This window comes from Cnephaeus nilssonii, assembly GCF_951640355.1.
Source record: "Cnephaeus nilssonii genome assembly, chromosome: 6".
Classification (NCBI taxonomy): domain Eukaryota; kingdom Metazoa; phylum Chordata; class Mammalia; order Chiroptera; family Vespertilionidae; genus Cnephaeus; species Cnephaeus nilssonii.
Window position 1 is genome coordinate 63412003 of NC_137077.1, and position 72089 is coordinate 63484091.

The window sequence follows — 72089 nt, forward strand, 5'->3', positions numbered from 1 at the left end:
TCATGGTGGCTGAATGAAACGGCGATCTTCATATTGCCTACACCTTGGGGAGATTCACGGATTTGTTTTATGCTGCCCATATATTTTCTCTTAATTAAATGCCATTCTATAACAACGTTTGGAATTGGGAAAAGTTGGGTGTACATGTGTCTACCTGAAGACGACGCTGGAGAGTATCTTACACGGTGGTTCTGTTTTGTGAGAACATGGTGGACAAAAGATGGTTTATGGGGCTTGTTAGCCAAAGGTCATGGGGTACTCCCCTTTTTTCCCAGGCTCTAAAATAACAAAATATTTTTGAAAGTGAGCAAAAAGTTTAGAATTCTAAGACACAGGCATCATGCATAAGACTTTCAACTTATATATCATTTGATAGCAACAGATATTCTCTGTACTGCTTTTTCGGGAATTGTTCAAACATCCAAGTAGAATAGGAGATCACTTCCCCTCTCACCCTCAACCCCATGCAATTCTCATACCACCCCTCCCCTACCCCTACAAATTAGAAGTTGTAAAAGAGCATCCAACTGCAGGTACATAACAGCGGTTGCCTCCCTTGCCAAGAAGCTAGTGATGGAGGCACTCTGGTACTAACTAATATGTTGGTGTGTAAAAAGGTGAGACTTTTACACTCAATATAATTGACAGAAACAACTTTCCCATTTGAAGCACTAAGAGGAGATCTTCTCTTCCCTAAAAGAAAAGTCACAAATTATTGAAATATGCTATAGCATGTCAATAATTGAAGCAGTATAGTACTACTGGATGAATAGAGCAACAACAAAGAACAGAGTCAGAATTAGGACCAGATGCCTACTGGACTTTCGCATATGATAAAGGGAACATCTCCAATCAGTGGAGTAATGGTGGACTTTTTAATAAAACAGGGCTAGGGTAATCAGCGGGTCACATGCAAAAAAAAAAAGTTTTTAAATAAAGTAATACTCATCAGAATACTGTAAATAAAATAAATCAAAGATTTAAACATGGGAGGAAACAGAAGAAACTTCAAAAATATAAGAAAATGCAGGTGAATTCCTTTGTAGCAGAGTAAGGCAGGCCTTTCTACGATTCAAAGTCCATAGGTTATGAGAGAGAATAATGACGCACTCAGCTATATAACAAACAAAAACCCTCTAACTGGCAAAATAATAGTAATAATAAAGATACACCAAGAGCAAGTCAGAAGGTAAGTGACAAACTAGGCAAGATATTTATAACTCATATCTCAGGCAACGTAATGTCCCCACTATATAATTTTCACAGAATGGATCTATAAATGCCCTTTAACACATGAAATGATTCTCAACATCAGTCACAGAAAAGACAACTACCTGTAAGTCAGAACTGTATTGGGAAGCCATTTCTCGCCCGTTAGATTGGCATCAATCCAAGAGTGTGACAGCACACTGCTGGAGGGCAGTGGAGACACCTGTGGAGGACAATTTGACAGTAACCATCAAAAACGCATTTGCCCTTCAACCTGGCAATCCCACTTCCAGGAATTTATCCTACAGATATAGCTGCATAAGGAAAACATAATTTGTACCAGTTTATTCATTGCAATGCTGTTTGTAAATGCAATATGTCAAACAAACTTAATACCCATTAAGATTATCCTAATGCCCTATAAGCCCACTAATATGGACTAGTTAGGATAAACTATGGTATAGCCACACAAATAGAATACTATGCAGATGTAAACAGTAAAAAGTGTATGCTTTCTACATATTGATACAGAAACATCACCAGATGTGATATTGTCATATAGTAAGAAATATATATTTGGTCCCTGGTACCTGGCACAGAGCATGGGAAACAATTGTAATTTCCTAAAAAGTAAGGGTGACAGGAGCATCTTCTGTTATATTATTTGATTTTTGTCCTGGGTTCCTGACACAAGAGCTTCTAAGACCCTTGAAATCTCAGGAGTGATAAGAATGAATGTCTCTTTGTATGCTCATGAGGTGCCTCTAGTTGGACTCAAAGATGGCTTCTGGATGTGGGCTAGTTTCCAGAGAAACCAAATCAAAGCAGAATCAGAGGGTTTAAATTTCAACCTCAACCCTCAAGCCTTCCAGCAGGGAAGAGGGGCTGGAGACTGAGTTAATCATCAGAGGCCAATGGTTTAATCAATTGTGCCTATGTGATAAAGACTCCATATAAACAAAGGGGTTTGAAGAACTTTAAGCTGGTAAATGTATCCACCTGCTGATGGCATGGCATTACCCAAACTCCACAGGGACAGAAGCTGCTATGCTTGACCCTTCCAGACCTCTTCATGTCATTTGTATCCTTTATAATATTCTTTACAATAAATTAGTAATAAGTGAAGTGTTTCCTGGGTTATGTGAACCATACTAGCAAATTATTGAATCTAAGAAGGGCATTATGGGAACTCTATTTGTAGCCAAACTGAACAGAGGGGTGTTCTGGGTAACCTGGGATCCCTCTACCTGTAGCTGGCATCTGAAATGGGGCAGCCTTGCAGGACTGGCCCTTAGCCTATACAGTCTGCACTAGCTCTGGGTAATATATGTTCTCTAGACCTTTTAGAAAACATGGAGTTGTTCCTTTGGCCACATACATGTGAATCTAGAAGAAACGTGATATTGTGGACATCAAGGGAGTGGGCACTGTTCAAAAAGGAAGGCCCCACAAGTGTTCCCATGGCAGTGGGCATTGTTGTGAACAAGCAAGTTAAGGGAAAGATTCTTGCCAAGAGAATGAATGTACATATTGAGCATATTAAGCACATGAAGAGCTGAGATAGCTTCCTGAAACGTGTGAAGGGAAATGATCAGAAAAAGAAGGAAGCCAAAGAGAAAGGTACCTGGGTTCAACTGAAGCGTCAGCCTGCTCCACCCAGAGCAGCACACTTTGTGAGAACCCATGGAAAGGAGCCTGAGCTGCTGGAACCCGTTCCCTATGGATTCATGGCATGGTAAGTGGGGGGTGGGGGGGGGGAAATACTTCTGTGCTGATAAAAATGTTTCTCTTAATTGAGTAGAAGTGTGGCATCCCTTACCCCCCAAAAATAATTAAAGAAAACTTTTTGTCCTAACAAGAAAAATAAATAAATAAAATAATATATTACAGAAATATGCCTGGCCAGCATGGTTCAGTGGTTGAGCATCAACCTATGAACCAGGAGGTCACAGTTCAATTCCGACCATGGCACATGCCCTTACAAGCTTGATCCCTGGTGGGGGAGGTGCGGTTCAATGATTCTCTGTCATCATTGATGTTTCAGTCTCTCCCTCTCCTTTCCTCTTTACATCAAAATAAAAAGCTTCTGCTCAGCAGAAGAAACCATCAACAAAACAAGGGAGCCCACTGCATGGGAGAACATATTTGCCAATGATATCTCCGATAAGCGTTTAATCTCCAAAATTTACACAGAGCTCATACAACTTAACAAAAGGAGATAAACAATCCAATCAAAAAATGGGGAAAGGACCTAAATAGACACTTTTCAAAAGTGGACATACAGAAGGCCGAGAGACATGTGCATGCGTGCTCAAAGTCACTAATCATCTGAGAGATGCAAATCAAAACAACAATGAGGTACCATCTCACACCTGTCAGAATGGCTATCATCAATAAATCAACAAATGGAAAGTGCTGGCGAGGATGTGGAGAAAAAGCAACCCTCATGCACTGCTGGTGGGAATGCAGACTGGTGAAGCCACTGTGTTAAACAGTATGCAGTTTCCTCAAAAAATTAAAATGGAACTCCCATTTGACCCAGTAATCCCACTTATAGGAATATATCCAAAGAAATCAGAAAGAATATCTGCACTACTATGTTCATAACAGCACAATTTACAATAGCTAAGGTTTGGAAACAGCCTAAGTGCCCAACAGCAGATGATTGAATTTAAAAAATGTGGTACATCTACTAGTACACAATGGAATACTATGCTGCTATAAAAAAGAAAGAAGTCTTACCATTTGCAACAGCATGGATGGACCTGGAGAGCATTATGCTAAGCGAAATAAGCCAGTCAGAAAAATATAAATATCACATAATCTCACTCATTTGTGGAATATAATGAACAACATAAATTGATGAACAAAAATAGAGCCAGAGACATAGAAGCATCAAACAGACTGTCCAACCTAAGAGGAAAAGCGAGGGGTGGAGGGGGGTAGGAGATCAACTAAAGGACTTGTATGCATGCATATGAGCATAACCAATGGACACAGAAAGTAGGGGGTGAGGGCATGTGCTGGGGGGTGGAAGTGGGGAGAAGAAGGAGACTTATGTAATACTTCAAACAATAAGGAATTTATATTAAATTATATTAAAAAATAAAATGTTAACAAAATATAATATTGACACAGAATATGGAGACTGAAAAGTAACCCATGCTTCTGTCTCTTCCCTTATTGTAACATATGAAAACCATATCCTCAGGTAAACTTCTAACCAAGCCCCTAAAAACCTCTTTTTCCCACTGTAGGAGGAGTTATCACATGCCAGATAGACAGGAGTCTCTGCTTGTAGGATGGGCTGGTTCAAGGATCTTCAAGCACAGGACTGTGATCAAAGGAAGACTCCATATTTGAAGGGAAGTCAGGATATGGGAGTATTGGGTTTGCGCTTACAATCCCTCACCCAAGAAAAGGAATCTAGGTTCTATTGGGCGGGAATGCTGAACAAAGCAGAACTCTACAGTCTGGAGGATTCAGTCTAATTGTTTACTGGTTACATTTTCTAAGAGAGGCAATATACCATGGTGCCCAAGACTGAGGTCCCCAAAGTCAGTTGGGCTTAAATTTCAGACTTAATTATAGGATGTGAACTTGGCTTAGCGACTCAGTATCTGTAAAGCTCAGTTTCCTCAACTGCAAAATAAAGGTGGTAACTGGTTAAATTATGCACATACAGACACTTAGCACAATGCCTGCTGCATAGTCAGGACTTAGTAAACAGTAACCATCAATATTATTTGGCCTGTGCTCAAGGGGGCCTGTTGTCCTGTATCTCAGCAGGTAAAGTATCATGCAGAGGCAATGCAGTTTTGAAGGAAGGCTACCAAAAATTTCACGATCTCTGTCATTTTATTTTTCATGTCAACCTAGATTTAAATTAAAGAGAGCGAAGCCCTCATTTGCACAGTTCTGGGATTGTTTTTAGTGTGACAACTCTTTCAAAGAAACCCATTCTTTATGTTTCAAGCCTAGAAAGCTACTCCAATAAGCAGGAGTAAGCCACTTACAGCAATTTAACCACGTGTGGGAGAAAATCTCAACCGAGGATAGACATCTTCAAACTCAGTTAAGCCTTTAAAAGCAGTTCAATCATTTGGCCTCAGAGAATCTTTTTTTTTTTTTTTAAGAAAAAGACTAAACATTTCAACTTTAATAATTGATCAAATCTCAAAATACATTCCAGTCAAGTTATCAATCATTTAAAAAGTTTATCAAAGATCTATGTTTTTTATTGAATTTATCAGGGTGACATCGGTTAATAAAATTATATAGGTTTCATGTGTACCGTTCTGTAATACATCATTTTTATATTGTATGATATGTTCACCACCCCAAGTCAAGTCTCCTTCTATCACCATTTATCCCCCCTTTACCCTCTTTTACCTCCCCTACCCCCCTTTTCCTCTGGTAATCAGCATACTGTTGTCTGTGTTTATGAGTTTTGTTTTGGTTTTTTTCTTTGCTAATGGGGGTTGAGAGTTGGGTGAAAAAAGAAAATATTTTTAATACAAGTGCAAATAGCAGCTTGGCTTCCCCCATCCCCAGACTTATTAATACGTTATTGAGATATAACATATGTATGTTCAAGGTATGCAATGTGATGTTTTGTACATGTACGTATTGTGAAATGATTACACAGTAAGATTAGTTAAAATCTTCATCACCTAACCTTTTTTTTTGAGGTGAGAACATTTAAGATCTATTTGCTTAACAACTTTCAAGTATATAATACAATATTGACAACTATAGTCACCATGCTGTACATTAGGTCCCCAGACTTATTAATCTTACAGCTGAAAGTTTGTACCCTTTGGCCAACACCTCCCCCATTTCCCCCACCCTCCAGCCCCAGGCAAGCATTATTCTCCTCTCTATTTCTATGAGTTTGGCTTTCTTAGATTCCACATATTTGAGATCATACAGTATTTGTCTTTCTCTGTCTGATTTATTTCACTTAGTATGATGCCCTCAAGGTTCATTAAAATCATTATAAAAAGCAGGATTTTGTTAGCTGAATAATATTCCATTGTATATATACACACTACATTTTCTCTATTCACTCATCCATCGATGGACACTTAGGCTGTTTCTATGTCTTGGCTATTGTGACTAATGCTGCAATGAACATAGAGGTACATCTATCTCTTCAAGGCAGTGATTTCATCTTACTCACATATATACCCAGAAGTGGAATTGCTAGATCATATAGTAGTTCAAATTTAACCTTTTTGAGAAACCCCCAACTGTTTCCCATAGCGGCTGCACCAATTTCTATTCCCAGCAACAGTGCATAAGGGTTCCCTTTTTCTGCACGGCCTGACCAACACTTGTTGTCTCTTATCTTTTTAATACTAGTCATATAACAGATATGAGTAGTTTGGCTTTAGCTGTTGCATTGTTCTTCAATTTTCTTTTTCAATTCTCTCATTCCATTGTTTATGGTAACAGTGATATCCGTATCCTAGAGGTAACTCAGTAAATACCACACTTTGTGACTAAGAATTGAACCATTACCCAGAGAAATCATTTCACTGACACGCCAGTGCAGGGGCGTTTATCTGTTATCTTCCGAGACACCACAAGCTCTGAGAGGCTGGTGCTTATCTGGGAATCCCATTTAGGGAAAAGCAGCACACTTAACTCCAGTGGTATGTCTATGGCCCTCCCACAGTTTTGCAAGGGGGCCAAATGTAGTAAGCCCTTTATTGGAATCAATGCCCTTGATTGACCTCGTTTCACAAGCAGTTTGGGAATGCTGAGTTTTCAAAAAGCATTTGCAATTTATGTGTGTACAAGGATGTTTATCACGCCCTTAGTGAGACTGGTGGTGGCACCAGAGAAGATGGGGGAGGCTGCTTTGATTTGGAGAGGCAGGACAGAAAGGCAATGGAATGAACAAGAATAGCTTCATGGTCACACTCTGAGGCCCGAAACTGAATCAGCCTCATTGCAAATTCTTCCTCTGCCCTCTGCTAGTTTTGAGAACCTCAGAAAGTTTCCGAACCTCTCTCACCTCAGGGTCCTTCTCTGAAGAATAAGGAAAACAGTAGTATTTATCTTACAGGTAATAAGTTCATTCATGTAGAGCATTTAATACAAAGCTCAAAGCTGCCATATATATAACCTGATAAATATTTCAAGTGGAAATAATAATTGTTCTTACTGCATAAGGTTATTGTGGTACTAAGTGAATTAATATATATAAAACCCTTAAGCTCAGTTAGTATAAGTGCTTACAGCAACAAGGACTCCTCGTCCTATTATGATATGCAATTATAATCCAGTCCTACCTTGCAGAAGAAGAGAAGTTACACTGGGATTGAAGTGTGAACCTAATCGTAGTTTGAACTACATAAATTGATTTGGGATTTGAAAAACTGGCAACTTCCTATGATGCAACCTAATTATTTAACTTCAGCCTCTTTTCATTTAAACCTTGTCTCAGAGAAGCAAGTGGAACTTTCCCTGTTACATATGGGCAATATTATGGGATTGTACTTTTAAGGACAAGCCCCTCGGCCTGGGTGTATCTATGTATCTATTGATGTCACTCCTTTGGCATTCATGTAGCTGCCACCAGGTGAGTAGCGGTGTCTTAGTCTCGGGCTCCACAGAACAGCCAGCTGGGCCTTCCCCAGGCATGGCAAAAATATAGCTATATGAAATACCTAGTGTGGCTATCTTCATAATTTATAAATTATTTGTAAAAACAAAGTAGTATACAATTTAGAGTAAGCTATTATGGTATTTATTTTAAAGAAAAATGAATGCATGGGTCTATGGTAACACCTCTCTTAGACTGAGTGGTTGAGCTTTGTTTGTCTGTTTAGAATAAACTTGGTTTCTATATTCTTCTCTAATAAAAACCTTTTAGTTTTTCACTTATATTTCAAAAGTCAAAAAGATTTTATGTAGCTCCTCATGACTTTAGAATCAGAATCTCTTGCCATTAGTTTATCGACAGTTTTTAAATATATTTTTATTGATTTCAGAGAGGAAGGGAGAGGAAGAGAGAGATAGCAGCCTCAATGATGAGAGGGAATCATTGATTGGCTGCCTCCTGCACGTTGGACCAAGCCCACAACCCAGGCATGTGCCTTTGACTTGAATTGAACCTGGGACCCTTTGGTCCCCAGGCTGACACTCTATCCACTGAGCCAAACCAGTTAGGGCAGTTTAACAACATTTAACTATCAATTTGTCACTGATATGAGATGTAGGTGCCCCTTGTCCATTAATTTCTTCATGGCAGTGGAGAGGAACATACATGGTTTTGTAATTTAAAAATCTGAGTTTGGATTTCAACATATCTGTCTCAATATTTTTTAATTTAAATTATTTATTGTTTAAAGTATTACATATGTCTCCTCCCCTCCCCCATTGACCTCTCCCCAGCCACTCCCACCCCCAGCACATCCCCTAACCCCCTACTGTCTGTGGTTTGACTGTCTGTTTGATGTTTCTATGTCTGTGGCTCTATTTTTGTTCATCAGTTTATGTTCATTATATTCCACAAATGAAGGAGATCATGTGAAGTTTATCTTTCTCCGACTGGCTTATTTCGCTTAGATAATGCTTTCCAGGTCCATCCATGATGTTGCAAATGGTAAGAGTTCTTTCTTTTTTACCGCAGCGTAATATTTCATTGTGTAGATGTACCACAGTTTTTCAATCCACTCCTCTGATGATGGGCACTTAGGCTGTTTCCAAATCTTAGCTATTTGTGCTGCTATGAACATAGTGGTGCATATATTCATTTTGATTGGTGTTTCTGATTTCTTGGGATATATTCCTAGAAGTGGGATTACTGGTTCCATTTTTAATTTTTTTAGGAAACTCCATACTGTTTTCCACAGTGTCAGCCTCAATATTTTTTACTTGCAGGAGACAACATTCATAAGATTGTTCAGAAAATTTAACTAAATAATGTAGGCAAAGGACAAGTCACATAATGCCTTGATTACTGTTACTTCTCTTCTAATAATAGCTAGAGTTTGCTGTGTACAAGGCACTGTGTATAGAACTACTCATGGGAGCTATTCAATAACGTGTATGGAACTATTCAATAACTTGCCTAAGAGATGACATCAACATTTCAAAACAAAGATCTAAACCCAGAAAGTCTAACTCCACAGCCTATATGCTAAACCACCACATCACTCAAGGAGATGCTTTTCTCAAAAGATATCCCAAGTTTATTAATACTGTGGTGCTTTTACTTACTAAATGTTTAGAACTTTATCAACTAAAAGGCTTCAAGAAGTGGCTCTCAACTAGTTGATGCAGAGAAACCCCACGGGGTCTTATGACTTCCTTAACAGTTCAAGTGGTGAGTCTAAAGCTCAGGCTACAAACTCAGGTGTGCAAAAAATAATATTTCACTCATTTTTCTCTACAATGGGACTTAACTTTCTTTCAAGTCCCATTCAGGTGGGTGGTAGAATGGAGTCCAGGTCATCACAAGCAGTTAGGAATCCCTCTCACTTCTCTATCATTCCTGCTCACCAGTGAGGGCAAGAAGGAGACTAAGTCCTCTGTTGTCACCACTCTTTTATCTGCTGAGATATACTGTACTAGTACATCTTCCTGACTGGTGATCATCAAAGCCCACGGACATGGCTCCATTTCAATCACTTCTGAGCCCTTCTCAAAAGCTCAGGACAAATGTGAGTGCTCTCTCATGCCATCTATGGCCATGGGAGATTCTGGGATACTGTCTTACTGTCTTACAACCTTTCTACTAAAATCAGCCACAGTCACTCTTACTCTTTGCCAAACATGGGCTAGACAGATTTCCAAAGGTCTGCCACTTCTCTAGACTCTACCTAGGGCGTGAAACAGAGACCCCTTTCTTCTCATAGTTCCCAAACCAGAGGTGTGCTGGTAAATGTTTACCCATCAGTTCTCCAAGAGGAGAAGTCTTGATTCGTTAAAATTCCCGATGTCTCCATGGCCAATTTCAAGCTCTCAATGTGAGAATATTGAAGGTGCCACAGTTGGCTCCCACGAGCAGATGCAGCCAGCTCCAGCACACCATTGCCCCAAACTAGCTGATCTCAGACTTCTAGCCTCCAAAAATGTGAAAAAAAATAAATTGTTGTTTAAGCCACCTAGTCTGTGATAATTTTTCATGACAGCCCTAACAAGCTAATACAATGTTCTAAAAAAAAAAAAAAATGCTTGCCCATTTTCACAAGGCAGGTAGTTGTGGGACAGTCCTCAGACTTTTAGAACTTGACTTCAGACACTAGGAGTGCCCCTCCCTCCGGCCCCCTCCCCACCCCCCCACTCCCAGATTTCCTAGTGCACTTCTGCTGACCTCCAACTGCAGCCCCTGCTCTCCTCAGCCTGAGGGCTTTCTCATCCCTTTCTTCCTGCAGAGTTACCAGGGTATTTATGCTATTAATGCTTATTCACTTCCCTCCCCATCCCAGCATCCTTCAGCCAGTGAGCTCCCAGAGTGTTCTCAGCTGTACTAAGCTCCAGTTAGCCAGCATGGTAGCCAGTTTAATAATACACCTCTTTACTGGATACTTCTCTGGTTAATCTCCAGAGTAGATGCATTTGCTGTAGTTGTTTTCAATGTGAAAAGCATCCTCTGTCTTTTCTCTAACTTCTCTTTCAAGTCCCGTTCAGGTGGGTGGTAGGATGGAGTCCGTAGAGAGAATGCTTGAGGTCTGGATCAAAAGATGACAACGCTATAATACACCTGTTAGCGTTGGCCCTCCTGGCCCTTGGTCCACTGCCCTAAATTCCTGTCTCACTTGCTTAAAATACTAAGTTAAAATAATTTTTATTCCTCCTGGAATCCCTCACCTTCTTTAAAATAGAGCAATTTTATAAAATAAGCTAGAAAGTAATAGTGATAATTACAATTATTGAGTTCCATGTGCCAGCACTAAGTGCTTCACGTGCTTAAAATTATTTAATTCTCACAATAACCATTTGAGACAAGATATTATTATTCCTATTTAACATACTCCCTGATTGGTGCTCAGAATAATTAGGCAACTTGCCCAGGGTCACACAGCTAACAAGTGGCAGAATCAAGATTCAAACACACTCCTGTCTGATTCAAGAGTATAAGCTGTTAGAACAAACACTGACGGATATTTCTTTTTCTAAGCTTCTTTGTGGTCTTGTTAAGATTGTTTAAAGAAAATCTATTATAGGAAGACTTGTGGAAGTTTACTTATTCAGCCAGAGAAAAATATGGTAATATACTCTAACACATTTAATCTTGTATCATCGCCAAGTCTGGATTTGAGACACCTTGCAGAGGCCACAGAAAAGACGAGTTTTAAAGTTAACCAATGCCTTGGACCCATGGAAAACCAGAAGGCAAAGACAGGGCAAACACTCTTTAAAGCAGGTGGGTTTGGCAGAGGGAGAAGCTTACAAGACTTATTATAACTTTCTTTTAATTAATGCGAATAAAGCACCTGCAGTAAATGATACATGGCTGTGTGTTTGTGTTATTAACACACATGTAAACACATAATAGGCACACACAAACCATACACAATGTTTTATTGTGACTTGGCTTTATCATTATTAAGAACTAGGAGTTTAACAAAGGGAACCTGACACCAAAAAAGAAGAGGAAGACTCGTTTGCAGGATATGCTGACCTTCAGAGAGAAGAAATGGAAAATAGTTGTCATAGAAAATTCAAAAATTCGTGAAGCATGAGTGGAAAATGATCTTTTTCTCCTTATATGGGATTAACAAAAAACAATTGCTAAATGTCTAGTAACTTATTTTGAAACTTGCGATGGATTTAAGATTAAGTGGATGATTACCTGAAGAGACACTAAGATTAATGTGTTGTGAATAGCAGAAAATACCTGTGCAAATTTTGCATGCAGTTTTAATAAATGAGTGGATGAACGAACATAATCACGAGTTGTAAAATGAGGGTCATTAGATGTTTTTCTAGGAGCTTCTCAAATCAAAAGTATTTAGCTCTTAATTTTTATTTTTATTATGTTATTTCAGTAATGACTAAAGAACTATACATATTGGTATATTAGTCTCTACTATTCTGTATTTTTATATTTATTCAAATTTTTAAAACCTGAATGAAAATTTTTTTCTTGATCCCTACATTTTAATTCTGAATGGAATAAACTGCCATGTTCTTAGAGCATGGATCAGTGATGTTTTTAAACATCAGCTACCATTCACAGTAATTAATTTATGATTAATGTAGGACGATTGTTTATGCCAGGTTATACTCTCTAGTTAGTAAAGCCCTTCAGATGTTTCATCTTGCAAAATCACAAATTAAAGTTTCTAACATTATTGGTTCTTTGGAACCAAAAGTGTGAGTATGGTCATACAAACCAATTTTTAATTTTCTTTGGATTTTCCACAACCTTAACGGCTTTGACCTGAATAATTTTTAACGGGAACAGCAAATGCAAAGGTACTCATTGTGGGCAAAATTTCTCAGAGTGATAAGCCCAAACCATGATCATACTTTAATGTATGAATGTAAAGCTTCTATGTTTTTCCATAATGTGTGGCATTTTACATTTTACATTTAGTTTAGATTTTTCTTCTTGAAATTATAAAACTTTAAATTCTAATTCATCTTTTTTAAAAAATAACTTGAAGCACAGTAGGAAATCTTTGATATTGGCTGCACGTTCATCCAGGAACCAACCTTACTATCTTTCCTTTCATCAGTAATTAACGTGGGTCCTTTATCTCTGCATGGCCTGACTCATACCTGATAAAATCTCCAATTCATGGTTATACCAATACAGTTTGCATATATCAGGTAATTGATTCCACCTTCTGGAGTCGCTGAGTCATAATACTGTAGTCACAGACTTTTCTGCTTTACCACATAACGGAAGCAGACAAATCATTTCAGCACTCCTGCCCCAAATGGCCTCTCGGTGAGCTGAATGTAGGTCATCACAGATAGACCATGATGCGAGATGCCACGATTTCAGGAAACACTGCCTCCTGCTTTCGAAAACACGCCTTTTTCTCTCACTGTTTTAGAGAGATTTTGCCTTCAACACAGAACATTTTGAATTACATAACATTGACTATATGAAACACTTTGCAGACCTTAAGCTATTGAATTGTAAATCTTATAGATGAGGAACGCAGGCTCAAAAGTTTAGCCAGTTTGTTCAAAGCTTAATATAACCCCAAAGCCAGTGGTTCCCAAACTTCCTGCATATCAGAATCAAAGTTTCAATTGTAGAATTCAACAGAATTCCATCTCTGGCTAGTCCCACGGGTGGATCATGGGTAGTTTCTCTCTATAGTCTATTATCTGCTATTTGTGGCTTGTTTTTATTTTCTAGATGCACTTCAGCCAAGAAAGGAAACTAAACCAAAGTACTTTATTTTTATAAGCCAAGGAATATGTGAACAGTATAGTAAATTAATAGTAGCTTATCTTGAGCTGCCTCTTTTCTTTTTTCTGGAGTGGGTTTTATCCGAAAATGAACGGAAAGAAAAGTCTTGACACCAGTAGTGGCTTCAGCAGTGGGCTGTAAACTGCCCAGGGAGGGTAATTGGGGAGGCAGCCCTGATCTATAGCATTTGCTCACTTCCATGGTATAAATACGGCCCCCATGGCAAATTTTAAACTACTGATGGTTTAATATGCTGCTCACAAAATCCTCTCTAATAAAATGGTAAAATGCAAATTAACCATCACTCCACTACATAAGCCATGCCCACCAGCCAAGCCATGCCTGCCAGCCAATCAGGATGAGTATGCAAATTAACCCCAATCCAAGATGGCTACAGCCACAGAGAGCAAGGTTTCCCAGGTAACAGAGGAAGCCAAGCTTTCCATAGCCATTGCAGGCCTAAGCCTCCACTCAAGCTACAAAGTTTCAATTATAGAAGGTAAACAAATTCAAACAAATGGCAGCAGAATGGAGCTTGAGAGAGCAGGCCAGGGTTGCCGGCGGCAACAGAGGAAGCAAAGCTTTCTGCACACCCTGGCCAGGCTCAATCGCTTAAGGCTACAAAGTTTCAATTGTAGAAGGTGAATTAACTGCCACAGAAATGGCTGCCACCCCGGAGGGAGCAGGAGGCTTGACTCCACCCCAGGCTACAAAGTTTCAATTGTAGAAGGAAAATAAATTCCAGATACCAGGGCCTCCCCTTGGGTTGCCAGGGGGCGTGGCCGGCCTGCAAACCACCACAGGCCCCTCGCTCAGGCTGCCCCACACCCCAAGGGAACCCCCACCCTTATCTGTGACACCCTTCAGGGCAAACCAGCTGGCCCCCACCCCTGTACCAGGCCTCTATCCTATCTAATAAAAGAGTAATATGCAGATTGATCATCACTGCAACACACAATATAGCTGCCCCCATGTGGTCAAAGATCCTGCCCCCATGTGGACACAAGATGGCCAGCAGGAGAGGGCAGTTGGGAGGCACCTGGCCTGCAAGGGAGGGCAGTTGTGAGGGACCAGGCCTGCAAGGGAGGGCAGTTGAGAGGGACCAGGCTTGCAAGGGAGGGCAGTTGGAGGTGATCAACCCTGCAGGAGAGGGCAGTTAGGGGTGACCAGGCTGGCTGAGGAGGGAAGTTGGGGGCAAACAGGCTGGCAGGGGAGCAGTTAAGCATCAACCAGGCTGGCAGCAGAGTGGTTAGGGGGTGATCAGGCTGGCAGGCAGAAGCGGTTAGGGGCAATCAGGAAGGCAGGCAGGCAAGCAGTTGGGAGCCAGCAGTACTGAATTGTGAGAGGGATGTCCGATTGCCCGTTTAGGCCCGATCCCACTAGGATCGGGCCTAAACGGGCAATCGGACATCCCTCCAGGGGTCCCAGATTGGAGAGGGTACAGGCTGGGCTGCATGAATTTTGTGCACCGGGCTTCTAGTGTCTTAATATTTTACAATTGGCCCAAAAAACAGATTCAGCATACTACTAGGTTTAGAATATATTGGGGGGAAACTGAACAATTTCCCAACATTATCTAAATTGCCCATTAGGTGGTTCAAATTGGTTGTGAACTTCCCAAACAACACTCTATCTGTTGGCCTCATGCCCTGACTTCCAAAAAACCTGAGTGCTCCCCCCATCCCCACTCCACCCCCGGCCTCATCGCTCACGCAGTTTCCAAGGACATGCTCTGATATATCTGGGACATAATGATGGCATGGATGGAGCTAGTAGATGGAGTGTTTGGTGGAAGAGAAGTGGATGTCCTCTTTCCCTTACCTGCCTTATAGAGCAGGGGTAGCCCTATGCTCTCCACTATCTTTGACAGGCCTTGTAGGACCATGGTGGGAATGAAACATGAAATACAGTTTAAGCAAGTTTGGCTTTAAACCTGAGAGAAAAAAAGGGGGCGAGTCTCTGACTCCATTCACCACAGGAAAAAGATACATATGGTCAAAGCCGGGTGTAGGATCATTAGTGTGAAGTTGACCAGAAAAGGGCCAAAGATACCACTGGCCTGCCTTTAATTCATGAGTTAAGCTACAGGGACAGACTGGTTTCTCAGAGCCTCCCATGACCCACACCCAGCAGGGCACAACCATACCTAGTCTGGTGACAGAGACTTCTTTTTCCTGAAGTAGCCTTTGTGCAGCAGAAACTGAGTGATGATGGCATTTTGACAAAATATGGGCCCTGAGTATGCCAACATGCTCAATGCTACTACATGTGAAAGTACCAAAACATATTCCAAAATCGAATGTAAATGGTTCCAGGATCATTTACATTTTAGATTACTTGTTCCTTTGGTAAATTTCCAAAAGTGGGGATAAATATTTTCTGAGTGTCTACAACTACAACAAAGGTACAAAATCCATCCTGGGTAGCCAACTATAACATTGTTCTATGTAAGGATAAACTTGTGTTATTAACTCAATTTCATTCTGGTTGAATCTATTTGTACAATATATCTATATGCCCGTATACTCTTTTTTCCTGACTAGAAAGGTAGGTGTTTCATTTATCTTCTAAGAAAGCAAAGTTAAATTTTTAATTCCCAAATGAATCAACCAGAGAACTGAATCACAGTAGGACTCAACTTTAACACTAGAGAGTAGGCAGCGTGGGTAGATTTCGAGTAAGAAGACCTAGATTTGATTTACCAGCTATGAGATCTTGGTCCAGTCATTTAATCTAAGAGTGTTATCTCATTTGTAAAATGACGTTTTTTATGTTTAAATCTCATGATAGCATCCCTAAGCAATTTATCATGTTCTTTATCCTTAATTCTCAAAATCATCCTTTAGGTGTTCTTAAGAGTTCAGATTCGTAGAGATGCAGAGATGAAAGCAAAAATGAACATGCAGTTTCCATATGCATATATGTGCATTTTTGTCTGAGTTCTCAACCAGGGACACATGGGAATCTCAGCATCTAGGGTGAAGGTGAGGGGGTGGAAAAACAAGGGTGGTAGGTAATGTGCATTTTGGAAAAACTTCCATTGTGATTCTGATGTTCTCTCTCCAGTCCAGTTTATGAAGTACCAATTTTGACAAAAATTATTATCACCACTTTATAATACTGATTTGGGTATATACTATATGGAGGGATGAAATTAATTTTTAAAGGAAATGAGGAAACTTTTAGAATACTGGAAATGTAATGTTTCTTGGTGTTGGTTTCAGATGTATATATTCTTTCCAAACTCGAGCTGTAATTTTTTAAATGATTGAAGTTTATTATACATAAAAGAATATCTTAATAAAATTGATTAAAACATTGAACAATCCCAGCTCCTAAATACCATCAAATCTCATGAACCATTTCTCTAGTAAACTACTTACCAATTCAAATGCAGGTCCTTTGAATTGATCTTTTAGTATGAGTGATGGAACAATACTGATCCCTCAACATTGCTCTCTCCCCTGGGCAACTCAGTAGGGCTTTTGAGAGGCAGTCAGCAGTACAAGAATGGAGTAAAGACCTCATGAGAACCACACCCTAACCCATCCAACACTCGATAGATCAAGTTCATGTGGAGTGATTTATTCCAGTGTGTGAACCTAGACTTTAACCATCTATAGCTTAGCTAAGATAGACTGAGTTATGCAGTTCCCTGCAAGATAGCTGTAATTCCTTTCTTTACTGTAAATCAGTGGTCAGCCATTGAAAACTCTGTCCTAGCCAACTAACCATCTCTCAGTTCCAAATTTATTTTGCAACTAATATGTCTCAGTAGACATTTATAGAATCCAAGATGATTTGTGTTCAAAAATCCACTTCTACACTAATTTTTAACTTTTATTTCCATATTTAGTGCCTTTGTAACTTTTTTTTATCAACAAACTATTTTAAAAGGTCAGTGAAATGTAAGCAAATAATTGTATGTCCCAAGTTCTTTATAACCCCACTAGAGGTCCGGTGCACAAAATTTGTGCATGGGAGGGGTCCCTCAGCCCGGCCTGCACCCTATCGGATTGGGCCTAAACCGGCAGTTGGACATCCTTCTCATAATCCAGGACCATTGGCTCCTAACTGCTCACCTGCCTGCCTGCCTGATGCTCTCAACTGCTCCCCTGAAGGCCTGATCCCCCTAACTGCTCTCCCCTGCCGGCCTGATCACCCCTAACTGCCTCTGCCTTGGCCCTGCCACTGTGGCTTTGTCTGGAAGGACATCCAAAAAATGTCCGGTCTAATTAGCATATTACCCTTTTATTAGTATAGATGATAATACTAAGATCTTTAACAAACTTACTGTGAATCGATGATTTTGTATAAGCACTTTTGACCAAAGAAAGCAATTTAGAACAGATTATTTGTTTTCTAACCAATAAGCACAAATAATCATATATTTTATCTTCAATACGCTTTATGTACTATTATAAAACTTTGGTTTATTGTTATAAAAACTCTATTTTAAGAAAATTACATTTATCATGATTTGCAAGGTAAAGACAGAACATGTTCTATGAGTGAAGAAGTACAGTCAAAAAGTTTGTGTTAAATTTAAAAAAAAATTATTCTGCCTTGGAAATTCTATATTTTTCTACATTTATACAAAAATATCATGGACTTGGTTTCATTGCATTTGGATTGCTGCAAAAGCACTATAACATTTGACTAACCTATTATGAGTAAAACGTTTCTAAAATATAATTATTTGTTCCATGTACTAATATTTTGGAGAAGCTAAACACTTGAAATAAACAGGGAATTGAAATACTTGATTTTTATTTTGAAATATCTACAAAGTTTTAGTTTTCCATTATACAAATAATTTTTCAAAATTCAGACATTATTCAAATGTAAGCCAGTACTTATACAAATAGAATACACACAAAGATAAAAATATACATATTTTCTCAGCAAACTTTGTTACATAAATAAGAAAATATATATACAGCTAGTATTTTAAATCTAAAATAAAGTATCTTAACATTGTAACCACATACGGAAGTTACTAAAAAATAAACACTACAGAAAAATAAAAGAGCAAAACATTCATTTTATGACATCTACAATTATAAAGATAATAGAAGCAATCTTAGAGAAATATATACTTCACACTGGGATCTTAATGTTTACTTAACTTAGAATATTTTCTGGGTAGGTAAAATTCACAATTCTACCAGCTATTCTTAACACTAAAACAAAAGTTAGGACATGTGAAGAACTTTATAATCTATGTCTTTATAATTTGGAATAAATGTAAAAAGAATTCTTTAAAAGTTAAATTTGTGTAAACCTGTGTCAAAATTTTCCAAGTAAATTGAATTGGCTATTGAAAAATCAAATAATTCTTAAGTAGGAATTGTTAGAAAAAAATCCAAATACTTAAAAAGTTTTAACAGAATAAAGCAATAAAGAAAAATTGTGCCAATAGTTCCCTAGATAAAAGCAACTCAAATAAATGTGTTTAATTATGATTTGCCCCAGAAATTCTCCTTCCTTTTCCGAGCTCGTGCCAGAGTTTGAAAAGCCCGGAGACTAGAAGCTGCAGAGCGAGCAGAAATCTCAGATAATCTGTCTTCGTCTGCAATGAAAGAATTATAGTCAGTGCAAAAAATATCTCTTAAAAATCTTGTTTTATAACCGTAACAGAAAAGAAAAGGCATCAAGCTTTGTAACATCAATATTGACTGACAGAAAAAAGTACTCTATTGAAATATAAGATACTAATATTTTCAGGACAGTTCATAGAAAATTTACCAAGTTTACCATATTCAGAATGAAACATTTAAATGTTAAATGAGCATTCTGTCTCCTTCCTGAAATCCCACAATGTCATCACCTCAACACACAGCTTATGATTTTAGTATTACCTGGAAACAATTCATCATCAGACTGTCCTGTCCTACTTTAAAAAGTACAGCTGTTCTGAGTGAAAAGCTTTTTAAAACTTCTTAAAAACAAAATGCCATAGCTTAGCATGGTATTTACATCACATTTCTAAAATAATCTTACTTAATGTAGAAATATTATTTGACTTTAATATGCTACCTTTCATTATTACTGAAATTCCTCACTCTGAGTAAGCAAATCTATTATAAGATTATTTGTAAACGTTGTTCTTCCATTAAAAAGAAAACAGAACTGGATTCAAATTGTCCAGATATTTGCATTTGAAAACATAATAACTTAATTTCCAGCTCACTGAATTCTGAAAAAACGTCCCAAACTTGCTAAGAGGAAAGACAACCTTTAATGTACATGAACTTAAAATACATAAAGTATTAATTTAAATTTACTTTCAAACCCAAAATTTACAAATTCAGTAATTTCTAAGGATAAATTAAAATTGTCATTTGAGTTGTTCACATCAAGAATTCAAAATTTCTCTGCTCCTATTAGAAGCAAATAAATTTGTCATCATGAAAACTACACAGAAAAAAAACCTCATTTTTCAAAATTATATTTTTTAGAATTAAAAATTGATAAAAACATATCACATTTGGAAAAATAATGGATATAATGTTAGGCCAAATTCCACCTACACAGGGGGGAAAACAGAGAGGGTATGGACCTCTGTGTGATGTGAGGCTCAATCTTTTATCACCTGTTTGCCTTAGAAACTATTCACCGGGGCTTTAGGTCTCAGTTTACTCGTTTGTAAAATAGAGATAACTTCACCTCCCTCATAAGATTTCAAGGATCCAATGAAGTAACACCTGGTGGAAGTGCTGTGTAAAGTATACAGTGCTGATCAATTGTAAGATGATTATACTATTATAAACTAAATGCCATATAATAAACCTCATACTTTTATCTTGTGTTATTGACTATGGAAATACCTTCATCATAGGCTTCATGGTGCGGTAACTGGAAATTGTTCTTTCTTGCTTTTCCCACTTAAAAAAATAAAAGGCACAAGAAATTATCTTTCAAAGCTACCCAACAGTATATCTTATTTATAGCAAACCCTTAGTGAAAGTTAGCTATCAAAAATTTTATTAGCCCTAACCAGTTTAGCTCAGTGGATAGAGCATCAGCCTGGTGACTGAAGGATCCCAGGTTCAATTCTGGTCAAGAGCACATGCCCGAGTTGCAGGCTCAATCCCCAGTAGGGGGCGTGCAGGAGGCAGCCAATCAATGGTTCTCTCTCATCATTGATGTTTCTCTCTCTCTCTCTCTCCCCCTTCCTCTCTGAAATCAATAAAAATATATTCTTAAGGCATCAGTGGAGGGAAACCATGAAGCAACCATTTTGTCCTCCTAATGGCTCAGCATTTGGGAGTACTGAGTAGCACTGAAAGTTGAAGTGAGAATAAGACTGAACCAGGAAACTGGTTGGATACTGGAAATATTGGGGGAAACACTGTGTAAACTATATGACTGTCTAACCACTATACTGTATACCTGAAACCAATACAAAATATTAAAAGTAACTATAATTAAAAAATAAAAATAAAAACTTTAAAAAAAAACCAGACTGCCAGATCCTTCTTTAAATTTGCACAGGTGGGCAATAACTCCTCTCCCAAAAGAGAAATGGAGGTTTTGTCTCTAAAGGCTTATCAAAGCTACTCTGAAATCATATATATTATTTATCTTCTGAAAGAGATAAAACATGTGATGCATAAAGTAAAAACAGGATGCTGTATTAAAAAAATGCAGTGTTAAAAAATTCTTAAAAGTTAAAAATACAGCCAATTTCTCTTAAAAAACTCAGAAAATAAAAATGTGTAACTCTTTCAAATTAAAATAAAAAGACAGAGATGGCAAATAAAAGAGGTAAGGTAAGAAAATAAGATTATGGTTACCTGGTCAACACCTGAATAAAAGGTGTATCAGAAAAAAAGGAAACAGAAAATGGAAGGGAAGAAATTACTGACTAAATAATTCACGAAAATGTCCCAGAAGTGAGGAACTGAAAAGGCGATATGAATGAAAAAAAAAACAAACAAAAAAACTATTGTAAAAATTCAGATTAGGTATGAAGAAATGATCGCAAAAAGCTTCCAGGAATAAAAAGACCCATACAAAATATGAAAAATAGAGCATCAGACTTCTCAACAGTAATGGTATAAGCTACAAGAGAGCAAAGCAATGCCCAATAAACCTAAAGGAAAATAATTCATTGAATTCTATACCTAGGCAACATTTGGCAATGTATGAAGACATTCTTGGTTGTCACACTGAGGAAAGGGTGCTATTGGCATCTAGTGCAATGCCTGTATGTGTATGGGAAAGAACTTGAGAGACACCTCACGATTATATAAAAGTAAACTTGGGTACAGTACAATGAACTGTTCCAAAGATTAAACTCCTATTTAAATAAAATACACTAATTAAAAAACTAAGTAACATAATTTATTAATATTTAGTAGATACTTATAGGCTTTGTACCTATGTGTATAGGACTTCCATTTTAAACGACAAAAAATTGAAACCAAAATAATTACCATTATGCTGAAATTCTGGATCTCTCAGAGAGCCGTTAATTCGATGAGAGGGATGCCAGTAGGATGAAGCACAGGGTGGAGAAGGAGACTGCCCAGACCTGTTTGTTAGATATTCTGGAATTTTTGAAACTGGAAGAGTGGCTTCAGAAAATTTGGGGATATCAATTTCAGAATCTTCTCTTAAAGGCAAGGGATCAACTGTTTTTATACCAGCAGCTGGAGAAGTCAGGAGGGGTACCACATGACCTTCTTTCTAAATGATCAAAAAAACACATGTGTGTGTTTACATATGTGTGTGTGTGTATAGTACATATCTATACACATATATATGTGTGTGTGCGCATATATATAAAAAACATTTAAATACACACAAAAATGTTCTATCTAATAAAAGAGTAATATGCACATTAACCATCACTCCGCTACACCCACAAGCCACGCCCACCAGCCAATCAGGAGTATGCAAATTAACCCAACCAAGATGGCTGCAGCCACAGAGAAAGCAGGAGGCTTGGGTTTCCCCAGTAATGGAGGAAGCCAAGTTTTCTGCACACCCTGGCTGCCCCAGGCCTCCACTCAAGGCTACAAAGTTTCAATTATAGAAGATAAATAAATCCCAACAAAAATGGTAGCAGCCACAGAGCTGGAGAGAACAGGAGGCTTGAGTTGCCCCCGGCGATGGAGGAAGCCAAGCTTCTGCAGCCCTGGCCTGCCTTGGCCTCGGCTCGAGGCTACAAAGTTTTAATTATAGAAGATAAATCCCAACAAAAATGGCTGCGGCCATGGAGCAAGCAGGAGGCTTGGCTCCGCTCAAGGCTACAAAGTTTCAATTATAGAATATAAATAAATCCCAGATACCAGGGCCTCCACTTGAGTTGCCAGGGGGTGTGGCCTGCCTGCAAACTGCCACAGGCCCCTCTCCCAGGCTGCCCCACGCCCCAAGGGAACCCCCACCCTGATCCGGGACACCCTTCAGGGCAAACCAGCTGGCCCCCACCTGTGCACCAGGCCTCTATCCTATCTAATAAAAGAGTAATATGCAAATTGACCATCACTCCAACACACAAGATGGCTGCCCCTATATGGTCAAAGATCCTGCCCCCATGTGGACACAAGATGGCCAGCAGGAGAGGGCAGTTGGGAGGGACCAGGCCTGCAAGGGAGGGCAGTTGTGGGCAATCAGGCCAGCAGGGGAGGGCAGTTGGGAAGGACCAGGCCGGCAGAGGAGGGAAGTTGGGGGCGACCGGGCCTGCAGGGAAGGTCAGTTAGGGGGGTACCCAGGCCTGCAGGGGAGAGAGTTGGGGGGGACCAGGCCTGCAGGGGAGAGCAGTTAGGGGCAATCAGGCTGGCAGGGGAGTAGTTAGGCATCAATCAGGCTGGCAGGGGAGTGGTTAGGGGGTGATCAGGCTGGCAGGCAGAAGCGGTTAGGGGCAATCAGAAAGGCAGGCAGGCAAGCAGCTGGGAGCCAGCAGTCCTGGATTGTGAGAGGGATGTCTGACTAAACGGGCAGTCGGACATCCCTCAAGGAGTCCCAGATTGGAGAGGGTGCAGGCTGGGCTGAGGGGCACACACCCCATGCACGAATTTCGTGCACCGGGCCTCTAGTCTATAATAATAAAAGCATAATATGCTAATTAGACCATGCTTCTAATCCTCCAACAGCTTCCCAGTACCAGCAGAACAACATCCCCACTCCTTATCCAGCCTCCCTTTTCCAAACTTACTCCCTACTCTCTTCTTCCCTCTCCAGGATCCAGTCACACTGGCTTTTTCACTCCTTAAAACTCTGTTATATACTTGCACTTGCTGATCTTTCTACCTGGAAAACAATCTGTGCCCCAGATCTCTGATTGGGCACCTCCCCTCATTAGTCAGGTCTTAGATAAAACACCACCTCCTCAGAGATGCCTCTCTTGATGGCCCAAAGTAAAGCAGCCTCATCCACACCTTGGAAATCATTTGTGGTTTTATTTCATTCATAGCACTTACTACTACCTTAAATTGTCTTTATAAAATTTGTCTGTTTCTCCCAAAAAACTCAAGCTCCACAAGGGCAAAGATTTTGTTCCAAATATCAATTAATCCCCAGATCCTAGAACAGTGCCTGGCATATAGTAAGAGCACATTAAATACTGAATCTAGTGAATAAAAATGAAATTCCTAATATTCCCCTCTAAAAGTGGTTCCTGTCCAGAGTTCTCTTCCTCAGTGCACAGCACCCTACATCAATCCTTTTGGGCAAGCCAGAAACCCAGAAGTCATTAATGGCCTCTCATCCCTATTATCCAACCAGCACTAGGCCTTGACATCATTGCCCTTACACAATTCTTCAGTCTCATCCACTTCTATCTATGCCAACCCTCCTCAGTTCAAGCCATCAACATTTCCTACCTAGACTACTGCAATGACCTTTTACAGATATCCACAGCCTACTTTCACCTTCCATGGCAGCCAGAAAGTTCTTTAAAATATTTCAATGGCTCCTAATTGCTCTTGAGATAATAACAGAAATTCTCAATATTGCTATCTTTTCTAGCCTCATCTCGTATCTTCTCCCTGCCACACTCTATACTGGTCTGTTTCTTAAAACCCTAATTGTTCCTCTCTATAGGATCTTGGCATATGCTATGCTTCTCTTCCCTACTCTTTTTACCCGGTTAACTCTTCCTCTTCCTTCATAGCTCAACTAAATTATGACTTCTATGAAGCATCCCTGACTTCCAAGAAGCTTTCTGCCTTCTAGAACTATGACATTTCCTTCCAGAATAGCACTGTATACTTCTTTGAAACTTATTTGCTTTAACTTTACCTTTTTAGGGGTAGAATTCTTTTGAATAATGTGAATTTCTCTCACTGGACTGTAGGTTCCATAAGATCATGTACCATGTCTACTTTTGCTACTTCATGTGGATAAATTGATAAGAAACATCTGCCGATGCCGTGACCGGTTTGGCTCAGTGTACAGAGCATCTGCCTGCGGACTCAAGGGTCCCAGGTTCGATTCTGGTTGAGGGCATGTACCTTGGTTGCGAGCACATCCCCAGTAGGGGGTGTGCAGGAGGCAGCTGATCGATGTTTCTCTCTCATCGATGTTTCTAACTCTCTACCCATCTCCCTTCCTTTCTGTAAAAAATCAATAAAATATATTTTTAAAAAAAGAAACATCTGCCGAATTAATGAATGAAGTGAGCTAACAGATACTGGGCGTTTTGTTTTTTTGTTTGTTTGTATGTTTAAATATATTTTTATTGATTTCAGAGAGGAAGGGAGAGGGAGAAGGAGATAGAAACATCAGTGATGAGAGAATCATTGATTGGATGCCTCCTGCACACCCCATACTGGAGATCAAGCCCACAACCCAGGCATGTGCCCTGACCAGGAACTGACCTGTGACCTCCTGGTTCATAGGTTGATGCTCAACCACTGAACCATGCTGGCTGGGCCAGACACTGGGTTTTTAATATCATTTATAAAATGTATAAATGGTACTTGACTAAAACAATACCATAAGAATTCTACTCTAAAGTTCTATGAGACAGTATTGTTCAGCAGTTAAAAATGTGGATTCTGGGAATAGATTGCCTGGACCCAAATTCTACTACATCATTTGGTGTGACCCCAGTTTCATCATCTAAAAATGAGAATAATAACAATATCAACCTCCCAGAGTTCATTATAAAGATATATAAAGTATTTAGCACAGGGCCTAGAAAAAAGTAAGCATTCAGGAAATGCTACCTATTATGAATGTCCCTATATAAATTACCCAAATTACTGCTATCCCATAATACTCCCACAATTCAAAGTATGTCATTAAAAGTTAACAGTGAAAAATTTTCTGGATATTATGATAATACTAGAGGCCCAGTGCATGAAATTCGTGCACAGTGGGGGGGGGGAAGGGGTTGGGAGCGAGGGGGGGGGGGTTGTTCCTCAGCCTGGCCTGCACCCTCTTGAATCTGGGACCCCTCGAAGGATGTCCTACTGCCGGTTTACAACAATCGAGCCTAAACCAGCAGTTGGACATCCCTCTCACAATCCAGGACTGCTGGCCCCAGCTGCTCACCTGCCTGCCTGCCTGCCTGATTGCCCCTCACCACTCTGCCTGCCGGCCTGCTTGCCCCCAACTGCCCCCCGCTGCCAGCCTGCCCGCCCCCAAATGCTCCCCCGCCAGCCTGATCACCCCCAACTGCCCCCCTGCTGGCCTGCTCACTCCAAACTGCCCCTGCCATCCCATCCTGGCCTGATCACCTCCCAGCAATCCAAGGTCCCAGCCCCTCCTTTTTTCTTTACTTTTTTTTTTTTTTAGCGCCTCCTTGAGCAGAGGCCAGGGCCGACTGAAAGCAATTATCTAGGATTTATTTATCTTCTATAATTGAAACTTTGTAGCCTTGAGCAGAGGCCAGGGCTGGCCAGGGCAGGTGGGAAGCTTGGCTTCCTCCATTGCCGGGGCAACCCAAGCCTCCTGCTTGCTCCAGCTCCATGGCCAGCTGCCATCTTGGTTGGGTTAATTTGCATACTCGCTCCTGATTGGCTGGTGTGTGTGGCTTGGCGTAGCAGATTGATGGTTAATTTGCATGTTTCTTTTTTATTAGTGTAGCTACTAAAGGCCTGGTGCAAGAAATTCGTGCACTGATAGGGTCCCCAAGCCTGGCCAGTGATCAGCACCAATCTGTGGAGCGACCGGTGGGGTGTTCAGGGAACCCCCACTGGCACCTGCCTTGGCCGGCCTGGTGCCGCGCGCTTGCCGGCCTCACCCCCAGCCACTGCTGCCGCTGCCGGTCACCTCCCTCTGCGGGGTGACTGGCAGGGCGATCGGGAGGGGGGGGTCCCCCCCACTGGCACCCGCCTTGGCTGGCCTGGGGTCTGTGGGCAGCTCCTGTGTTGAGCGTCTGCCCCCTCGTGGTCAGTGCACATCATAGTGACTGATCGTTCCACCAGTCATGCAGCTGTTCAGTTGATTTGCATATTAGGCTTTTATTATATAGGATTCTCCCTAATTTCTATAGTAAAAAGAAATGTAGAATGATATCAATTAATTTATTTATTGAAAAATTAATACATTTTTAAATATTATTAATAATTAGCTTTTCTAAGAAAACAAAGGGGAAAAATGATTGCTGCCTCCCAGCAATCAAGGGGGTAGAGAATGGGAAATAACCAAATCTAGCTCCTAGTACAGCCCCTGGTCGTGCTGATGGCAGAAAATTCACATAGAGGGAGTGCTAATCAAGTTAATAAGAAGCCTGCTTATTTTAGAGGAGTTTATAATTAAAATGTTACAACTGTGCTATATACACGATGAGGAGGATATTGGCATTAAAATGTTAAAGGCCAATATTACTCTATTTTAATTAATTAATTTTATTTAGTTATTCAAAAACTTAATTCCATAATAAATAAAAATAATATATATAAATCCAGCTGCAAATATGGATTAGGGTCACTCATTTTAGCTTAAGGTAGTCAGCCCTGTGGGCAAAGCTAACTAGAAGCTCACACCTTCCACATGACAGTCTGGATTCCTGAGGAAGGAGCAGGACAGTCCATGGGGAGCTAAGATTCTGAAATCTGATTCCAATCAATCAATACTCTGAATTCCTATTGTCACACTTCCTTTAATAAACCAGCAGGCTTCTTATTAACCATTTGATTAGAACTCCCTCTATGTGAATTTTCTGCCACCAGCACTACCAGGGGCTGTACCAGGAGCTAGATTTGGTTATTTCTCATTATCTACCCCCTTGATTGCTAGGAGGCAGCAATCATTTTTTTCCCCTTTGTTTTCTTAAAAAAGCTAATTATCAATAATGTGTGTGGTATGTATGGGTAAGTAACAGGATATAGTTTAGACGTTGTCACTCCAGTCACAATCCTTCAACACAATTTAATGGGTACCAGCTATGAGCAGGTTTGGGGGACTGGACTCTGACCCATTCTCTCACCTGTCCCCAGTACCTAATAACTTTCCACTGTGTCCTCTGGAACTTACAAATAGCCTCCAGCAAAATCCCCTAAAGAAATTCAACCTCTTCTTTGAATGTTCTCTATTTTACTTTAGCCACTTACTCCCATGATTATATGTTAAGCCTTGTCTTTACTAGTAACTGCAACCTCTTTATAATCTCAACTTCTGACCACAACCTCCCAACTTTAAAACTAATCCCCATAGGTACCCCAAGTCCAACAAGTCCTGCATATACCTTAACTCCCTTTCTCACTTGGTCTCACTCCCTTGACAAAACACGAACCCCAGTTAAATCCAACTCTCTACCTATCCTGCATCTCTGCAGCCAAAAATGCCTGGACAAAAACACACAGCCCATCCTGACTGGTCTTACATCAAAATGGTGACCATTGACCAAAAATGGTTCCTAACGATGCCCTGCAATATTTCACTTTCCCTGACCCATTCACTCTCCCGCTATCTGAAAAAAACTAGTTCATGCCTTATTCTCTTTCCTCATACCTCCAAAATTTTCTTCCCCTGCCTCATTTCCATCAAGATCTTGCTTTATATCCCACCAAACGCAAAAGAGACTTTCCAAAAGCTCCCATATTTTCCTGTATTTCATCAGCAGTGCCCATAAAATTTGTTCTGCCTTCCCTTTTTTAACATTGAAGGAACTGTCACAGTGCCTAAGGCTAACCATTTCACATCTCTGCCAGGTCCTATGCCCTTTTTCCTACTCAAGAACATCTTTCCAACAATTTTGCTCTTTCCTGCATCATCTTTTCTCTCTCTATAAAACAGACACCAGGGGGGTGAGGGCATGAGTGGCGGGGGGGGGGAAGGGTACAATGGGGGATAAGGACACATATCTAATACCTTAATCAATAAAGAAAATAATATTCAGAACAACAACAAAAAAACTGCTGTCATCAACATACAAGTGTGCTCTTATCTCCTCTTCTTGATCTCACTTCTAACTCCCACTCCCTTACTCTGCTCCCTTTCATGGGAAAAACTCTTGAAAGAATTGTCTGTGATGCTGTCTCCAATTCCTCTCCTCTCCGTTCTCTTGAATTCACATGCATTCCGGCTTTTGTCCCACACTATTACCAAAACTACCCTCTGTCAAGGTCACCAATAACCTCCAGGTTGCTAAATCCAATAATCAGTTTTCATACCTTACTGACCCATCAGTAGCATTAACACTTCCTCCTCCTTGACACCTCCAGGAGACCACAGTCTTCTGTTTCCCATCACCTCATGGCTGTTTCTCTTCATCTCTTTGCTGGTTACTCCTCAACTTTCCAATATTAAAAGCCTGGGGCTCAGACCTATATATACCTACTCTTCTCTAAAATCCACTTCCTTGATGACCTTCGCCAGTCTCAAGACCTTACATACCTGTACCACCTACGATAAAGAGCCTTCAAATCTATCTGCAGCCCAGCCTCTCCTCTACATTACAAATTCAATCAACTCCCTACTCAACATGTCTACTTGTATGACTAATAAGCTTCTCAACTTTAACATGTCCAAAACAGAACTCTTGGTCTTCCCTGACAAATCTTTTCCTCACACTGTCATCCCCATCTCAGTTAAAAAGCAATTCCATCCTTATTGCTCAGGCAAAAATCCTGAGTCATCTTTAATTTTTCTATTATTCCCACCCCATATCTTATACATCAGCAAATCTTATCAGCTATACTTTCTATGAATATCCAGAATCAGACTTTATCATATGACTTCCATTACAATCCAAAGTACCATCATTCTTGCCTGAATATTTTAACTGACTCATATCACTCTTCTGCCTCTCCAAATGCTTCCCATTTCATTCAGAATAAAATTGAAAGTCTTTGCTATGACTTATAAGGCTCTACACAATTTAGTGGCCCATTATGCCTCTGAACTCATCGCCCATACTACTCTCCCTCTCTTGCTCTCTGTTCCAGTCCACTGACTTTCTGTCTGTTCCTGAAGAAATGAGCTACCTTCTCACTTCCAGGACTTTGCACTTGCTGTTCTTTTGCCTAAAATGCCTTCCTAGATATGCATATGGGTCAATCCTTCAACAACTTCAGCTTCTGCACAAATGCCACCCTCTCAGTGAGAACTTCCCTGGCCACTTCGTATTCATTTTCCCTGTTTTATTTTTCTTCTTAGTACTTATCACCATCTACCATACTACATATTTTACCTAGTTATCCTGTTTATTGTCTCCTCCACTAGAATGTAAGTTCAATAAGGTTATATCTTTGGTGCTAAAATAAGGCTGGAACATAATTGCCACACATTAGATACTCAATAAACAGAACTGTTTTTCTTCTCTTCCTGTTGAGTCATTACTGACAAAATTTGAAAGTATATAGCAGAAATACAATGTCAAACACCAGAAAAAACAGTTCAATGACTCTGCCTTACTAAAAATAGTTAATAGATTATCTCCACATATGATACACAAAATTTTCTAAAGTCTGAAATTATCATTTATTACATGTGACTAACAAAATCACTTCCTGAAGAGATGTTTTCCCCCCAAATAGAAATAGTTACCTTTCTAAAATCACTCTTTGAAGTTTCTAAGCCATCCTGCGGAGACATTCTTTTTCTCTGTTCCGGGACTGGAGGCTTCACTTTAGATGGAGACACTAAAACAGCACCACCTGGAAAAATGCAGATGATAAGTTTCAATTAAACTAAATTTTCATGTAGATAAGGCAGGTGAAATAAGAGCTGCATAGTGTTTGCCTATTACCAACAGCTGGAGTGGTAAGATCGTGATGAGTCCTTTGAATTCCACCAAGTTCTCTCAACTTCGGAGTAGGAAGCCTGCCTCCTTTTCCTGAGGATACAGAAGAAGTATCTGACCTACAAATTAAAATAATCTATTATGAAGCATTTCCTCCAGGAAATTTGCTATCATTATGCAATAATAAAGTATAAAACTTTTAAGACCATTTTGTTTCTGAAAAAATAAATAAATCCACAGGCAGGCAAGAGTGGCTGAATACTGGAAAAGAGGGAAGATCATTGCAAGTCAGCAAGAACACAGCAGAGAATGCTTTCATTAAATCAGAGCCTAAGTCTCATTTTAACTGCAAAACTCATGAAAGAACAATAAGGGAGCTCGGCCGGCATGGCTGTGGTTGAGTGTAGACCTATGAACCAGGAGGTCATGGTTCGATTCTGGGTCAGGGCACATATCTGGGTTGTGGGCTCGATCTTGTGGGGGGCGTGCAGGAGGCAGCTGATCAATGATTCTCTCTCATCACTGATGTTTTTACCTCTCTCTCCCTCTCCCTTCCTCTCTGAAATATATATATTTTTAAAAGAACGATATATATATTTTTAAAAAGAATGATAAGAGATTTGAACTATGGACAAAAAGCACCAGTACCAATGGTAGAAAACCACTCCCCAAAGAAATCTGCAAATAAATCAACAGGAATTACCTATTTGCCAAAATCACTTATTTTAACGTATAAAACACTAGAGGCCTAGTGCACAACATTCGTGCCCTGGGGTGGGAGGGAGCCTCAGCTCAGCCTGTGCCCTCTCACAGTCCAGGACCCCTTGGGGGATGTCCGACTACCAGCTTAGGCCTGCTCCCGCTGCACTCGCCAGCCGTGAGCCCAGCTTCTGGCTCAGTGGCACTTTCCCTGTGGGAGCGCACTCACCACCAGGGGTAGCTCCTGCATTGAGTGTCTGCCCGTGGCGGTCAGTGTGTGTCATAGCGACTGGTTGTTCTGCCATTCAGTCGATTTGCATATTAGCCTTTTATTATATAGGATTATCTTTTCATTCTTTTTTGGTATAACCATCTGATATTTAAGAATATCAGCTATTTTCCTTAAATCATACAGAAAGTCATTCTTCCACACACATTTACAAATCTGGCAAATCATAATTAGCAGGACATAAATAAAAATAACACTCACTACTTCCTCCCCAAATAGCTCAGTATTCAAAGTGTTCAATTACTAAGTTCAGACGACTCAAATACCTGATCAAATAAAATTAAAAACCATACAGAATGCCTACTTCCTGAGATTAAAATAAAATCTTTATTAGTCATAAAACAAAAAGCCCACTATACTTAATTAGTAACAAAATACATATTAACTGTGTACAATGCTGCTATATATTAATTTAAAACTCTCACCCTTCTTTTATCTTGTCTGCCTTAGATTTTTCATGTACTTCCAACTTCTCTAACTCTCCCATATAAACCTGCTTGTCCCTTCCTCTGTCCTCTGCATCTTCCTCCTGTCTCGGCTGTTTCTGTATGTCTTCATTGGTGATCTCTGTATCATCCCAGGCCAGGCGCCTTCTAACAGGTACAGTGGGAGCATCTGACACGCCCAATTTCTCCATGGTATTTTTCTGGGGCTGTTCTTCCAAGATAGGTCTTTTTTCTTCTCGTTTTGTAGAACATTTCTTCAAAGTCTTATGGCTTGTAGGATCTCTGCATAACAACGTAAGTTTTATTTTAAACTTGAATAGTTTGAGTTTTCTAGTTATACCAATTTTAATGACTCCATCATTCCCTTCCACTATTCACAACTATATATTTCCCACAGATATTAAAGAAGGAAATCTAAGAGTTCATTTTACAGTATAACATATTAAAGTTATGATCTGTAATTGCCATTAAAATACTCCAAAATAAAATATATTTATCTCCTCTTCTCCTATCTTCACATACACATGCCTGCACCACTACTGACAAAATTTATCCATATCACCTAAACTGGCATTATACACATAAACTAAGACTTGACCCCACATGTTCTAACTTGCTCAATTAGAGTTTGTGCACAAACTCGAATGTACTTGTGGATCTGGTAAGCTGATTCAAATTTTATACTTTAGATAGATTAAGCTTTTCCAGATATTATTAAAGAACAGGTATTGTGATGAACTTAAAATCAGATGTCACATAATTAGAATTTATAGTTCAATTTGGTATGTGTGACTATATTAATACACTGTAACAACTAAAAACTATTTTATTTGCTACAAATCAATGTGCTATTTCTCTTAAAAAAAGTTAGATCATTTCACTTTAAAGCCCAACACAGCAGAGAATTCTCCCATAGAAGTAGGCCCTAAGTTCCATATTAACCATGGAAATTTATTAATAAATGATAATGATATGTACTAATAGCTTACTTTTAAAGTTCTTTTACATCTGCTGTATAATCATCCCTATTCTATTTTTAATTATTAACAAGGGACATTATAAAATCCAGTCTTCCAGATTTACATTATGTATTATTTATACACAAGTGTTTAAAGCGAGTATGTATGGATTTATTTTTCAGAAAGTAAACTAAAAATAATAAAATATAATATATGGCAGGCATATCTCCATTTAAGTAGAAGATGAATTTTGAGTAGTATGTCATTTACCTATTTAATTCCATGATCTACATAAGCTACAGCATACTTTTTCACCACACACAAAGAACATCTCACCCAGCAAGATCTAGTGCTCTAATGTTACTGCTAATCGTTCCTTCTGAGCTCGTGTTCGAGGAGACATCCCACCAACTGTTGTTATCAGACAGAATCTGATTCAGATGGTCCCGAGAAAAATGTGTGCCCAGAACCCGTTTCCTATAAAATTCAGCCTTCTCTCGAAGTTCTTTAACCTACACAGAAGAATTAAGACATCATACATTACTGTAAATGCTCCTTTGCAAACATCACCAAGTAGCATATCAAAGACATTGCGCACATACAACCAGAGACCAAAGAGAAAGGAAGGCAGAAATAGCCACATATGTTTATCAAATTATGTGAATTTTTAAGCAGAAATTAAAACAGTCAAGCTAAAGCACAATGCAGTTATTTCAAGCCAGCACATAGGGAGAAATCTGTAGCAGCTAAGAAAAATATTGACACCTACTTCTTATTTCAACTGAAATTACACAAGTACTCTATGCATTATTACAGTTTTTTAAAAACTCAAAAGCAACGAACCTCTGCATACCACATGGCATTTAGAGAACCCTAGGGGAGAAATACAGAAACATACTTAATGACAGGTTAATACCATAAATGAATATTAATGGGAATCAATGAAATACCTATTATTCTTCCTTCTAAATATATGTACCAAACTTGTCAACCAAATTTTTTGGTATTTTAGTAATATTTAATTCAGTAACCAAGATATGTTACTATAACTTCAAAAACCAGCCACATTATTGCATGGCTAAGATGCTGTCCATGACAGGTAACCTAATTAATATTCCTATTTCCTTACTCTGGGACAATTACTAAAATGCCTCAACCCCCTAAGCCCTCGTTTTAATTTTCTAGTTTTATAAATAGTTACTATCAGTATAGAAGCCCCCAAAATAGTAATTGTAATATATCCAACAAAGTGGCAGAATACAAAAAACCTTTTGATGAACTATACAGCGATCTGAATTCCCTAATATACAAATAACATATTTGCATATGAAATGAACTCTTACCCTCCTTTGAAACTCTTTCATTTTATATATCATACTGCCACCTACTGGCTTCCATAAATATAAGTCCATAATGTAAAAACATAAATTATTTTAAATCCTATTTAAAATCATCTGTTAAATGTTATAAACAATGTTACCTCAACAAAAATTAAAGTAAAATAAAACAATATTTATTCTCAAAATGACCTAATTTTTTTCTATCATAAAGATCAAATGTAAGCATTCTATCTGGATACTGTCTGATTAAATTGCTTTGCTTTTACTTAAAGACAAAAAAAGCAAATACTAAAACTTAGCATTGGAGAAACATATCCTCAACTCCTTACCAAGACACTACAGAATTCAAAGAAAAATTGTTATATCTCTAGTGAATTAGCCAAAGTCAAAGGACAACATCTGCCATGGCATAAGAAACCATATAAATGCTTTAATGAACCAAACCTGAAACATTACTAAAGGATAATTCAAAATAGTTTTCTTCACTGCCCAAAAAATTGAGCCATGTTCATTTCTGTCAACGCCTATACTTTGAAGAAAATTACGAGTATAGCAGATCCTTAATTTGGTTTAGTTCACCATTGTTTCATTATAACATTGATCAGATGCCATAGGAATGCAACTCTTTTGTTTATATCAATTAGCATATGGTAAACTAGCTTCATTATATGTTGTTTTGCTTAAAGTCACAGAACCCATCAATGATATTAAGTGAGGACTTACTTAATAGTGGTTTTTGCATTTAACAGGTAGAACTGAGACACATGAGTAAAGTCTGTTGAATTATTATCCAAGGCATTCTGAATGCACTAAAACCTTGTTATAATGTACCATGATATAATCCAGATTTTATTTCTAATACATACCCCATGTTTCAAATGTTTCATGGCTACTCCTAATTACTCCTATTTCTCTGCCCCTGGATGACTACTAAAATGTCCCAACCCCCTAAGCCCAAGTTTTAATTTAGTTTTATATATAGTTACTATCAGTACAGAAGCCCCCAATGAGAGTCACAAGGCTTCCCTCTCAAATTCCTCAGCATTCCTTGGAATCAGCAGAACCTCAACTTTTAAAAAATATATTAAATATATACTAGTTTTTTAATCCCACAAAATAGTAATTATAATCCTAAATAATAAAAGCCTAATATGCTAAATTAGGCTTAACCTCGTCCATTCAACCAAAGTGTAATATGCTAATGATACGCTAAGGCTGCTCAACCAGTCACTATGACGTGCACTGACCACCAGGGGGCACAGTCAACCAGTTGACCAGTCGCTCCAACAGGTAAGTTAGCTTGCTGCTGGTGTCCAGCCGATCATGAGTGAGCGAGACATGCTGGACACACCCTGGAGCCCTTCCGCGGTCCCTCCCCAGCTGGCCAACCTCCCACATCTCTCCCCGGCCCCGATCGTGCACCAGTGGGGTCCCTCAGCCTGGCCTGCACCCTCTCACAATCCAGGACCCCTCGTGGGATGTTGAGAGCCGGTTTGGCCTGACAGTGGAACCAGTTGCTATGACAGCGGAACAACCGGTTGCTATGATGCGCACTGACCACCAGGGGGCAGACGCTCAACGCAGGAGATGCTCCCTGGTGTTCAGTGCGCTCCCACAGGGGGAGCACAGCTCAGCCAGGAGCTGGGCTCACGGCTGGCAAGCGCAGTGGTGGTGCTGAGAGCCTCTCCCGCCCCCACAGCAGCACTAAGGATGTCTGACTGACGGCTTAGGCCTGCTTCCCGCGGGAGTCAGACATCCCCCAAGGGCTTCTGGACTGCGAGAGGGAGTAGGCCAGGCTGAGGGACCCCCCGCAAGTGCACAAATTTCGTGCACCAGGCCTCTAGTATATGATAAAATCTGCTGGCCTTACATTGATTCCTCCTCTGTGTTCTTAAAGCCTTTGGTGTATATCCCCATTAGTACTTATTTTATCCTACAGGAATTAATTGCTAGTGTCATTCTCTCCCATTAACCTATGAACTCCTTGAGGCAAGGAAGAATGTAGCATTTAAACATTGTTTCCACAACCTGTCCTGAGTGTGGACTGTGTGCTCCGCCTGAGCTTAAAGACTGGTAGCCAAAGATAAGCAAGAAAGTCCTTGTACTCAATGTGCTCAATTTGGTAGAGGAGTAAACCTCCTCCTCTATGATAATTTATTATCATAATATTAGTATGGTTTATGCCATAATAACCAAATGAGATATAAGTGGAAAGAATGGATCAAAAGGGGGACTGTAAGTCCTATACTGTGTGTAGGGTGGAGTGGAAAGGAACAGCGAAGAAGGCTGCATTCTATCCATGTGGGAGGACCTTACTATTTGATAAATGAAAGGATGGATGAATATGCTCTCCATGTACACAGTGATCCAGTTTTATTTGACATCAATTTTTTTAAAGAAGGGAGAAGAGATACAGAAATAAAGAGATACAGTAAAACTTTGGTTTACTGTTCTATTTGTTACTGACATTCAAAACAATGTTTCAAATTTACTTTATCAGCAATCTTTATTAATAATTTTAGTGTTATGTTTTACAAATACATAATTTTAAACTTCTATAATCCTAAACTAAGATAAAAATTAGGAGGTTGAGCCCTGGCCAGTGCAGTTCAGCAGTTAGAATGTTGGCCCTCAACAGCACATACCTCAATTGCAGGCTCGATCCCCAGCCCAAGATTGGGGCATATGCCAGAGGCAACAAATGGATCTCTCTCTCACATTGATGTTTCTCTCTCTCTGTCTGTTCCCCTCCCTTCCACTCTTTCTAAAAATCAATGGAAAAATGAACAACAACAATAAAAATCAGGAGGTTTATATCTAGTAAGGCGTTCTACTAGAGTTTTAAAAAAATCGATGGTGTGTACAAAATATTAAGAAAAATCCTTACAGCCAAGAACCCGAGGCACTAAAAAGGATATAAATAAACCATTCCAAACTCAACTGAAACAACACACACATCTTTTTCCAGGTAATGTCATCAGATTACATGATATAATAAACACTATGAGTAGAATGTTTTCATTTCTGAATTTATTTTCCCCAACTAAGAATTTAACTAAATCACTTAAAATCTATATAGAGAAAATTCAAACTTAGAAAACCGGGGGAAAAATATAAAAACTCTCTTTTTCCAAAAATCATCCCCCAAAAGTAAGGAGGCATCATCTTTATATCTAGTAGTCCTTACAATGTCTGTCAAATTATAGAATGTGGAACTTTATCTTAAATAAAGTCCTATCTGTGAAAGACACATTAAAAATAATTTACCCAGAGAACAAATTGATGGTCAGAAAATGGGAGGGGGTTGGGTGAAAAGGTGAAAGTGATTAAGAAGTACAAATTGCCAGTTATAAAAAGTCACAGGGATATAAAGTATAGCATAGGGAATATAGTCAGTAATCTATATATATATATATATAAAAACCTAAGCAACCGTTCGTTTGTTCGACCAGTAGCTATGATGTGCACTGACCACCAGGGGGCAGACACTCAACACACAGACATGGAAACATGGAACAGACTGATGAATCTCAGAGGGAAGTGGGGAGGGGAGAGGGTGGGAAGAGATTAACCAAAGATCTTATATGCATACTGGAGGCCCAGTGCAGGGATTCTTGTACCAGTGGGGTCCCTCTAGTATTATAATAACTACTAGAGGCCCGGTGCATGAAAATTCATGCACTGGGGGGGGGGGGGGGGGCCCTCAGCCCGGCCTGCCCCCTCTCACAATCCAGGAGCCCTCAGGGGCAGGAGACGACCTGGCGATCATACTTCTGCTGTTGCCACTGCTGGCAGCGCAAGCCTCGGCCGGCCCTGGTTACCTGAGCCTCGGGCAGCCCCGGGCGGCTAGGCAGCCGCCATCTGAGGCTTGCCTGCGCCTCACCCTGGGCGGCTGGGCAGCCGACATCAGAGGCTTGCCTGTGCCTCAGGCCGGCCCTAGGCAGCTGGGCAGCCACCATCTGAGGCTTGCCTGTGCCTCGGGCCGGCCCTGGGTGCCTGGAGGGCTGAGGGGACTGGGCGCCACCATCTTTGAAGGCATGGCAGTCAATTAGCATATTCCCTCCTTATTTGCGTGGGTACCGCCATCTTTGTGAGGGAGTGATGGTCAATTAGCATATTCACCCTTTATTAGATAGGATGTATGATCATTTCATAAGGTATTCAAATGTCTCATGTTGTACACCTGAAACTAATACTGTATGCCAACTGTAATTATTTAAAATTTTTAAATTACCTTAATGTAATTTGAATTATTAGATTATCTAACAGTCAAGAAAAAAGGAAATTTAACATGGATTCAGTAGCTATTCTGAGGAAAGGCGCTAACAATTACAATTGCTGGTTATTATTAAAGACAATCCTTTAAGTGAGCATTTTAAAAAACAATACTTATATTATGGAGATAAGAAATATACAACCACTGGACAAATAAAACCAACTACCTTAATGTTATATGACTAGATACTTGGGACTTAGAATACAATATCCAGTGATTAGACTATAAATAGATATTAAAAGTAATATCTCAAACAACATAGAAGAAAATGAAGATGATATATGGGCTAGAAAACTGTAATATTATTCAAAAAAATAAGTTAACATTCTAAGATAACAAAGTAATTGACATCCAAGTGCACTGATGAGTATCAATAATATTCCTTCATTAAATGTTAGGAGTGGAAAAATAAAGGAGTACCTTATGTTTAGACACTTAACATACAGTAAATGCCTTCCAGTAGGAAAAAAAACAACAACAAAACAAAACCTAAGATATAAAAAAAATGTGGCCACATTAAAGTCTATGGCCTGGTTATAGACTTTTATCACCATCAGTGATTACTGACCTCTTTACTAAAAATTCTTATTCTTTTCTAACTCAATTTACTTTTTGAATTATTTTGCTAATAAAGGTCAAGGCAAACTATACCACTATTTAAATATTTATCACCACTAATGGCAATTAATGAAACAAACTCCCCCCCAAAAGTCACACCAAGGTATCATATTAGGAAACCTTGAAAAGACAGTTCTTATATGAACAACAAAAATGGTCTTGTCTATCAGGGCAGCATAAGGACTATCAGACATAAGGATCCCCTTAGTCCATTAAGAGCTGATTTCTAAATACCAACTCATCTTAGTTTAAAGAAGTCTCAGAGACTAAGATAATTTTTCCAAAACAAGGAGCTTCTCATGAACCAACCTAGTGAAACACCTAAAAAATAGGACAGGTGGGCCCTCACTGGTTTGGCTCAGTGCATAGAGTGTCGGCCTGTGGACTGAAGGGTCCCAGGTTTGATTCCAGTCAAGGGCATATGCCTGGGTTGTGGTCTCCATCCCTAGTAGGGGGCATGCAGGAGGCAGCTGATCAGTGATTCTCTCTCATCATTGATATTTCTCTCTCTCCCCCTCTCCCTTCCTCCATGAAATCAATAAAAAATACTTTTTTTAAAAAAAACAGGACAGGTGGAATGGCTGACACCACACAGTCCTCTATGGCCACATTCTGTGTCCTGCCTTTGCCCCCAGCTTTTCCTCATTCCCCACCCCATACTCCTTCAATTCAGAGCTCCTCGCCAAGGTCTGGCATGGTTATAAACTGCTCAATGCACATATTTTTAACTTGATCTCACCAGAGTGAATATATAAATTTTGCCCCCAATAATAATCTGGAACAGCTTCAAGCTTTGTCTCTTACTCTGACTGTATTGCCTCTGAGCCATGTTCAAGTAGGGAAGTAGAGAGCAGCAATGGTGGAAGGAATCAAGTAACCTCCTGAAACAACATTCCGAGCATAGAAGTCACTGGAACATGAATCTGGGAGCTAACAGTGCAAAAAGCCAGCAAGCAACTCAGACTGCCAACGCCTTCCCCCAGAAGCTGATGACATGCAATTGTTAGCCATGGTTTTAAGTATGGAATTAACTAAAAGATTCATTCCCCATCCAAATTACTCCTCTCTTTACAATGATAGCGGGAGGAAGTATTTACTGATGTATAACCTAAACTAATATGTTTTAATTTAGCTAATTCACACAGAAAAGGCAGAAAACCCTCAAGATGTGGTTTAAAAGATGCTAACCATATAACAACCAAAAAAGCTCCACTGTTTATCCTTTGACTATAAGAAGTTAGTACTAAACTAGCACTTAATAATTCAAGGATTACTCTTTCCCTTATACCTTTCTTTAGGATTCTCAGAATTTCCCCCATATGTCAGGGTATCCTGACACCATAACTCAAACCTCTATCAGCACAGGCCACTCCTTGCCTGTACTTACAGACTGTAATGGTACATAATGATAGGGGCTACCACTGTCAGACAAACTAATCTAGAAAATTAATTAATCTTCAGTTGCAAAGGTAGAAGTCTGGATGTTATAAAATAATCAAATATATCATACCACAATTCTATAAACTGACTTTATTAACACAACCAAATATTGACTGTAAAAATATTTTTAACTTTAAAGACTTTATAATAATCAATTATTATTATCTAAGGAGCTAGTTGGTGTTTTGAAAAAGTAAACACACTGATAACTTATAGCCTAATACATACAACTTTAAGTTCCTGATACTTTTATTGCTATTATTGTATCATACATCTTTATATTGTCTCTATTACTAAATCTATTACTGATAAAGGCTCAAAGAAAATGAACGCTTACTGAGCTTATGTAGACTCACCTGATTTGGTATATTTTCCTTCACTTGTGTCCATGCCCCAGCTTTATATAAATACTGGGCTGGGCTCAGAAATTTTGCTCTATATTCAGAATTCACCTTCCTAACAGAAAAGAAGTAAGAGTAAATATTTCATCATGCCAATCATCTAAATACTATGGTATTTATTTTATAAAATACGTACCCAAGCCTTTGATGTTTCCAAGGAGTGAGCTTCTTTTTAAGCTGGTTTAAGTCTTTTGATTCCATTTCTGCTTCTAATTTTAAAGAATTGTCTGTTTTATTACACTAAAATGAAAAAATTTAAAAGCATAAATATTATAAAGTTTACTTGAATACTGTGTTATAATTTTGTTTTTAGAAAAAAGCTTTAACTACTAAAGATAACATAGAAATCACAAGAAATCAACAAAGAAGTTTTGAAACTAGTATATCTGGTTAGTTTTTTGAAGTATAGCTCAGGATATAGTTTCATTTTCTAACAATTAAAATTTTAGCTCCTTGGCTAGAAAAATAATTTGATTAACAAATAAATACCAAAGTAAATAAACTTTTCGTTACTACCTTTTGAGCAGTGATCTAACATTTGCCCTTGATACTCTAAATTTATATTTAATTATGTTATAGTAATTAAATATAAGACCCCAATTAATAAGTTACCACATTGCTTTACTTAATAACTTAATCACTCTTTTTTCTCTCCAAGAACAACACAGGCCCCTAAAGTTTTACTTTTAGTCATATAATTTCTATTTTTAGAACCCAAAAAGCATCAGATATAATATAGGACTTATACCCCATCTATAATAATAAAAGCATAATATGCTAATTAGACCGGATATCCTTCTGGACGACCTTCCTAACTAAGCTGGGGCTGTGAGGGAAGCCCAGGTCCCAGGTGCCTGCTGGCGGCCGGAGGGAAACCCGGGTTCGAGGGAAGCCGGTGCCAGCAGCCAAGGGAAGGAAAGCCTACTCTTGCACAAATTTCGTGCACTGGGCCTCTAGTTTACTTATAATTTAATATAATTTCAACCTGATGCTGCAACTTAAATAGCTATAATTTCACAGAGAAGCAGGGGCTTGTATATCCTGAGTTAAAGCATGTGAATTACACTGGCTATAATTTGGCATGCTAAAACTTTGATATAAAATAAATATGTTGAGCTGGTGTGGCTCAGTTGGTTGGGCACTGTCCAGTGCATCAAAAGGCTGCTGGTTCAATTCCTGGTCAGAGCACATGCCTGGGTTGTAGGCTCAATCCCCAATGGAGAGCATGCAGGAGGCAACCGATCAATGTTCCGTTCTCACATCAATGTTTCTCTCCCTCCCTTACCATTCCTCTCTCTCTCTAAAAAATCAGTGAAAATATTTAAAAAATAGAATAAAATACTAGTGTGTATGTGTGTTTATGTTTTATTTCCATTATTTAATTTAAAGTATGTGTTTCTGTTACTGCTGTTACCTGTGAAGCCCACATCACTGTAAGGTCAATCATTTGATATTAGACATAGCAGACTTACCTGCTGTATTTGTGAAGCATTCATCACTCTGTATTACATTTAGCTATTTTCACTTCTGTCTCCCCGAACTGCTTAGAACTTAGCATAGTTATCATTGTATTCTCAGTAGCTACCCAGTGCCCAGTTCCTACTAAGTGCTCAATGAATCTGCCATTTAATGAACAAACAAGTGCCTTAATGAACTAGCAAATAACAAAAATGCCAAGTAGTGGTAAGTGAAAGAAAAAAATGTGAGAGTCTAAAATGAGGATTTTGTTTTATTTAAAGAGTTGATAAATACCTTTTTTTCAGGAGATACTGTTTCAAAATGTCCGTTTTCTTTCAAATCATTTCTTAATTTTGGTTCTTTCACAGGAGACAAACCCTTGAAATTTCTTTTGTATTCACTTTCATGGATTATTGAGTTACCTTTGAATTGTGGAACAAATTTGCTTTTATTGTGGAAAACCTTAAAACAAAAATTAGTTTAGTTTCATTTTTTGTTGTTTACAGTTTTTCAATAGCTTAAAATTTTTCACGCACAAAGTTGAATCACAGAAAATAAAAAAGGCCAAATTATATATGACTCTGTAATTTCATTTCACATGTCTAAATAAAATCCAAAGGGCAACAAAAGCAGAAATAGAGAAATGAGATTGTATCAAACTAAAAGCTTTTGTACAGCAAAAAAAAACAACAGAATGAGAGACAATGTATGAAATGGAAGAAAATATTAGAACCTTAGATCTCATAAGGGGTCAATATTCAAAATATATTCAGGAACTCAACACAATAGCAAGAAAACAATCCAATTTAAATATGGGCAAAGGGGCATAAAAATAGACAAATAAATAAGTGCTGGCAAGGATATGGAGAAAAGGGAACCCTAGTGCACTGTTGGTGGGAATGCAGACTGATGCAGCTACTATGGAAAACAGTCTGGAGTTTCCTCAAAAAATTAAAAATAGAACTGTCTTTGACCCAGCAATCCCACTTCGGGGAATATACCTAAATTAGAGGTCTGGTACATGAGATTCGTGCACTCAGGGGGTCCCTCAGCCTGGCCTGTGCCCTCTCTCAGTCCGGGAGCCCTTGGGGCAATGTCCGACTGATGGCTTAGGCCTGCTCCCGCCTAAGCTGTTAGTCAGACATCCTTAGAGCTGCCGCGGAGGCAGGAGAGGCTCCCACCACCACTGCTGTGCTCGCCAGCCGTGAGCGGTGAGCCTAGCTTCTGGCTAAGCAGCACTCCCTCTGTGGGAATGCACTGACCACAAGGGAGCAGCTCCCGCATTGAGCGTCTGTCCCCTGGTGGTCAGTGTGCGTCATAGCAACCGGGCGTTCCGCCGTTTGGTCAATTTGCATGTTACCCTGTTATTATATAGGATATCCTGAAACACCAATCAGAAAGACTATATGTTCCCCTATGTTCACAGGAGTGTTATTTATAATAGCAAAGATCTAGAAACAGCCCAAGTGCCCATCAGTAGATAAGTGAATAAAAAACCTGTGGTACATTTTACACAATGAAATACTATGCAGTTGTACAAAAGAAGAAACTCTTACTCTTTGTGACAGCGTGGATGGATCTGGAGATTATTATGCTAAGTGAAATAAACCAGTCAGAGAAAGACAAATACCATGGGATCTCACTCATACGTGGAATCTAATGAACAAAATAAACTGATGAATAAAAGAGAATTAGAGTCATGGGTACATGGAACAGACTGATAAATGTCAGAGGGAAGGTGTGGGAGGGTGGGTGGGTGGGAAGAGATCAACCAAAGAACTTGTTGATTGGACAATGAGCAAAATAAGCAAAATGTTTATTTTTAGCTTATGTGTTTTAAGCTACATACTAGATGTAATAAATGAATTCGGCAATGTAGCAGGATACAAAATTAACACAGAAATTGATGGCATTTACCATTTCAATAAAAAAAGTTTATTCCTAAAATAATGAGGAATAAACTTAACCAAGGAGGTAAAAGACTTGTACTCAGAAAACCAGAGGGCATTGAAAAAAGAGATAGAGGAAGATATAAACAAGTGGAAGAATATACTGTGTTCATGGATTGGTAGAATTAACATCATTAAAATGTCCATACTACCCAAAGCAATCTATAATACCAACGGCATGTTTCACAGATCTAGAACAAATACTCCAAAAATGTATATGAAACCAAAAAAGACCCTGAATAGTCACAGCAATCATGAGAAAGGAGAACAAAGTTGGAGGGATCACAATACCATATATCAAGTTATACTACAAAGCCACTGTAATCAAGAGTCTGGTACTGGCCAAGAACAGGCATACAGATCAATGGAACAGAACAGAAACCCCAGAAATCAACCCAAGCCATTACACTCAATTAATTTTGACAAAGGAGGCAAGAACATACAATGGAGTAAATACAGTCTCTTTAATAAATAGTGTTGGGAAAATTGGACAGACATAGGCAAAAAAATGAAACTAGACCACTAATTTACACCATACACAAGAATAAACTCAAAATGGATAAAAGATTTAAATGTAAGTCATGAAACCATAAAAATCCTAGAAGAAACCATAGGCAGAAAAATCTCAGCCATCTCTGATAGCAATATGTTTGTAGATACATCTCCTACGACAAAGGAAACTAAGGAGAACATAAACAAATGGGACTACATCAAAATAAAAAGCTTCTGCAGAGCAAAAGAAACCATCAACAAAATGAAAAGGAAGCCCATTATATGGGAGAACATATTTGGCAATGATACATCTGATAAAGGATTAATATCCAAAATATATAATGAACTTATACAACTTAACAAAAGGAACACAAACAATCCAATTATAAAATGGGCAAAAGATCTAAACAGACACTTCTCCAAAGAGAACATACAGATGGCCAAGAGACATATGAAAAAATGCTCAAAGTCAAACAAAATAAACTGATGAAAAAATAGATCCAGAGACATAGAAGCATGGAACAGACTGTGGAATCTCAGAGGGAAAGTGTGGGTGGATGTGTAGGTGGGAAGAGATCAACCAAAGAACTTGTATGCATATATGCATAACCCATGGACACAGACAATAGGGTGGTGAAGGGCAGGGGTGGGGGTGAGGAGCCTGAGGTTGGCTAGAAGAGGTCAATGGGGGGGGGGGGGGGTAAGGGGACGTATGTAATACTTTCAACAATAAAAATTTAAAAAAATTCACGAGTATACATCATAGTCTAAAAAAAATCCTATTTTCAAAAAATATATAACAGGTAAAATGTCAAAATACAGCATATCATTAAGTTTAAATAAAAAGGTCGGGATATAAAATTATATCTAGAATATAAGAGACCCGGTGCACGAAATTCATGCACTTGGGGGTGGAGGGGTCCCCTCAGCCCAGCCTGCGCCCTCTCATAATCTGGGACCGCTGGCTCCTAACCGCTCCACCTGCCTGCCTGCCTGATCGCCCCTAACCACTCTGCCTGCCTGCCTGATTGCCCCTAACCACTCACCTGCCTGCCTGATCGCCCCTAACTGCTCACCTGCCTGCCTGATCGCCCCTAACTGCCTCTGCCTCGGCCCCAGCCGCCAAGGCTCCATCTGGAAAGACATTAGGAATGACATCTGGAAGGTCATTCGGCTGTCCCGTCTAATTAGCATATTAGCTTTTATTATTATAGACTAGAGGCCCGTTGCATGATATTTGTGCAAGAATAGGCCTTCCTTCCCCTGGCTTTGCTCCTGGCCACCTGGGAGCCTGCAAGTCCTCACTCCCGGCCAGAGCACTGCTCCTGTAGCTCCCTCTGCTCTCCTTCCTCCCAGCCTCATAGCAGGCATCCCGCCCCTCCCAGCCTCTCCACGCCTGCATATGCAAACTAACCCACCATCGGCAGCTTAATTTGCATACTCACTCCTGATTGGCTGTGGGCGTAGCGAAAGGGTGCAGGCCAAGCTGAGGGACTCCCCCCCCCACAAGTGCACAAATTTCATGCACCGGGCCTCTAGTATGTGTGTGTGTGTGTGGTGTGTGTGTGTGTGTGTGTGTGTGTATGTATGTTCAGAACAAGGCTAAAAACACATTGAAATATGTACAATGATTATTTCAGTAATCATTTCAGAGGGGTGATTTTAAGTGTTCTTGCTTGTATACTTTGTTATATATTTACATATTCAGGATATTAATCTTTTATAATATTTCTATAATATATTACATTTATGCAGTTATGTAAAATTATGCATGTTATATATATAAATGAAAATTGAATATAACATTTTAAATATTAAAATAATTACAGAGAAACCCGAATTCTATACAGCAAAGGAAACCATCAACAACAACAAAACTTACAAAATGGGAGAAAATATTTGAAAATCATATATTAATAAGGGATTAATATATAATAATAGGCCGGTCAGTGTGGCTCAGTGGATTTAGCATCAGCCCATGCACCAAGAGGTCACTGGTTCGATTCCAGGTTAAAGCACATATGGGCTCAGTTCCTAGCAGGGGGCCTACAGGAGGCAGCCAATTGATGTTTTACTCTCACGGATGTTTCTATCTCTCTCCCTCTCCTTTCCTCTCTCTAAAATCAACAAAAACATATTTTAAAGTAGGTATATAATAGTAATAGAACTCATACAACTCAAAATAAAAAAAAACCAATTCAATTAAAATGGGCAGAGAAACTGAATAGACATTTTTTTCAAAAAGGACATACAAATGGCCAATGGGTATACAAACAGATGATCAACATCATTAATCATCAGGGAAGTGTAAATCGAAACCACAATGGGACAATTACCTCACATCTGTTAGAATTGTTATTATCAAAAATACAAAAGATAAATGTTGGCAAGGATGTAGAGAACCCTTGAACACTGTTGGTAAGAATGTAAATTAGTAGAGCCATTATGAAAAACAGTATGGAGGTTCCTCAAAAAATTAACAACAGAACTACCATATGATTCAGCAATTTCATTTGTGGGTATATTTCCAAAGAAATTGAAATCAGTATCTTGAAGAGATATCTGTACTCCCTTGTTCATTGCAGCATTATTCACAATAGCCAAGATATGGAATGAACCTAAGTGTCCATCCACAGATGAATAAATAAAGAAAATGTGGCATGTATATACAATGGAATATTATTCAGCCTTAAAAAGAAAAGAAATCCTGTCATCTGCAACATGGATGTACCTGGAGATCATGTGCTAAGTGAAATAAGCCAGGCAGAGAAAGACAAATACTGCATGATTGTACTTACATGTGGAATCTATAAAAGTCAAACTCATTGAAGTAGAGTAGAATGGTGGTTGCCAGGGGCCAGTGAGTGGGGGAAATGGGAATATATTGGTTGAAAAGTCCAAAATTTCAATTACGCAGGACAAATAATTTCTGCAGCTCTCAAGTATAGCATGGTGACTATAGCTAATAATACTGTATTGTATACTTAAAACTTGCTAAGAGGGTAGATCTCAGCATTAAAAAAAAATATTCTCACAATAAAAAAAGGTAACTATGTGAAGGGATAGATGTGTTAGTTTGATTGTGGTAAACATTTCATTATATATGTTAACATAAATATATCATTTTTGTCAATTATACCTCAATAAAACTGGAAAAAAATCCGAAGATCAACTTTCTATATTCATTACTACTATGTTCTGAATAATAGCTATTATAATCAAAATAATGCTTAACCCAAGAAAAATAATGCACCATATCTTTTCTATCTTTTCTCCCCAAAGTCTCACATCCAATTGGTAATGGAATTCATAGAATAGACATCTATATATATAAAAGCCTGAGCAACCATTCGACCGTTCAACCGTTCGAACAGTAGCTATGACATGCACTGACCACCAGGGGGGAAGAGGCTCAATGCACAGGCATGGAAGCATAGAACAGACTGATGAATCTCAGAGGGAAGGGGGGAGATTAATCAAAGATCTTATATGCACACTACAGGCCCAGTGCATGGATTCGTGCACTGGTGGGGTCCCTCAGCCTGGCCTGCGGGGACCAGGCCAAAACCAGCAGTCCGACATCCTGCAAGGGTTCCTGGATTGCAAGAAGGCACAGGCCAGGCTGAGGGACCCCACCGGTGCATGAATTCATGCACCGGGCCTCTAGTATTTTAATAATTTGAACATAGAAATTAGCTTTACAAGGCAACTCTATAGTCAGCTCTACCATTTTCCCCCTCGACATGTATTTTTTTCTTCCTGCAATAGAAAATGCTTAACATTTTGAATGTCTGGTATGTTCATTTCTTCAGTTTTTGTTTCTTTGCTTATTTTTAGTTTAAGGCAAGGGAAAAGTCACATAATTATTATGTTCCTATTTTTAAATGTTTCCTTTTATCCTTAATACTTCATAATATGGTTTCCATTTTATGGTATATTACTACTGTTTACAAGGAAAGCAGATGAAAAAGATAGAAGTTCAAATAATATTATTTCTTTATAACTCTGAATACTACATCTTCATAGAAATTGAATCCAAACAGTGTATCTTTTTAATATACAATATAATCTCAAGTACTTATCTGCCAAATATTGCTTACTCCTTTACATATAAATATAAGACATCCTTTCAGAAAACAGGAGTCATAGAACAGAACTAAACAGCTCCTTTAGAGGTTCCCATCAGCAAGCATTTCATTTCTTCAAAGAGCTCTTCAGTCCAAAGTCCCTGAAACTGATATGCTTTGAAGTAACAAAGGGTATTTGCTTCCCCAAAAAATTATTTGGAAACCTCATAATAAAAGCAATAAAACTACTATAGTATTGCTAGTGATTTACATTATACTTCTAATCCTATGAAAAAGAACATTTCTATACAATAGTCTCATTGAAATATGTAAAAGTTGTTAATGGGACTTTAATTGGAATCATCTATATTTTAAAGGTGATATACTCTATAAAAACGGAAGAATTTACAATTCTTAGGTATTAAGTAATTTTTAGGTACACTTACTATCCAAGAATACTAGTAAGCCAGCAAAAGTATTGATCCTACTTACTAGATTCATAAAGGGTATATATCATTTTATATGTTCCTAAAATGTTATATAAATTTCAGGTATTTTAAAAACTGAATAACAAGTAAATAAGCCCAAAACTTCCACAATATATAAATCACTGGTATTATTATCTTAGTGTAAAATGATTTATGTTCTTGCCTAGCTAAATCTAACTATCCTCTCAGTACTTAGGGGTTTATAGTGAATGTTGCAATACAAGAGAAAATGAATGTGAGGATGTGTAAAGAGAAGTGTGTGTGTGTGTGTGTGTGTGTGTGTGTGTGTGTGTGTGTGTTTATGAAGAAAAACACAAAGATGAGGAGAAACAAAAGTCTGAGCTGTCATGAGCCTCTGAGAACATTCTAAATGGCAGTATTTCCTACCTAGGTCTAGGAGTACGTTTAAGAACGTAAAAGAGTTAAGAGCCTAAGAACTGTCTAGAAGATGACAGTAGTAAAACAAGAGTATTTATTGGTTATGGTAATCCAATACTAAAATTGTGTAAGGGTACAATGAATCTAATATCACATTTAGTCATCCTTATAGCTTTTGAATTTTATAAATGTCGTTAACTGTGAATTCCTATTACTGTTCCTTTAATAAAAAGATAAAATTGTATATCTTCTGTTAATATCAAGATATTTTGTATTTATTAAAATAAATATCCGAAGCAGTTATGCCTTTCTTAGAGGACAAAAAACATGTAATATATTAGTCGGCTAAACACATTTTAGAATAAAACCAAGTTAATTTTTAAATAAATAAAAGAACTCACAGCATGCAAAAACTTATTAGTTGAGAAAAAAGTTTTCATTACCCCTGTCTCATATTTAGCATATATAATAGATCTGGCAACAATGATCATCAGTAGCCTAGGACAATATAATATGAATCACAAGTAATCAAATAATTTTAGCAAGACTCTCATTTTCACTTCTCTAGAACCTACCTCCAGGCCTACTTAAGTATCTAATTTCTTTTAGCAATTAGTTCTATGTAAATCTACATAACTAGATTAAATGATGATATTCAAAAATATATTACATCCATTAAACTACCTGATTGGCTGCAAAAACTGGAGCAGTTTCTTTAGGGGTCTTCCAAACAAACTGCCTTTGATATTCAGAATTTCTCAAGACACTTTGTGAAGGAACAACAGTCAATCCAGCTTTCTTCTGCAGAAATCTATCCAACTGTTAGGGGAAAAACAATCCCACCCAAAGTCATTAAAAATTTCCATTCAAATTTTTCTTTTTTACTGTGGTTAAAAAACATAACATGAAATTCACCTTTAACAAATGTTTAAGTCTACAGTACAGCATTATTAATGATATCCACATTGTTGCACAACTTTTCTCAACTGATAATCTACCTTTTAAATTGTCAATCTATTTAAAATTCCTTTAATACTGTCAAGAAAGTATTATGCATCTCAGAAAAAGATTAAAAAGTCTCAGTTCCTTCCTACCAATTATTTTTAATTAAATCTATTACTGAGAAATAACAGCCTCTTGCTTCACCCACACATTGCTTCTGGGACACCACTTCCCCCTGTTAACACATCACCTTCCTTGATTCCCCTATGCACCCTGGTTTTCACAGGCCACGGATTCTTCTCCAGCACTTCAAATGCCTCTCCGTGGTTCCAGTCAGCAGTGCACAGGAAATGGGGAAGAAGCACGGTGCAATGGAGAAAAACGTGGGAGGCAGCGAGTTGTCTGCACAGGTCCCTGCAGCCTCTGCTTATGTGCTCGCAGGGACCTTCTGCAGGCCAGCTATGACATAAGAGAGAACTGCAAGATCTTTGAGATCCAGCCAAAACTCTCCTTTCTTTTGCGTTTCATCAATTGAGATTCTGTTTGTTTTTTTCTTCCTGGTATACAATAATAAATTGAAAAGAGCCTAAGTAGAAGTCAGCTCACCATCCCTGCCAGAGGTAATGACCTACTCCCCTTCGCTGTCTCAACTTGATCTCTCCCTTAGGACTCAGGTACTGATATATGGTGAATAAAATCCAGAAGCAAGCTGTCCACGCAATGAAGAAATACCTTAGTATAACCAGTACAAAGTGACTATTAAGAATAGAGAAGGCAGGGGAGGATGGAGGTGGGGAGTAAGAGATCAACCAAAGGACTTGTATGCATGCACATAAGCATAATCAATGGACACAGACACTAGGGACGTGAGGGCATGTACTGGGGGGTGGAAGTGATGAGAAAAGGTCAATGGGGGGAAAAGGAGACATATGTAATACTTTAAACAATAAAGAATTAAAGGGAAAAAAAAGAATGGAACTAATTCACAATAAAGTCAATATCTTGTTAACTATGCTATAGACAGAAAACAACAGAAAAATTTTAAGCATTAAATAATACTGAAATGATGAAATCTACAAAAACATTATATGCTTTTGTAAGGAAATACAGTGAATATACTTACCCTATTATCTTTTTTTTCTGAGAGAAGCTTGGTACAACTTTCCTGTTCTACATTTTCATTAGCTGGTATGTGGTTTATTATTGCATCCGTATTATTTTCCACGATATCTGAAGCCCTTTCCGCTCTGGAGTCTGGAGAGTGACACGTGGTTCTCTTGGGAACCTTGGTGGCTTCTAGTGCAAGAACTCTTTCTTGGTTAACATCTCTTTGTTCTGCCCCTTGTGATTCCAGTGCTTCTGGGGCTTCAGGTTCTGGTGACACAACCACACTGTTCTCTGAGGTAGCTCCATTCCACTCAAGAAATTTTGAAATCTGTGGGTCATGGTGAGGGACTCTTCTTTTTGAAATAAAACTTGGCTCTTTTGTGATTCCTACAAAATATAGTATACACAAGTAGCAGATACCAAAGCATAAGGTTACAAAGACAACTTTTAATAACACTTATGAGAGAAATGAAATATAAAATTCAGTTGAGAATCTAAGCATAGTTTTTCAACATAAAATCTTTAATTTTGCTTTAAAGAAATATTACAAGTTTGACCACAAAAAAAAAATATTAAAATTGGGGTCACAATGTTCAAGTTATCCTCACACAAGTCACTAGAATCACAACGTGATGGGCCTGGCAAGTCAAGCAGCACATGCTGCTCCGTTTCTAATTTCTTTCCTGTGCTACTTAACAGAACAATGGGCCCTGGTACTGTCAAAATTTGGAACTTTTCACAAAGCTTCTCTTATGCAGAGCAGACCAAGATGAGAAGGGATGAGATGTCATTATGATGGATCTTGGTTCTACATTTGCCTTGATTTCCTGAGAATTAAAGAGAATGAACCCTTTTAACAAGAGCTAAGATACTATTTCTCTATATTTCTGTCTGGCAACAAATGTCCAAAACCTTAACCTGCTGCGAGGTAAGAGGAGCTCGGTGGAATGACAGACACTAAGATACTGCCCCAGTTTGGTGCCATTCTTTATATAGAAAGAAGATTGTACAGAGTGAGGAAGAAAGATAGATTAGAAGGGAAGGGAAGGGAAGGAGAAGGAGGAGGACAGAAAATCCGGCATGAGGTAAAAACAAAACAAAAAAACACCATAGTTCTTTAGCCTCTATCGTGGATGTTCCAACCACTGGCCACAGACAGAGTCCCCATCCTTTCCAGGATTCCCTAAACCAGTGGTCTTCAAAATGGGTGCATATATGTCTGGAGGCATATATAGGTATTCTGCGGGTGGGGGGAGAGGGTAAACAGAAATGGGCAGCTTAAGGAAATCATTTTCCAGATCCTAACTTCCATATGTTACTTCCTGACACTGATCTGCCTAAGAGATGCACCTGCCATTTGTAGTTTTATTTCCCACCACACCTTTCATAATCACCCCTTTCCCACTTCACAAAAAAAAGACACTTCTCAGCCAGCCTCGGGGAATAAAAACTATCTCATGGGTAGGGAAGGAAAACAAAGGAACAATTCAAGAGAACATAAATCCTGGCAGCAAAGCAAAGAAGGCAGAGATTAGAAATAACAAAGGAGCCACGCCTTCCTTCACCCAGCTCCACATCTTTTCCATCTACCTATCTTAAATTAAAATTCAGGTGTGGAGGTCATCAAGTGAAATGAATATATGCATATTAACACATTTATTTGGATTGAAAAGTTAGACCTCTTTTTTCTCACAGAAAATAATTTTGATTATTTTTGCCAAGGACTAACTTTACCAATTATATCTATGATGAACATTTACCATAAACTGAATGAGCTAAATTGGAAGCTCCAATTTTAACAAAACATATGTAAAATACATGTACAATATTTAATATACCAGAAATCACATTCTTTAAACTTTATCACACTTATGATAAAAATATTAAATACCAACTTAAAAATGTGAAGGAATATAAAGACCTTTTAAGTTCTTTTAGGGGTATGAAAGCTTGAAGTTTGAAGCCCACTAGACTTTTCTCTGCTTTAACACAGACAGGCGCTTCTGGTAGAAGAACAAAATAAATGGAGAAGATTTTCAAATGGCCTGCCCTTATCTCCCAGCACCAGCAAAAATACACTATGGGGAAAAAATACACTTGTTAACAGAACACCCAGCCAGTCCTAGTTAACACTACTGTTGTTCCTGGCAAACCTCCCACTTTCCTTTATGAACATCCTGGAGTTCTCACTCAGGCCTCCCCCTTACCTAATATTCTCCATTAACATGCCTCCCTAGACCATTCCTCCTTTTATAATATACTAGAGGCCTGGTGCACGACATTCGTGCACTGGGGGTGGGTCCCTCAGCCCAGCCTGCGCCCTCTCGCAGTCAGAGACTCCTCAGGGGATGTTCACCAAGGGGTCCTTGGCGCTGCTGCGGAGGTGGGAGAGGCTCCCACCACCACCCCTGTGCTCCTCAGCTGTGAGCCTAGCTTCTGGCTGAGTGGCGCTCCCTCTGTGGGAGCACACTGACCACCAGGAGGCAGCGCCTGCATTGAGCATCTTCCCCCTGGTGGTCAGTGCACATCATAGCGATCGGTCATTCCACTGTTTGATCGATTTGTATATTAGCCTTTTATTATATAGGATCATTCTCCAAAGTATCATTTCATTACTTCTCAACCCTCAAACATACCTCATCTAAGTTAAAAGGACATGGAAGCAACTATTTGGTTACCCAATTTCTCTCTAGACCCTCCGTGGAGCATCCACACTATAAGAGAGATTTATTTTGGATTCTTATCTAATCAAATTTGTGGGACTTCTGATCATTTGGAGAGGATTATGAGCATCACCCTGCCCAAGAAACAGGGACATCCAGCCTTTGAAGTCAGGTTCTGGGCAAAGGATTCCGACACTTCAAAGGATCCCTAAAAGAGCCACCCTTCTATTCAACTCTTCCCTTTATTTCCCAAACCTAATCCTGGAAACACTCTCATTGTACTAATTTCCCCGGCCTGGCACCCACTCATAAGCCTTTCCTTCCCCTGGCTCAAAACATCTAACATTTGAGGAACTTATCTACCACACATCAGGCACTTTGACATATCACATAGAGGCACCAAGCATTCATCTGTATGTATGGGTCTGGCCCTTAACAGGCAACAGCTCATTTACTCCCTCCCAGCAGTTCTGTGCAATGTGCTTCCTAAGTCTCACTTGGTGAAATAGGCCAAATTTTCCCAAGGTCTCACAGCTAATGTGGATTCAAACTCAGGCTTATTCATTCATTCAGAAATTAGTGTTAATAAGAACTAGAGTGTGTCAGGTACTGCGTGGTAACAAGGTGGTGAAGACAGACTGTCAGACAAAGTGCTGCTCTGAGATTTTATACTCTAGTGAGGGAGAATAAGTAAGCAGGCAGAATAAAGTCAGTCTCTTTCCCCGCTGCCACACTCGGGAAACCTTGGCCCAGGGCTCTGACTTCCTTGGTATAAAGGGAGGAAGCATGTATGATGACAAGAGTGTGGCCTCTGAACTCATGGTTTTGAACAGTACAGACTTGATTTCAAATCCTGGTCCCATCATTTACTAGCTGTGAACCTTGGGCAACATAATCTATCTAAGCTTCAATTCCTCAATACCTTGGGAATACTCCTCCCCAGGCTCGTCTACTCTGTCTTCATATATCAGCTCAAATGGCGAATCTAAAGTATATTTCCTCCACTCCATCCCTCCCCAAAGTTATCTATCATGCTCGCCTACAATTTTAAAGAACAACCTGAAATCCCCTAGCTTACTTAATAAGTTACTTGTTCTGGTCTTCCCTACACTTAAGGGTCTTTGTCTAGTTCGAGACTATTTCCCTAGAAGCTAGGAATGGTCCTGGCCTCTAGTAAATCCTAAAAAAAATATTTGTTATATAAACGAATGCATAAGTCAACCAGGCCAACTGATCCAATGCTTCACAATTTTTTAATCATTTTGCAAACTTACCCCAAGGCTTATTCAAGTAATAATGACTATTCATTTCCCCAACTTACCTAATTGATCTGATCTAAGTCCAGCCCATGGGGACCTTCGACCCACTGAGGCATTACAGGACTCTGATAAGTATGACTTTTTCCACAGAAAGTTCCTCTGGTATTCACTCAGCCCCTGTAATGCAAAGTACAATTTGAGTACAATGTAATTAATGAGCGCTGTTTTAAAGAAGGCATCAGTAAAAATCATTTCTGAACCCTCTAAAAGGTTTGCAAGACTTAAGATGGACAGTTAAACAAAGAAGAGCTCCTTAACAATAGCTAATATTTACCCGGCCCTGTGCTAAGCAGTTCACATGCTTTATATCCTTTAATCCTCACAACCACTTGAGGCAGCCGCTAGCAGGAATCTGAGACTCAGAACATCTACCCTTCCGCCGGCTGCCCGATCCCAAAGCCTGAGCTCTTCTCTAATGACAGTGACAATCGAAAGCCTCACCACTATAATTATCCTAATGAAGGCCTCGAGGAGTACACAATATTATTATGTATTATGCCCAGTACCTTTGAAAATGCTGTCCAGTCAATTGAAGAAAGACAAATTCCCCTCCCAATCTGGATACAAGTCCTTAAGACACAAAGCTAAGGCGGTCAGGGTTTGTGGACAGCTTGGTCAAGCGTCATGTTGAAGGGTGCTTGACCCTGTCAGCTGCCTAGAAATGTTAACGAACCAAATGCAAGACGACGAATAATGTGAATTTCTCACACCCCGTCTTCATCCTGTCAAGGTCCCATTTCTCAAGCCTTTAAAAGATACACGCACTTTAAAAGTTTTAAAGGGGGGGGGGCGTTAAATGCTCAACTGGGAGGTGGGCCACCAGTGTCCCAATCTGAAGCCCATGCTACGGCGCTCTCCCTCCATCTCCACTGAGCCTCCCGAACCCATCTCAACACCATCTAACGGGACCACATGGTAAGCCGGGAGTGAGTGCGAGCGGAGAGGGAGCTAGGAAAGCGGAGACGAGCATCCTCCAGAGCTGTGGCTGGCAGGCAGGCTCGGAGGCTGGCAGGTTCTGCGGGGGCCGAGAGGCGCGGCGCAGAAAGCCAGCGAGGCCGCCACGCCTCGCACCCGCCCCGCCATGGCTCCCCCCATCAGCCTTCGGGCCCGCGGACCCCGGCCTCACCTTGAAGCGCACCGGCATGTCGCCCGGCCCTGGAGCCCCCCGCACCCCGACAGTTAACGGGACCAAAAGCCCCGAGGGGGGCGGGGCAACAACAGTCGGTTTCCTAGCAAAACCCTGGGCCCGGCGTCCCCGACTACGCGCCGGCGCATTCCGCGCTTCCCTCCTTGAGCCCTGTCGCTCTGCCTTTCCCCGCCCACTCGGAGGCCTAAGAACCAATAGAAATTTGGAAAACTGCTTGCCGTCATTAAGATTTCACCAATCGATGCCCGGGAGGGGGACTCCCGCCTCCCGTGACAAATCCCGAGGGCTAATAGAGACGGCGGGCGGAGGGCCGGCCAATGAGGTTCCCAGAACCGCGGTGGGCGGGGCTCCGCGGGAGCTTCGTCTTGAAAACAGCTCACTGGCTGCAGGTATCGCGGTTCCCGCGCAACAATGGGGGTCGATGCTGGTGAAGTTCCTGAGTCGCAGGCCTCGCTGGGCCAGGTTCCTGACGTCATAAAGCATAAAGGTGTGTTCTTAATTCCAAAATGTATGACGCAACCGAATGTTTGTTTTTCTGAAGTGAAAGTGATCAGGTCTGTTCTCCTGAATATCAGTTCCTATAACCGAAAGCCATGTTAGACTACTTACTGCCACATCGAAAGGGATAGGCCAAAAAATAAATACAGCTTAGGCAGGGTAAAAAAAAAAAAAAATTTATTAAATCTTGGAAGACAAACTGCTGATTTCCAGTGGTGTTCTTGCCTCCTCCAATACCCCCTCAAAAAAAAAAAAATGTACATATAACTCTTACATTAGAAAACGTTAATTAATGATGTTTGTGAGTCTCACTGTCTCTCCTCCAAACCAACCCTTTTTTAAAAATTCGATTTCATTTTAATAGACCTTAATATATTCTACGATTGACAGAACACCGTGCAGACCCTGAGAATGGGAAAGAAATAAATCGTGTAGACAGTTCTTTAATATATTTGAGTAGTATTAACAAATATTCATTAAATAAACGTATAATGCATCATGTAGTAAATTTCCAAATGACTGGTATAAGTGATAAGGGCTATCAGAATTGGAGGAGGGAGTCGCACCAAGGGCAGAGATGATTAGAAAATGCCTCAAGGAGAAGTATTTGGACTCGGCCTTGAAGATCAGAAGGGCTGAAATAAGTCAAGAGGGAAATGCCACAAACAAAGGGCAGATGTCTGAATGCACTGGGCCAGGCTTCTTCCAGGAGCAATGAATGCAGTGTCTTTTACTTCTGTCATTTGTTGACTGAAGGAAACTTTCAAATATTAATACCAATCCTTGATGCTCTTTTTAAAGCATGTTCTGCAAAGGCTTGTCTTCCTGAATCCCGACTGATGTGTCTCTGTTCTTCTTCATCACTGAGATACTTAAAAATTCATTTGAAGGATCCACCTGATATATCTGAAGCAAAGAGAATATTAAATTAGTCCCAATGTGCCATGCATGCAGGGGGCCCTTGAAAAATGTTAATTGGTGATGATAGCAGCTCTACCGTGTAAATTAAGAATGGCACAAACAAGACACTGTGGAACTTAAAACAAAAGGCAGCCCAGATCTTACAGAGCAGGGAAGGCGGAGCTCTGGTTGAACACAGCTTTGTGACGGAGTGATGCCATGGTGAAATCAGTAAAAGCAAGCATGTGGGGTGTAGCCTGTCTGCTAAACAAGAGCAATGATCACTGCAGTAGTAGAGCTCTACGGAACAGGGAATAAACGACAAGAAAAATCTAACAGCAGATGGTAAAAATAACTTAGTCACAACCTGAATTTGCTAATATGTCTTATAGGGAGAAGACTATTTTACTTTGTTTTTAAATGAAAATCTACCCCAGTTTTATGAGACAAAGATGTAGAGATGAGAAAAAGGGACAACCTTAGCAAATGAGAGTTTGTAGCCTGTTTCGCCTGCTCTTACATTCCCCAGTACTGCAGGAAACAGACCCAGTACCCTAGAAAGTTCCACCCCAAGTGTTTTGGGGAGTCCCTAGGAAATGTCTCACCTGTGCGTATAGCTACCACATAAACTGTACCCAGCAGCACTGCCAATAGCTGTGCTATTCCGATAGCCACACATCTGTAGATGTCATTCTTGCTGCTGGCCACCACAGCCACACCAGTTAAGGCCCTCTTACTGGGACAAGAGTGCCTGCTATACCTGGCTCCCTCATCCATTTGTTAATTTCTCTGTTTCTCAGACAAATTTGTTTATTGCCTTCAAGAGACTAGATTGGTACAACCTCTCTAAAGAGGAATTGGGGGGGAAAAGCAAAAACAAACAAACAAAAACAAAAGTAACTGGGCAATCCTTTTAACTCAGCAATTCCACTTCGGTAACTTTATCTTAGAGATATTCTTGCCCATATGTGAAAAATCTTTATTTGAGGTTATTTGCTGCATTGTCTACAGCAGTGATGGGCAACCTTTTGAGCTTGGTGTGTCAAACTTCACCAAAAAACTGAGCATAACTCGGGTAGTGTGTCACTTTGAGGAAATAAAACATTATTTCGCGATATTTATAGTTTAAATAACATAAATGTATAATTGTTATATGTAATTGTATTTAATAAACCAAAAACTAAATATTTAACTTACCTGCTTAGTGACTTCTTTGTTCATCCGTCAGTCGGTTTCTTTTGTTGTTCTTGATATTATTTAGCTTGTGTGGGGTGCCGTGAACTAAGATAAGTGAGGGGGAGGGGGAATTCTTTAACTAACCTGCCTATTAGTGACTTTTTTGTTGCTGAATTTCATTGGCTAAATCTTCAATTGAAGGTTGGTATTTTGTACACTTCAGGCCCAAGCAAGCGCTACTAACTTCATCTGTCAATCGGTTTCTTTTGTTGGTTTTGATATTATTTAACTCTGAGAATTAAGGCCTCACAAAAGTATGTAGAGGGAAAAATTGTGAGTAAAGCCATTGCTATATTTTTCAGGGTGCTAAAAGTGTCTGGTAGTCGGTTCCAGGCACTCCAAATTTCCTGTTCGTAGTGGCACTCCTCTTGATTCTCCAAGCGGCACCTTTCCAGATTCTCAAACTTTGACCTCAAGTCGACAAACACCTGAGCCCAGATACTGTCTTGAAATTCTGCAAGTTGCATCTCCAAATCATCAATTTGCATCCATTGGAAACCATTTAATTCCAAACTACTGTAGACTACTACATCAGGATACTTAATTATTTTCATGGTCTGTTCTAGACTTCTAAATTGACTAAATCTATCACTAAACTGGTCAAGTAACGAGTCTAAAACATGCTGGTACTTCATATGCAAGAGTTCCATTTCATTTTGTACAGCTGCACTGGCCTTCTCAAAATACTTTGTTACTCGAGGAAAATACTTATAAGTTTTAGTTTCTACATCTCGCTTGAAAATTTTAACTTTACTTTCAAAAGCTTTTATGTATCCAAACATAACGTCAATACTTTTGCCAAAACCTTGTAACTTTAAGTTCAGTTCATTAAAGTGAACAGAGAGATCAGTAAAAAACATCAGGGTGTTGACCCACTTATCATCATTAAGCTGAGGAAAGTTTCCCAGATCCTTATCATCAAGAAATACCTTAATTTCTTCAAAGCACTCCACAAAGCGCTCAAGAACTTTGCCTCGGCTCAGCCATCTTACATTATTGTACATCAGCAGTCCACTGTAGGTGGAATCAACCTCCAGTAAAAGTGCCGAAAATTCTCGCTTGTGAAGGGGCGAGCAGCTATTAAATTAACTATTTTTGTAACAACTGACAGTAAGTCGTTTAAGTCGGTGAATCCTGCCTTGGCACATAAAGCCTCCTGATGGATAATACAATGAAATGGCACAATCGGATGTCCAATAGCTTCGTAAACAATTTGACAAATTCGACTTTTTCCCCCACCATATTTGGTGCCCCATCTGTCGTCACTGACACAACTTTAGAGATATCAATACTTAGGTCACGAAATGTTTGTATAACAACCTTACATATTTCGCTTCCTGATTTACTTGTTGACACTGATACTAACTTTATCAACTCTTCTCTCATTGTGAGACCATCAGAATATCGACAAATAATGGCCAACTGAGCATGTGATGTGACATCAGTAGTTTCATCAAGAGAGATCGAAAAATATTTACACTTCCTTATGTCTCTCTTTAATTGATGTTGTACGTTTGTGTTCAGTCTCATTATTCGGTCTTTTATGATATTTCTACTGAGTGGTAACTCAGATATTCTCTTAATAATTGCATCTTTATTCTGCATGTCGTGAAATAGAACTGGTGCACTTCTTAGGAGAGTTTCTTTAATAAATTCTCCCTTACTGAGCGCTTTTCCATGCTGAGCTATAGAGTGAGCAATGCTCAAACTTGCAGATGTTAAATTTGTAGAGCCTTTCATAAATTTAAGGATGGAATTAGATTGGCTCTTATAAAGGTGTAGCTGCCTGGAAATGTATTCCTTCCTTTCATCCTCACTGTTTTCCAAGAGCTGGGAATGATTAGTTTCAAAATGTCTATTTATATTCCACGTTCTGCTTACTACCGTTTCAGTACATAGAACACAAAATGATCTGCCATTTTTTTCTATGAAGCCATACATCTCGGTCCATGTCTCTTGAAAGGGTCGGCCACTGCTACTACCACTTCCTTTATTTAACCTTAATTTTTTATTTTTTGGGTTCTCCATCAGGGGGGCAGTGACAGAAGATAGAATTATAGATAGCTTGTTAGGCCTGCAGGCAATTAGGGGTTAACTAGCCTAACTAACCACAAAATGGTGCATATAGCTGTCTTTTAGGAAAGGGCAGGGTTAATAAGCAGAAATAGGGGTTAATAAGGATGCACAACAGTAATAGTGGTGAAATGGAGTCTGCACTATGGAGCAAGATGGTGTTCCTTATGTGAATTAAAATGGCTGCCGCTATTTCTAATGGTGGGAAACGGCACCCATAGCATGCCACAAACCCTCGCCTCTCCCAGCCTCCCCCTCACTTATCTCAGTAATGATGGATTAGAAATCCATGACACCCCAGAACAGTAGATAATGGTTGCTGTGGTTAACTGTTATTTGGTTACTGGTAATGGCAGGGCCCCCAGAGATGCGTCCCCCGCTGCGTTCCGCTGCTCCCTGCTCTGCTGGCGGAAGTGAGGGCAAAGATCCCGGCTTAACCGGAAGTCCCAGAACTAGACGCTCTGTGCCGGACTTCTGTTGTTTTGGCCTACAGACCTCCGACACAGAGTGTCTAATAGGGGAGGATGAAACATTTGCAACTAGAGTCTTGGAGTTAGAGACTCTAGTCGCAAATGTTTCATCCTCAGGAGCAGCAAATGTTTCATCCTCGGCATGCGGCCGCTGTCATCAGAAATGGCTACGCATGTCAGTGCTGACACGCGTGTCATAGGTTCGCCATCACTCGTCTACAGTAACAAAAGTTAAAAAGAACATACTTTAAATATCCATCTGCAGGGAACTAGTTAAATACATTATGGTTTCTTTAGGATCCAGAGTAAGAACCGGCTCTGCAGCAGGTTATCATACACAGATACTTTTCCCCTCACTTTTCAGCCTCCACATGCCAGTGCAGGCTGCTCTGCTCTTTCAGATCTTCTGACCCTGCAGATTCAGGGATGGACCCCTGTGGAGTTGGACCCCCTTCAGGTCTTAAGTACCATATTCATCAGGATCCAGCCAGAAAAACAGAAACTGCCAGAAGCATTTCAACAAATAAAACTTAATGTAAGCTATTGGTTAATTAGTTACTGGAGAACTTTAAAAAGCTAAAAGGAGAAAGAAAAGATAGTAATTCCAGGAAGCAGCTCACTCCCCTGAGGCTGAAAGAACAGAAGGAAAATGTTGAAATTAGTTGAACACTGAGGTTTGCTGGAGAGGCCTCATGAAGTTGGTCAGCTCTGAGAAGGGGTCACTGCTTAGCTGGTCCTGGTGCCGCTGAAGGGACAAAATGAGGCTGCCTTTGGGAATACCAAAAGGAAAAAAGGGCGGGGGTGGAGACTGCAATGAACTGCCCACCCTGGAGTAAAAGGTTATTGATAAGGTGTTACTGAGGGGAAAAAAGAGTGTATTCAGTCACTAGTGTCCCCTTATAGCAGACCTAACAGGGTGGGATCTAAAAAAAAAAAAAAAATCAATGTGTGGAATAGTGTAATACTATACCCTAAGTTGGGATAAAAGAAAGATGAAGAAAAGAAAGAAAAATGATATATTAAAGTGACATCATTCACAGATAACTTTTCCCCTCACTCATGAGTCTTAACACCATTAGCAGTAGCTATAAAGATGAAAAACATTTTATTCAACTTATAACTATATGGAAACTTTAAGATATTGGTAACTATCATTAGGGGCTATCCTCTTTACATAAATCCTTCCATTGAACCTTTCTAAATTCACTTTCATTTATACATATCACAGTAAGGCTATTCCTTCTTTAAGGAAAATACCTATCAAAGTCCTTTAAAGCAACTTTTATTTGCACTTGAAATATAAATCATTCTGTTAATAACATGAAGTCAATCACATCACAAATCTAATAATAGCTCTTCATTTTCTCAATAGCAATTGAAACATTGGATAATATGTATTTGCCTCTAACTATATATTTAATTTTATTTAACAAACAAAAATGTACTATATATAAGCAAAAACATTGTCAGACAACAGGGGTTGGAAGAAAATATACAAAGTGAGTTGAGACACAGCCCCTGCCTTCAAATCTGATTGCAGTCATTTTGGGGGGACAGACACAAAGACCACAGGAAATGAATAGAAAGAAGGAAGCAAGGAAGGGGCTAATGTGAAGATGCTTTTAAATCTAGTGCCAGAAAGTTTGATCTAAGACTGAGGACTCAATAGCAGACAGGATAAGGGAGCTGCTTTTAAATTCCACCCTGGGAAACACCTGATCTAGAGGACCTTTCACTTTCTCTTTTGTTCTGCCCTAGATAGCTGAATCCAGGCCAGATGATCCTGGGGAAGATTTAACTAACTTTTTCTCAATATTGGTTCCCAAAAGGGCAAATTACTTGCTGTCTGTTGTCTCTCTTCTATTTCCTTATTGTTTCAGAGTAAAGCAGTTTTAGAAACTACAGTTTTCTTAACATTTAAGCCTGAATTTGCATATATATGATTTTCTCTGAAATACCTTACAAGGTAACTTGAAAATTCAATTTCCAGGCTTGGTAAAGCTCTTGAGCTCTTCTAGGCTCACACTTAACTGGAGTTTCCTTGGTAAATCCTGAGCTCAGCCTTTGCCAAAAAGCAATCAGTCTGAGAACCATTTTCTTTGGTGTTTTTCCATAGGTATTAACTTCTTTCTCCTCCTTTGAATGGATTTGTGATTGCACAGTTTAAGAAAAAAAAGACAAAATCAACAGATTCTTTTTCAGAAGCAAAACTGCTGATATTGTACATTAATGGCAGTAAAAATAAACAGGGTCTGTGATTAAGACTTACCACTGAGCCAAGTGCAATTTGCCTCCACACCTATAGCTATGGATTGCCTTTGTTGACAAAGAAGTGTCTGCATTTTAAATTCATAGGGCACCTTTTAGAAAGACTCTAGGTTCTCTCGACAGCTTAGATGTGTGTGTGTGTGTGTGTGTGTGTGTGTGTGTGTGTGTGTGTGTGTTTGCGTGTGTTTGCAAGCGCGCCTGAGGGACTCCTAGCCATATAAGGCTGTGGTTGACTATAGTAATTCTCAGTGAGGTATAAACCACTGCAGGCCACCATAATAATACAGTGGACATCTGCTGAACAAGACACAGGGAACAAAATCTAGCCTCATAAAATTTCTTTCATTTAACACCTTCACTGCTGATGATTCTGTTATCTAAGAATTGCCTTCCTTTTCTTTACTGATTATTCATTGTCTTAAATTACCATCCCTACAAAGGCACCTACTGGGACACAGATTTTTCTAGAATTGCCAACTCTACAGATTTGGAAGCATTCATTCTCTGACCACTTAAAACCAGATGTCATGGTCAGATCAAAGGATGCTACCTACCTGCCTTCCTAAGAATCTTGGCCCTAGAGTCTAATTCATCTCTCCCAATAATGTAAACTACTTGTATCATCATCTATTGCTATAATAATGCTGTATAAAAAACATCCCAAATACAGCAGCTTAAAACAATAATCATTTATTATTGCTCATTAATCCGTGGTTCAGTTGGCCAATTCTACTGGTCTAGCTTGAGCTTCACTGACCTGACTGAGCTTGCTCATGTATTTGTGGTCAGCTGATGGTTAGCTAGAGGCTGACCGGTCTCTTATCATCACTGCTCCATGTGGGCCTTCATCTTCCAGCAGGCTAGCCTGGATCGTTTTCATGGAGTTCCAAGTGGAAAAACAAAGTGTGCAAGGACCCTTGAGGATCAGGCTTAGAAATGGCACATCATTTCTAGCACATTCCATTGGCCAAAGCAAGTCAAAAGGCTGGCCAGAATTCAAGGGCTATGGAAATAGATTCAACTCCTGAATAGGAGGAGTTACAAAGTCACATTGTTAAGGAAAGATGCAAAATTGGGGCTATTATTGCAATAAATCTGCCTCAGCACTGATAGATTCTGAAAATAATATTTCTGTTTTAAATAACTAGAATAAATTATGTTCTCTGACCAATACAATGGTGGGTTAGACACTTTCACTTATCTCTGTTCCCTCTTAAAACTCTATAAAATGACAGTAAACGAGTGAAACTGGTGAGGTCAAAGAGAATGGCAGAGGAGACAACAGCAACATCGAAATATTGACAGATACTGGTGATGTGGAGAGCAGAGTCTGTTGCAGGCTGGGTTCTCTGGGAAGCGGACCCCACAATGAAGGTGAATGTGCTGAGTGTTTATTAGTGAGAGCTTTTGGAATCCACACCTGTGGGACGGACAGCAAGGGAGCAGGACTGAGTAGAAGTCGAGCTGCAAGGCAAGCCAGACAACAGCCTCACTGTCCCCACATGGGGAGTCCAGAACTAAAATGGCCTGTCACAGTTGTCCTTCATTGGACCATAATGGACTTCCCTAGGAAGGGCATAGCCTGGGGAAAGTGGCTCTCTGTTGTATAAGTCCAATAATCCCTAAAGGAATGACAATAAAGAGCATTCCCAACTATCCTTCCTTGAGGCAGGATATGAACAGTACTCATAAGCTACTAAGCAGTCAGTGTTCCTAACAAGCAACACATATTTGAAGCCATAGACAAAAATACCTCCTGCTGGGAGCTAGTCTCAATGCAGCTCTCAGAGTCTTAGTCCCCAAACTTTCATTAGTGAAGGAGGGTACCTATCAACATTGGTGCCCTTAGCTCTGGCTCAAAACCTCAGACAAAACACTAAACCTGTGTTTTGCTGTCCCCTTTCCCCTCCGTAGGTATCTCCTTTACCTTTCCGTGTGTCACGGTATTATGCTTGGACCTGTGGCAGACCATCCACAACCTTGTGCTTCCGGAGATGCTGGTGGTGTTGGTGCCATTTAAACAATTAGAAAAGCCAGACGCAGGGGCTAATAGGACGTGAATTCCACAGGCAAAGGAAGGATGGGAATGGTGCTGAGAGGAGCACAAGAACCCCAACCCTAGAAGGGAGCAAGGGGAAAGGAACTGGACCTGAGGAGCTGAGCCCAGGACTTGTAGGCATATAAAACACAGTATTAAGAAAAATTGTCAGTATCAGTGAACCAAGAAGATAAAAGAATATTGGCTCTCTATTATTGCATTAAATCTGCCTCAGCACTGAATATCTATTGCAGCACAATAAGGAGTGTACATGTCATAAAGTGCATTTTATAAATTGATTAAAAATCTAAACCTGTGCTATATGGACAGGTGTTAGGATTTGTTACTTATTCCTTGTAATCCAAGGATCCATAACACTAGAGGGCACATGAGCCAGAGGGCAATGTCATTCTCTCCTGATGAGAGAAAACTCTGTGAAACAAATCCACGTTTCAAATAAATGTTCCCTGTACAGTATAAGCCAGTTTCCTAGTTGAATTGTGATGCTCTCTTGAGCATGGATTTTTATTGTTAAGAAAGCAGTGTCTATTTCCAATTATGCTTCATCTTAGCCAAATGTACTAGTAAAATATGGGCAGATACTTCATGAATTGAAAAGTGTTAAAGAAATGTGAGCACGTTGGGTATTAGTATTAAGAATAGTCTGCTTTTATACCACTCATCTTTGCCATTCTTAAACAGTGGAACTCACATAGTTTAACATTATTAATCTCTCAGGCTCAAATTTATTATTATTCTCTAGTGTTTATTGAGTGCTTGCTACATGTCTTAAGAAAGTGCTGTATTAGAATGCTTCCACCAGGAAAACAGCCACTGCATGTGGAATAAAGGACTTCATGTATAGAAATGACAGCTTACATGGTTGAGTAAGGAGCTGGGGGAGTAAAGGTCCCGAACAGGGGTGGGGACCTTTTTTCTGCCAAGGGCCATTTGGATATTTTTTACATCATTTGTGGGTCATATAAAATTATCAACTTAAAAATTAGCCTGCTATATTTGTTCAAACAATTAATCAACTCATTCCTAATGCCTTGACAGGGCCAGACCAAATGATTTCATAGGCCTTATATGGCGTGCAGGCCAGACATTCCCCACCCCTGGTCTAGAAAGTGGCAGCCAGATGAGTGGAAAAAGAGTCACTGATGTCTTCAGTCTGAAGTCCTGGAGTGTGGGTGGAGAAACTCAGCTCCTGAGGGAGGGGAAAGGAGGAAGTTGTCCAATAATTCTGCCATAGCTTCAGTGAGAACTAATGGAAAAGGCTGTGAGCCCATGTCTGGTGAAGCCCCGATGAACCTTAGCAACCATTATCTCAAAAACAATGGTTTCTTTTCACTTCTGCCTTCCAACTCTTGCATAAGTCAACTCAGTCTCATTCACAAACTCCAACCCAGAACCACATAGGAAGGGGGATTCTGAGAAAGGTAATTCCCAGCCTTAGACAGAAGTAATGTTGATAGGGCCAAGTTACCAATAGGCAAGGCAGCAACCAGACAACTCTAATATCCAGGAGGTAAGTGCAATCATTAACATGTTTTGGCAGTTAAAATTCTGAGATGTTCAATAACTTGCCTGAGGTTACACACTAATAGGTGGCTGAGCTAAAACTCAAGCCCAGGTCTGTCAGATGCCTATGATCATACTTAACAAGTATTCTCTAATGGCCCTTAAAAATCTTTATAAATACTGATCATCTGTCATAACATTTCTCTTAATATTATTTTCTGTCTCTGTGAGTACCAGAGGCATATGTTTTGACTATTCTAAAACATTGTGGGTAAGAGATATAGATCTCAAAATTAAATGGATATGTCAGGGACATTTCTGCTGCCCGTGGTATCAGGTGAATTGTTAGGCAGCTTACTGGCTGGGGAAAAATTAATGTCTATGCTCCTCTCTTCCCCAGTCTTTCCACATACTGTGCCCTACACAGTGCTACCTTGAACCCTCCTTTTGGATAAAGGGAAGGGTATGCTTTCCATTATCTCAAGCTGAATTAGAAGAGCTTCAAGGGAAAAATTGGAGCGCTTGACACGGGTTCCCTAGACTTTGTGAAACAGAAAGGCTGTTGTCTATTTCCTACCTGTAGGGAAACACAGTGGTAAAGGATTACAGCTAGAGTTGCTGGTGTAATGGCAGAATGAAGAAAGTGGTAGGAACAAACTACACTTAATGCCCACAGTAGGACAAGATTGTCTGCGTTGCCTTGTGGGTTAAGTTAAACAGATAGGAGGGAGCCAACTTGGGGTCATGTTCACTCCTACCTAAGGGCATTGCCTAGAGAGTAACTGTGACACGCCGGTGGGTTGCTACAGTCCAGGTACCAAGGATGGGATCATGGTGGCTATGGCGGTGCAACCCCACCCACACCAAGGGAGCTGCAGTCAGAAGTCTTGGTGGGCACACCTCCAAAACGTCCCTCAAGGGAAAGAGCAATCGTGCACCTGCCACCTCAGAGGAAATCATCAGATTACAGACAGCACAAGCCACAAAAGGTATTTTTCATTAATCCCCTCTCCTTCTGAGTCTGGCCCTGGAAATGTCAGAAATGGCACCTAGAAAAAAGGGAGAAATTGAAGAACAGGGAACACAAGGAAGCAGAGAAGTCAATTATGCATCTGTCCCCAATCAGGCACAATTTGGGGCTTGGAGAGGAATGGCAAAAGGAAAGGAAAAAGGAACTGGATCATAGTTTTATTCTACATGGGAACTTTTTAAATCACCAATAGAAGGCTATTCTTGTGACTAAACATAACCAAGGCTTTTTCTTTTCCTAAGAGTGACTGAAAAGCTTGGGAGTTAACTGAGATTACATCCAGGAATGGGATTTAACAGGGAGAGATGGGAAAGAACAAAGTCAATTTCTGCTTTATCCTTTTCAGTCCATCTTGTAGGTAAGATGATTATACCAATACAGTAGGAACAATGGGAGAACATAAAAGAACTCTTAGCAACTAAACACATAAAACAATCTTAAACTGTCATATAAGAGTTAGAAAATACAGTTCAGGGCACCTTCTAGAAGTTAGGTCAAAAAGAAAAATCCATAAAAATAAAAGACAATACAAATCAACAGTCATTGAGGAGGTTCAAATTCTGACATTATAATAGGAGTTTAGAAAGAGAAAACAGGAACAAAATGTATAAAAATAAATTACAAAAAAATGCAAGAAATCATCCCAGAATTGAAAAAATGAGTGTCCAAATTAAAAGTGCTCACCAAGCATTTGCCTTAATTCTTTTAGCAAATATTTAAAAGCACCCTATTCTAGAACTACAGCAAAAGATAAAACAAGGTAAAGTCCCTGCCAAGGAGTTTGCATCCTACTGGAAGGAGACAAGTGATGTGATGTGTCAGATGGTAATAGGTGTTATTAAGGAAAATAAATCAGGATAAAGGAATATGGAATAATGGGATTGCTATCGTAGGTCATGTGGTCAGGGAAGTCTCTCTGATAAGGTGACAGTTGAACAGAGGGAACAAGAGATGCAGACATACTGTAAATATAAGCACAGCAGGGACAAGGTTCTTTATCCACCTTGTATACTGATATATCCCAGCTACCTGTGCCTAACACATAGTAGGCATTCCAGAAACATTTGCTGAATGAGTAACAAGGCATAGGGAACAGCATGTGCAAAGGTCCCGACATAAGAACTTCCTGGGCTTGTTCAAGAATGCCAGTGCATGTGGAGTAGAGGAAGCTTGGGGAGAAATGGTAGGCAATGACCTCTTATAGACAGACCATGGCAAGGACTCTGGATTTTATTCTGAGATAGATGAAGATCCACTGCAGAGTTCTGGACATCAGAGTGTCAAGATACGATTGACATTGCTACAGAACTACCCTTGCTTCTGTGAGACAAATAGTAAGGGAACTGTGGTGGGAGTAGAAGACCACACTAGTCCAGGCAAACATTATCAGTGGCTTAGGGTAGGGCAGTGATTTTCAACCTTTTTCATCTCATGACACACATAAACTAATTTCTAACATTCTGCACACACTAAAAATATATTTTTGCCGATCTGACAAAAAATAGGTATAATTTTGATTGATTTACACAAATAAAGATAGTAATAGTAATTACCTACACTTTTAGCTCCAAAGTGACTTTTTTTTTAATCTTTTGCCTAAATTTGTATATCAGGATTTCTGGTACCAAGAATTAACGAATCAGACACAACCTTATTATGTGATGTAACCAATAAGATACAACTCTACTATATGACCTACTGATATATAGTCATGGTTCAAGACAGGGCATTCACACTTGTTGGCTACTGTTGTGTTGTCTGTTGTCATTATCCTACCTAATAATAGACAAATATGCAAATTGACCGTACCTTCGCTATGCCCACGATTGGCCAGGAGGCGCGGGGAGGCGGGACTCGGGGTGGCCGGGGTGGCCGATTGGGCCGGTGGGACGCTGAGCTCGCGTCGCCTGTGGCGGCGCGAGCTCAGCGTCTGCCCATGGCTGTGCTGCAGCACAGAAGGGGCCTCTAGGGCAGCGAGCTCATGCCCTGCAGCGGACCATCAAAAGCATGGGAGCTGGGTGCCTGTCTGCAGGTGCACCAGGCCTTTCAGAAGCCTCCGGCGGAGGCTTCTGAAAGGCCTGGTGCACCAGCAGACAGGCACCCAGCTCTCCCATGATCGAAAGCGAAAGTATGTAGGGGACCCTACACGTGCATGATTTAATCATGCACTGGGCCTCTAGTCCTATATAATAAAAGGCTAATATGCAAATAGACGAAACGGCGGAACAACTGAACAACCGGTTGCTATGACATGTGCTGACCACCAGGGGGCATATGTGGAATATGGCGGGCGTCGGCCACGGCAGGATGGTGGAGCAGGTGAGCAGGGGCGCCAGACCAAGGCAGGATGCTGGTCGCTGTCTTCAGGATGAGCCTCTGGTGGTTACTGAAAATTCTTTGCTTCTGCATGCGCTGCAGTCCCACCCAGTGCTTGCACCTGCTGCCAGCTCCAGCCCCGCTCGCACCTGCAGCCAGCGCCAGAGCCACCACTCACACCCACTGCTGGTGCCCGGCGCTGGTCCCAATCACTCGGCGCCATCAGTGGGTGCGAGACACAGCTGCTGGCCCTGATTGCCCCTGAGGGCTTCTCCACCTCCCCCTGCTCCTGAGGGGTGATTGGAGCAGCAGCTGCTACTCGCATCCACTGATTGTGCCAGCCCCGCTCACACCCCCTGCTGTCACTGGCCCCAATTGCTCTGCGCCTTCAGCAGGTGGGAGCGGGGCTGGCACTGTCAGCGCATGGGAGTGGCAGCGGTGGGAGCGGGGCTGCCGGCAGACGGGACCGAGGGCCATGGCAGGAGGGACTGGGTGGGGGCACAGAGGATGGGCCGAGA

At 39.9% G+C, this 72089-nt stretch overlaps 1 protein-coding gene across 2 annotated transcripts; it reads right to left on the reverse strand.

The window, feature by feature from the left end:
• Window positions 1–18452: 18452 nt before the first annotated feature.
• Window positions 18453–57328, reverse strand: MDM1 (Mdm1 nuclear protein). Of its 2 annotated transcripts, XM_079775187.1 has the most exons (15): window positions 57198–57328; window positions 56074–56188; window positions 52106–52476; window positions 50725–50859; window positions 42961–43128; window positions 41345–41448; window positions 41164–41263; window positions 33977–34006; window positions 33470–33645; window positions 32154–32456; window positions 30747–30859; window positions 30545–30654; window positions 22039–22291; window positions 20428–20484; window positions 18453–19169 (listed from the first exon to the last, which is right to left on the reverse strand). In XM_079775187.1, the coding sequence occupies exons 1-15, from the start codon at window positions 57213–57215 to the stop codon at window positions 19057–19059; spliced, it is 2166 nt and encodes a 721-aa protein (XP_079631313.1). In that variant the 5' UTR covers window positions 57216–57328; the 3' UTR covers window positions 18453–19056. The 2 variants fall into 2 exon arrangements, with proteins under 2 accessions (XP_079631313.1, XP_079631314.1); XM_079775188.1 differs by lacking the exon at window positions 33977–34006.
• Between the last annotated feature and the right edge of the window lie 14761 nt (window positions 57329–72089).

Coding starts and splice junctions, on each gene's coding strand:
- MDM1 (XM_079775187.1), bottom strand. Junction 41,449..42,960: donor CAGTATCTCCTGAAAAAAAG/GTATTTATCAAC, acceptor TTTTCATTTTAG/TGTAATAAAACAGACAATTC. Junction 30,860..32,153: donor GCAGACAAGATAAAAGAAGG/GTGAGAGTTTTA, acceptor TTTAATTTGTAG/GTCAGATACTTCTTCTGTAT.